The 60948-nt window shown below is 40.0% G+C and overlaps 2 protein-coding genes and 1 long non-coding RNA gene across 9 annotated transcripts; 1 reads left to right on the plus strand and 2 right to left on the minus strand.

Annotated features, from left to right (window-relative positions):
* The first annotated feature begins 14828 nt into the window (after nucleotides 1-14828).
* CRBN (cereblon) lies at nucleotides 14829-39300 on the plus strand. 3 transcript variants are annotated; one of them, XM_025922338.2, is made up of 11 exons: nucleotides 14829-14980; nucleotides 19110-19222; nucleotides 19858-20060; nucleotides 20897-21046; nucleotides 24941-25100; nucleotides 33675-33737; nucleotides 34954-35038; nucleotides 35634-35749; nucleotides 36392-36456; nucleotides 37108-37239; nucleotides 38214-39300. In XM_025922338.2, exons 1-11 carry the CDS (start codon nucleotides 14914-14916, stop codon nucleotides 38392-38394), a joined length of 1335 nt encoding a protein of 444 aa, XP_025778123.1. In that variant the 5' UTR covers nucleotides 14829-14913; the 3' UTR covers nucleotides 38395-39300. The 3 variants fall into 3 exon arrangements, with proteins under 3 accessions (XP_025778123.1, XP_025778129.1, XP_086553697.1); XM_025922344.2 differs by having other exon boundaries at nucleotides 14876-14980; nucleotides 19113-19222; XM_086697571.1 differs by lacking the exon at nucleotides 14829-14980 and adding an exon at nucleotides 15011-16331.
* An 806-nt stretch (nucleotides 39301-40106) lies between these two features.
* On the minus strand, nucleotides 40107-60486 carry TRNT1 (tRNA nucleotidyl transferase 1). 5 transcript variants are annotated; one of them, XM_025921576.2, is made up of 8 exons: nucleotides 60354-60486; nucleotides 59104-59278; nucleotides 52841-53034; nucleotides 48944-49082; nucleotides 44483-44609; nucleotides 42241-42434; nucleotides 41197-41450; nucleotides 40107-41020 (listed from the first exon to the last, which is right to left on the minus strand). In XM_025921576.2, the coding sequence occupies exons 2-8, from the start codon at nucleotides 59249-59251 to the stop codon at nucleotides 40766-40768; spliced, it is 1311 nt and encodes a 436-aa protein (XP_025777361.1). In that variant the 5' UTR covers nucleotides 59252-59278; nucleotides 60354-60486; the 3' UTR covers nucleotides 40107-40765. The 5 variants fall into 5 exon arrangements, with proteins under 5 accessions (XP_025777361.1, XP_086553700.1, XP_086553699.1 ...); XM_086697574.1 differs by lacking the exon at nucleotides 60354-60486 and adding an exon at nucleotides 60073-60341; XM_086697573.1 differs by lacking the exon at nucleotides 60354-60486 and adding an exon at nucleotides 59930-60341.
* LOC147583496 (uncharacterized) lies at nucleotides 46087-48931 on the minus strand. Its single transcript, XR_015248277.1, has 2 exons — nucleotides 47671-48931; nucleotides 46087-47435 (listed from the first exon to the last, which is right to left on the minus strand). It is a non-coding gene; the product is annotated as an uncharacterized LOC147583496 (long non-coding RNA).
* Nucleotides 60487-60948: the final 462 nt, after the last annotated feature.

Here is a 60948-nt window from a genome sequence, read left to right on the forward strand (position 1 = left end):
TAACAATTCAGATCAATCTAATTCGTTTTTATCTTCATACTCAAGTTCAAAAATAAAGAGGATTTACTGTAAAAAAGCTATAAAAGGTTATGGTAAATGGGACATGAAAATTAATAACAGGTCTCCTGACTTAAGGGAACTTCTACAGTAATCAATATTTTTCTGGTCATATTAGCTCATAAAAATATGGCAGATGGCATCAATGTCTCTCTTTTTTTTTTACCTTCTATGGTCTATTTTCCTCTAGCTGGCCTTTTAGGAATCCTTGTCACTGTGGTAGAAAACCACAGATTCTACTGACAGCAGTTGTTTAAAATTACGTTTACTGGCAGTGGCTTTGATTTCTTACTTTGTTCTGACAGATGAGAATTGTGTTTGGGTGAGGACAGTCCTTCTTTGTCTTCTCTAAAGTCAAAGCTTAGGCCCAAGTTGCTCCCAGAGCCGTAACCGATGGGAAAGCTCTCTCATGTTGGGTGTACACAATTGTTGGGACACATTTGAACCACCTGCATATGGACACTGCCTCAGTGTGCTGAGATGTCAGAGATTTGGAGAAAAATATCAGAACTCATTTATTCATTCATTTTCAGGCTGAAGTGTAGGGTGAGCTGAAAATCTCACTTTCTGTAAAAGACAAAACAGCATGGCCGTCTCCTAGAATTATAGGTGGAAGTTAACATTTATTGGGCACCCTCTGGGTGTGGTGGCAAGTACTGCCACGGCCTCCTATTTGATGTCTGCTTGTCCGTCCCCCCAGTTCAACTGACCCTCCACCCTGCAGCCAAATGCCAAATGCAAACCTGATCACGTGACTCATTGCTGTGGGGAAGATTAAAATTCTTAATTCTGTGCACTGGGCACTGCTTTCCCTGTAGCCTGAACTCAGTCGATTTCACCTTTACCCCCTGACCTCCAGCCCACTAGGTCCCTTCTGCTTAAGAACTCTTGCATCTGCCGTTTCTGCTATTCTCTCCTATTCCCCGCATACACCCCTTTCCCATAGTTGACCCTTACTGATGCTTCAGGCATCATTTGCTGAGGGAAGCTTCTTTGACTTCCCTTCCCAGACAGGTGAGGTCCTCCAGTTAGAGGCTCATAGCCACCTGGACTTTCTTTTTATGGCATTTGTCATTTATGGTATATCTATTTAAGCCTTGTCTGTTTTTCACACTAGACTGCAGGCCCTAGGAGAGCATGGGCATGCCTGCATTGCTCACCGTCATGTGTCCGCAGTGCCTAACACTATACAGGAACATGGTCACCATTCAAAAAGTTTGTCATAAAAGAGTTCTTAACATCCATGATCACAGCTGGTAGGGTATGTTGAGCAACCTGTTTATTCTAGATCTCGTCTGAATGTTTCCCTCCCCAAAGGCCAGTGCACATTAATATTCTCATGTCATCTGCTTTCATTTATTTCTTCGGGTAGGCTATACTTGATTGTCACTCTTCTGACAACATTGAGGGTCACTGCATGAGCAACTGGACTGTGAAGTTCTAAGGTGGGGCCTAGGGATGTGCATTTGAGCAAGTGCTCCCAGTATCCTGGGCCCACCTTTAATGGCACTGCCTCGGCCCCTCACCCTCCTCCATCCCCACCCCCAGACCAACCTGACCTCAGAAATCCTTTCTCTGCTTCAAGATCTCTGTCTCTTCACATTCTGCCCTGCATTCGTTTCCTTTCCACTGTACCAAACTACCACAAGCTGCATGGCTTAAAATGACCCAAGTATAACTACTCACAGTTCAGGAAGTCAGAAGTCCAGAATCAGTGTCTGGGCTGAAATCAAGGTGTTGGAAGGGCGGTGTTTCTTCTGGAGACTCAAGGGGAGAATTTGCTTCTCTGCTTCTGTTGTCTCCTTCTCTGACTCTGACGCCATGCATTCTTCTTATAAGGGTCCTAGCTGATTACACTGAGCACCCAGGTAATCAGGATAATTTTCCACCTCTGGATCCTTAACACATCTGCAAAGTCCCTTTTGCCACGTCATATATTCACAGGTTCCAGGGGTACAATGTGGACATCTTTGGGGGATTATTATTCAGCCTAGCACACACCCCAATATATGCCCCATCATTCTTCTTTTTCTACTGTTTCTAGAAAAGAAATGTCCCTTGTATTTGCCAGGGTTTACACCATAACAGCCCCTCAGCCCCCCACCCCCACTGTTCACATCCTCCCACACTGCCTGCCCCTCTTATTGTCAAATATCGCCTGCGTTGTCTTCAACTGTAGGGAGTAAGTTATTTTGGAGACAGACTGGTCTGGGTTTGAATTTCCAGGTCTGCTCCTTCTGTGCTGTGAAGGCTTAGACACAGAACTTCAATTCTGGTTCCCTTCTAGTAGGCTTACAAATGCCTCCCTTCAGGGGTGCCTGGGTGGCTCAGTCGGTTAAGCATCTGCCACTTGATTTCGACTCAGGTCATGATCTCAGAGTCTGCAGGGTCAGGCCCCACGTCAGGTCTGTGCTGACAGCATGGAGCCTGCTTGAGATTATCTCTCTTTCTCTCTCAAAATAACTGAATAAACATTTTTTTAAACACCCTCCTTCAAGGCCGTTGGGAAGATTAATGGAAATAATGAATGAAAAGTTTCCTTCCCCACAGCCTGTCAGGTGGAAAGCATTAAGCTAAAGTAGATTTTTGCCACCATGATCTTCAGTGTTTTCCATTTCTGTCTTAATTTGGAGTCTGGAGGTCTACACTACTTTTAAAGACGGTTGTGTTCTCTCTGAAGTCATCACATTCCATGAGTGGACATTCCATGACTGGACAGATGTAGGCTGGACTTCTCTATGTGCCACATAGTTTTCCAAGTTGAATTTAGTCCAACAATTATTTATCAACCTCCCGTTCACCCCTGGGCTGCTTGCTGAACATACACAGGTGAGCGAGGCGTGGTCGCTGACCTCAGCAGACACTCCTCCGAGCTGGGAGATGGAATGTATAAAAAAATTTTTTCAAAATAAAGTGACAAATGCCATAGTTGCCTGGAGACATTAGGAAAGGTTTCTGGATGAAGGGATACTTGAGCTGAGTGAAGTAGGAAATACTTTTTGCAGGAAAAGGGTTATTGCTCTTTGTATTCATCAATTCTATCACTGCCCGAGGCTCTGGGCCAAAGTCTGTCATCAGCAAGATTTATGCTTGAGTGTTTCAGAATAATAAGAGTTTCACCGTTCTGTTCTTTCAAGCCCAGGCCTGGCACAGAGAGAGCTTGTGGTGCGGGCCTGGTTAATCCCAGGATTCCCCCCTTTTCCAGGGACAGGCATGATATAAATTAAAGCAGCACCGTCAGTTTGCCTGATTGGAATATGGTGGCTGCCCAAGCATCTTCAGCCAGCACTGAGAGGCCCCTGCCAGCAGAAAAATGGCCATGTGATAAAGTACAAAGAACATCAGGCTGGGCTATAAATCAGTGGCTGTCTGACTTTTTAGATCTTGACTCATTCCAGCAAAGCAAAAAAACCTATCTCCACACATCCCGTGCATTCCAGCTTTCTAAAGCAAAAGAATTCTGTGATAGCGTTGGAGTGAGCACGTGACAATAAAATCTCTGAAAATGCATCAGTCAGCCAACACAAAAGCAAATCTCAACATAACTTTTCAACTAAATGCAATAAAAAGAGCGACAATCTAAAACCAAACCAGCTGAAGGCAACACCGATGCTACACAGCACCCTTCCAGAAAGTCATGGGAATCCCTTCGCTTCATGCTTCACTTCGTGCATGCTTCTCAGTAGAAGCTTTGCAATATTGCCAAAGCATTGGGTGGCTGCCGGACTTATTGATAGAATATAAAATGGAAGTTTTTAGTAAACTCTAATAATGTCTTAATTTTTTTAGGTAAGCTTTACACCCAGCGTGAAGCCCAACATGAGGCTTGAACTCATGACAATGAGGTCAAGACCTGAACTGAGATCTAGAGTCAGACGCTTAACCAATTGAGCCACTCAGGTACTACTACTAATGCCTTAATTTTAATTTATGAAAACCAAGTTTTAGTTACCTATTTTTTTAAGTTTATTTATTTTGAGAGAGTGAAAGTACATGGGAGGGGGAGAGAAAGAGAGAGAGAGAGAGAGAGAAGAGAGAAGAGAGAGAGAATCCCAAGCAGGCTCCACATGGGTCAGCACAGAGCCCAATGCAGGGCTTGAACTCATGAACTGGGAGATCATGAGCCAAAATCAAGAGTTGGACGCTTAACCGACTGAGCCACCCAGGAGCCCCTAATTACCCATATTTTTGAACTTTATTAATAAACAGTCCTTAGTTGTACATCAGAGTGAAAAATCTATGAGCTTGGGTCTGCTATCTGCAAACAAACAAAACAAAAAACACTTACATTCTCAGATCCATTTACAATCTAATCAGAAAGAGCCTTGTAACCTACAGAGGACTCAAGCTATATGCAGGGATACTCTGCTCTGTGAAATCAACATGCATTCCTCATCTCCTAGTCCCTTTTGTGTGGTTCTCTTTTCATCTTTCTTGGGGAAAGCTAAGGAGTGTCACAGGGCCCTGGCAGAAGCAAGAAAACTACAAATCTCTGTTAAGAGCATGAATCTGGAGGTAGAACCTGGCACTGGCAGGCCGGGGACCAAGAAGATAGGACAAAGGTTAAGGAGCACACAGTAAGCTAAGATCCATGGAGACTTGAATTGATGAATGTGTGGAAAATGACAGCCGGTTGTGACATAGAAAATCATTCATCTTGAACCTTTTGTTTCATAGGGTAAAGTGAGTTTTGATCATGAAAATTAGAAATGATAGCATTGACGTCTCAAGATTGCTATACATTCAATGAAGAGACACACATAAAGCATGTGGATTGATTGTGGATCAGAGTTAAATATGTGTGACAAATGTTTGCTCAGTCCTGAGTGACAGAACCAGAACTGAGCCTTCTCATGGAGAGGAAGTGTTTGGTCAGGCTGCCAACAATCCCAAGCATACAGGAAATTCATATTAAAACAGTGGTAATCCCAAGAGCCAGGAACTTCATTCTGAGGAACTTCATATGTTTCTATTCAGACGGGCATGAATCTCAAGTTCACTGTATGATTCTATCTGGTAAAGTAATTCTTTAGATGCTATCCTCCCATGGCAGGAAGTTCTCCTACATAGCTCCTGCCACATTGTGTCTTATGCTATTATTTATATGCATCTCAGCTGTTCCTGTGACTTCTTTGGGAAAAATATACACCTCCTTTTAATTTTTTTAATCATGAAACTAATTACCTATAATTTCATTAGCTCATAAATGACTTAGAATTATGACATATGGAAGAAATATAAATGTTTTAGAAGCCCGTTGGGGAAAAAATTCCCAGTATCCAGAGGCAGCCACTTTGTTTAGAATATTTCATTATTTATGTTGTACATTATTTTGTTTGTGTTTTTCTTTCCTTAAACATGTCAGGGCTTTCAGGCATGAATAGAAACTGGTTCTGGCTCACATAAGCAGATAATATTTTACCTGGAAGATAACCAATAACTTTCAAACTATTGGACATTTTGTTTCATGTTTTAAATAATGCTGATGGGAACATCGTTGTGTACAAATTTATCTGTTCTTTGAATTGTTTTCATAGGATTGAATTCTAGGAGTAAAAACTAATGGTGAATCCGTTTAGGTCATGAGATCCTTATTTCAGGGTCCTTAATTTTGGTTAGGTTCTTGGATGGCCAGTATAAATCTGTAAGTGATTTTTATGAAGGAACATGAGTGCTACATCTCTTAAGTGCTTTGCTGTCTAAGATTCATGTAACGTAAGGCCTACCAACTGCTCTTTGTCCAAATTGTGCCTATCGCTGCAGCCAAATAGAGAGTTCTGATGTCATTGTTGAGCCTTGGACAGTTGGAAGAGGGCATCCATGTGATGCCACTGGCACGCTAACTGACCCTGTGTCAGTGCAGAATGCAGCAGTTGAGAGAGAGTGGCTGAGGCCAACCTTGTACTGAATCCTTTTCCTCTGAGAAGGTCCCTGTACTTCTAAAGAAACGTGCCCCGTCCTTCTCCTTCTCCAGCAACCATCCTGGTTCACATATCATAGAAAAAACATATCATGTGACCCACTGCCCTGGACACACTGCTACGTCATTTATTTGCCTGCATCCCCCACCTCCACCCTCAGACTATAACCCAGCTGAGGAGAGATTCCATGTTAATCCTCTTTTTTCTCTACCAGCTCATTATCCTCTTTCTCCTAGTGGAATGTAGGCTCCATGAGGACAGGCACTTCTGTCTGTTTTCTTTCTGGAGGTTTCCTAAGCTCCTGTAACAACACCTGGTGCATGAGACAAATGCAATGAATATAGTTATTAATCTGAGTTGGAAGAATAGCTGAGCAATATAGAGTCTAGAGTCTTAGTGTGATTTTTTTTTCTTTCCAAACACATCTGGATTTGTTTCTCAGCTCTGGTCCAGGCTTGCAAATCATCTTAGCCTTTTTTTGTCTTCCTGTCTCTCCAGTTAGCTACTCTCCTGAGCATATTATTAGACTCTGTTTTATCCATTGATGTTTTACTAATCGAAATCCACATTACTCATGCATCTATTAATAGCTTCATATGAAGTATTTTTCCCAGTGATCACCTAGGTTATAAATTTTCCTGCTGCTTCACAGTACAAATGATAAACTGATGTCAGCTGCAGCTAAGGGTATATGTACTAGAACTGGGGAGCCCAAATTCATGTCAGGCATTGGGAGTTATATTTATTTAGACCCTAATCTGATTGGTTTTCCATCTCTCTTACAATTTCCCTCATAAGTTGCTGGACTTTCTCAAATATGGATGTGATGAGATACATTATCCTGGTTACGTCTGAAATTGGTCATTGTGCTGGTCTCTTATTTTTAAGCCAGTGGCTTATGAAGTTGTTATTTCCTGGACATTGGATAGCATCACAGCATGTTAGAACATCCAGGGATTGTGGAATTTTGTTCCCCTTCAAGGGTAAAAAAGTGGAGAGAGTTGAAAGCGTCAATCTCAGCAGTTCCAGTTTTCTTTATTATTGTTGTTTATGCATCCATGTGAAATTTTGTTTGAGCGAGGTATTTTGAAACCTATGTGTTTATTGAATATGTGTGTGAACAGATGTGCGTATACAAATTTACACATTCATATATGCCTACAAACACACACAGGTGCACACACAGGGAAACCACTGATAGTCCTCCCCCCTGTGGTAGATTTGTCACTAACAGAACCAAAATATTATCACTCTTTCCTGACCCCTTCATATCAGGCTTGGTCCTCAGGTTTACACTGGCCAGTGAAATCAGAGTGGAGGTTGTGTGTCACTCGCAGGCAGAAGCATTTAGGTGGCAGTGCTCAGTTCCCCAGAAGTATGTCCTGATATGGAAGTACCCTGGATTGAAGCAGCCTAGACCAGGGATGCATCTCAGAGAGTTACCACACCCACAGCTGACTTGATTTGAGCAAAAAATACACTCGTCCTGTAAAGGCACTGAGATTTTGTTACTTGTAGCAAAACCTCCTGCAGGCTGGCAGTTGTAAACCTTTGCATACAAGGCCAAGAGGGAGGACATTGAAACGACCCAGGTGTGACCCAAGATCACCATGGGAAACAAGACAGGGGATGGAAACTTGGACTCCTCCCTCCTTGCCTTGTGGTCCTCTCCCTGCAGTACTCAATACTCCTTTGCTTCCTTACGATGGTGGAAACACCCCGTGGCATCAGGAAAAGCTAGAGGGTGAATCATGAGACCGTTTTGTGCACAAGTTTAAAAACATAAATTGCTCACCGCTTTACTATCTTGCAAAATCTTCCCTACTTTACCTGTCAAATCAGAGATGGATGTGATGGCAAGAAGTCTCAGTAAATTGCAATAGTAAGTATCGACACAAATAATCATTCTTGCACATAATCCAGCATGCCTGAGACTTGAATAGGCTCTGGGGTACCTGAAAATATTACCATAGCAGTGAAAGATGTATATAAAGGCCTTTTTTTTTCAAATTCCAAATTATTCACCAATATTACTGAAATAAGGAAGTGAGTAGTTAATAAAATTGTCAACATTTTGAAAGGGCTATGAAATATCCTTACTTGATCTAGTTTCTAGGCCTGCTCACATAGCTGCTTTCTCTCCCCTGCAGGTCTGCATAAAGCAGACAAGATCCATCTTTCATTCCCTTGGAACCCTGGGATTTACAGGATCACAGATGCTGAAACACACATTCTGAGGCAATGGCTGCCAGACTCAGCACTTGAAGATGAGGAGTAGACTAAGGAGGTGTGCCTGGGTGGCTCAGTTGGTTAAATGTCCAACTTTGGCTTAGGCCATGACCTCATGGTTTGTGAATTCGAGCCCCACATTGGGCTTACTGCTGTCAGCGAGGAGCCTGCTTCACATCCTCTGTCCTCCTCTCTCTCTGCCCCTGCCTGCCTCTCTCTCATTCTCAAAAATAAATAAACATTAGGAATTTTTTTTAAAAAAAAGTAAATTAGGGGCTCCTGGGTGGCTCAGTCGGTTGGACATCTTACTTCAGCTCAGGGCATGATCTCACAGTTTGTGGGTTCAAGCCCCGCATCGGGCTCTTTTTTCCTGTTGTGTAGGTTGCCAAAAAATGTAAACAGATTTCTCCACTTGGACAAGTTTAGGAAAGTATTTGTGGTTTCTAGAGACTAAACACATGAGAATTGACTTCATTCAAAAGATTTTTAAGTTAGTAACAGCACCAGAAGAGCACTTCAGAAGAAACTTTGTGAAAGTGATCCCCTTTATGTACAAATCACAGAGCTACAAACTCTGACCCTTTTGTCCGGGGAGGCCTACTGTGAATGTGAATCCTCGATCAGATCGTTGTATAAGCCCTCATAGCCCTGGCACAGTGCTCTGAGCTTGTTTGTGGGGCATATAATCCATGATACAAACTGGCACACTTTGGAGAGTGGATGGGAGACGCAGAGGGGGCTCTGGTAATAATTATACATCAGACACATGCCAGGGCTGTCTGGGCAAATCAGGATGTGGTGTCACTCTATCTGTACATGCTCACATGAGAGGTTGCAAATACAGTGCCAGCGGGATCTGGGCAGGACTGGCTCGTTGGGGTCTCTGTCCAACAGAGGCTGTCTATTTAAGTGGGGCAACTGCCACATACCTCAAGACAGTTGTTCCTGTGCACAAGCCCCACCTACAGCTGCCAAAGCTTCCTAGTTTTTGAAAAGAGATTAATATTTGTGTGTGTACTTTTCAATTTCCACATGTTGCCAACTAATACCAAAACTCAAGATATCACAAGGACTAAACAGACCCTCATAACTAGCCAAGAGGTCACTAGTATTTGACCTCTTTCTTTTTTTTATATATTTAAAACAAAATTGTTTTAATGTTTGTTTATTTTTGAGAGAGAGACAGAGACAGAGCATGAGCAGGGGAGGAGCAAAGAGAGAGGGAGACATAGAATCCAAAGCAGGCTCCAGGCTCTGAGCTGTCAGCACAGAGCCTAATGCAGGGCTTGAACTCTCGAAGTGCGTGATGATGACATGAGTCAGTTGCACAACCGACTGAGCCACCCAGGTGCCCATTGACCTCTTTCTTAAGAGTGGTAGAGAGAGCTACTACCATGCAGAAGGAGGTAAGGACTCTTGGAACAAGGTAAAGGTGTTACTTACATGTGCTTTTGCACCAAACAGTAAAGAACTGGAAGGTGTATTCAGTTCCAAAATTAACAAATTAATCTCTTAATTATAAATAGTAACAGAAGAAACACCACTCTTTTTCTACTGCCTCAGAGGGCAGCATGGAGCCTCCCTGGGGTCAGGTTTCCCCCGCCTCACTGCCCTGGTGGCTGGGCCTCTTGCCTGGGAACTGAAATGTAAGCTGTGGCCCCTGCCTGGAGAGGCTCCATACTGCCCACCCTGCTCTATGCAAGACTCGCCCTTGAAAATGGCAGAAACAGCAGGAGGGAAGAGGGACAGGCAGGAAGAAATCTCTTGAACACAGGCCACCAGTGAGGAGGCTGCCCATCCTATCAGCCCAATGTCAGGTCTCCAGGCTCTGGGGCTGCTGTGGAGAAAGGTGGAAGGAGGAGACACAAACCTGCAACTGCCCCTTGGGTCACCGAGGCCTCACCTTCTAGCTGGTAGGGCTACCCTCCCTCTGGTGGGCACAGCCAGCCCTTGTGTACCCTTGAGGCTGCTGTCCAACAGTGGAAGGCCACTTTGGGCGTTGCCTCAGAGATTTAGCAGCAGCTGTCAGCCAGGGGGCACCACTGAGCCATATTTGTGGGCTGGGACTCTGGCTTCTCCCACTATCCAAGCACCTGGGGGCCAGCAGACTCTAGAGCTGTAACCCCCAGGTGACCTTCAGAGGATCCAGCACAGGCCAGAGGGGCTGGAGCTGAGAAGCAGGACATGTGTACCCCCTGTCTCTCTTTCCTACCTAGGCACCCCAGCTGCAAGGCCCCAGTCACTCCCCTGGCATCCACTCGTCATGAGGGAAGGGCCCAGAGCAGTGCTTTTGCACAGAGTGAAAGAGTTAAAGTAAAAAAAATCTCAGCAAACCCCAAATAGTGCCTGCTCATCCAGACTGTGTCAGGAGAATGGACAGAAAGTTCCAGTACAGTTCCTGTTCCCCCGGGCTTGTCATCAGCACCCTGTACAAGATTCCTTCCACTGCTGCCTCACAAAGGGGAGGGGGCAGAGAAGCAGGAGTGAGGAAAAGACCAGCACAGCAGAAGCCCAGATTCAAAAATCTTCATTCACTTCAGACTCTTTTCCCATGTTGTAATTCCAGTGTTCTGAACATTAATAAACAGACATTTGTGAGGCACCTGGGTGGCTCAGTCGGTTAAGCATCTGACTTTGGCTCAGGTCACGATCTCATAGCTGGTGGATTCGGGCCCCAAGTAGGATTCCAGGCGCTAAACACAGAGCATGCTTGGGATTCTCTCTTTCCCTCTCTCTCTGCCCCTCCATGCTCTGTTTCTATCTCTCTTTCAAAAATAAAGAAATAAACATTTTTTTTTAAATGCTAACAGAATATATCTACAAGGAAATCTAGCTTTGGTTTTTCTAAAATCTGTGCTTTCCTTTCAAGACTCTTTTGGCTGTTTGGCTGGTTTTATTAATCAAACCACTTGGAGCTTAACCTCCATCCCTGCAGAAGTGAACAGGAAATCTTTTCCTTTAATCATGAAGGGAAATCTTTGCTGGAAGCTGTCCTCTTCTCAGTATTCCCCATGGCTGACCAGCGGACTTTCTCTGGGTCACATCAGACAGTCATGCTGTACAACCACCACAAGCTGCAAAGAATCATGGGGAATGGGAGGGGGCTCTGGTGGCCTTGGTGCAAACATGACCCCACAGGGCCACATACACTGTTGCCCCAAACAAAATGAGGGTTCTTAGCAAGGAAGAAGAGAGGAATTGATGTTAGGTCGGTCAACAATGTCATGGCAGCATGACTGCATTTCACTCATTCATTTGTTTACTCACAAATAAACATTTTTTGAGCACTTATTAAGTGTGAGGCCTTGAGCTAGGCATTTGGGACACTTGAGTAAACAAAAGAGACAGAGATGTCTGACCTCCCAATGAGCGTACATTCTTGGAGGGGTAAGGGCAATTTTTAAAATTAAGTCTTACAGTGATTTTAGAAGTTGACAAATGCTTTTGAGGGAAAAATACAGCAGACAAGGGGGAGAGAGAATGGTGAGAGACTGGGGGTCTGGTTGCAGTTAGATACTAGCTAGTCTGGGAAGGACTTCAGAAGGAGAGGACATTTGATCAAAGACCTAGAAGATACAAGGGAGCAAGCCATGCATCTATGTGGGACAAAAGCATTCCAGGAAAGGGCAACAGCCAGTGCAAAGGCCTTGAGGTGGGAATGGCCCCTACTTGGTTGTGGAATAGGAAGACCAGTTGGTGGAGAGTAATGAGAGCCTGGAGAGGGTAGCAAAGGGGAGTTAGAGCAGGATGTGGAAGCCCACTGTGCATTACTAGGGCCTGTGGGCCCCTATTAAGAATTGGCTTAGAGCACCTGGGTGACTCATTTGGTTAACTGTCCAACTCTTGATTTAGGTTCAGGTCATGACCTCACCGTTCATGGGATCAAGCCCCACATCAGGCTCTGCACTGACAGTGCAGAGCCTTCTTGGGATTCTCTCTGCTCCTCCCCCACTCATGCTTGTTCTCTCTCTTTCTCAAAATAAATAAAAACTTAAAAAAAAATGTGATGGGGAGTGAAGGGAGGGTTCTGAGCAAGGGAGTCACGTGATCTGACTTGTGCTTTCCTGGGATCATTCTGGCTGCTTTGTTAAGAATGAGCTGTAGGGGTGCCTGGGTGGTTCAGTCAGCTGAGCATCCAACTGTGGCTCAGGTCATGAAGTTTATGACCTGGTTTATAAGTCCCACATCAGGCTCATTGCTGTCAGCACAGAGCCCACTTCAGATCCTCTGTCTACCTTCCCCCCCCCTTCCCCTGCTCATGCTCTCTCTCTAAAAAATAAATAAACATTAAACAAAAAAAAAAAAAAAAGAAAAAAGAAAAAAAAGGAATGAGCTATAGGGGACAAGGGTAGAAGGCCAGAGACCAATACTGAGGCTATTGGAATAATCTAGACAAGAGATAATTGACTTCTTAGACCAAAGTAGGAACATTCTTTAACACATTAAAAAACGAGAGAGAATACAAAAAAAAACAGAAGGGAGCCAGAAATTTCTCTTCCCAGTGTGTGTATCCCTTGCTGCTAATAAAGTGCAGAACCCAGAAATTGAAAGAGCAGTGGGCTTTTAATTTTCATTTTCTCTTATCTAATACCAGCCTTAATTATGTCCTATTAAAGTCACTTCTCGAGCTGCCAGGAAACCATCTATGAACTTACATATTTCAAAAACATTATATATTTCCTTCCGTTCTGGTTTGCAGAGCTCTTTATCAATGAAACACATTTCATGCAAGCAAGAAGAAATGTGAGGAAGTAAGTATGATACTCTGTTCAGGATAAAGTTACTGAATTAAAAATAAATGGTGAATGATCATGTTTTCCTTTTTGGTTTTAATAACCAGGGCTTAATCCAAGAAACCCGCTTGCTTAGATGTTTTTGTTCAGTGATCATTTGTTACTATCCCTATTGAAAGAGGGAGCTTTGGATGACTGGGTAGACTCTGGAGCGATGAAATGAAGGAGGGAGCAGATGATGAATGTGAACAGTCAGAGAAAAAAGGAGGAGAGTGGGGAGTAAAACATATGCAGATGGTAGCCTCAGTGACCCTGGAACAATGCACAAAAGAAGAAAGAACCAACTAATGCTCTTGCAGCCACATCTGCTGACCTTGCCAAACTTAAAACCTGTCCTTTCTTGTCCACAGCGTTTTTGGTTGACCTAGGGTGCAGGTTGCAGTTCGGGGGCCACCTCTGGGAAGGACCGTGAGCAGGTCAGGGCTTCCTTATTTAGACATCAGATGCTTGATGTGTAAAGAGATGTCTTCTGCAGGTAAGCACAAATTAGTCAAATTCTATAAATTACAGTGAAATTGATAATGCTACCACATCAAACGTGTATATGTGTACATTTGTTTTCACCCTCTTCCCACCCCACCCCCCACCTTCTCTCTGACACCCATACCCCACCCATTCCCTCATCATTCTGTCATTCTTTTCTGCATTTTTCTTTTCCTTCATTCTGGCATGGATTCCCCCTTCAACTAGCCAGAGTGATCATCTCAACCTCACTAACCGTCAACATAATGTATTATACGTAACTGTCATTAACTCGAACATAATTAGTACCATTCATTAATGTCATTAATATTGCAGACATTAGTAACTAGGACAAATCTGAGGCAGTATTTGGTCCGTTCTCCTTTTGCAAATGGAGAAAGTGAGGACTGAGGCCATAAATGATTCTCCCAAGGCCACAGAGTGATTTGAGGAAAGAAGGTAGGATGACACAGAATTGGGTTCATGAGTCTCACACATTAGGAGGTTTTAGCTTTTAACTTTCCGTTGAGGCCCATTTTCAGAACATTTATTTAAATCTCAGATTTATTATTGTTTTCTCTAGAGCAATGTTGCTGGTTTCTCTTACCCCTCCCCTTGCCACCATGTTGAAATATTCTACTTCATTTAAAGCTATTTTCAGCTTTCCTCCTTTGCTGGAAAAATGATGGTGAAAACACACTATGAAAATTTTTGTCCATTGTCCAAAACAAAAATCGTACCCGTCACAACGCCAGTACTGTAACAGAATCATGCTCCTTTTTGCAAACCTTACTTCTTTTGCCATATAATAACTTATTTTTGTTTAGTTGAAGTCATCATGAGTCGGCTCTTTCAGATTCAGACGATCTTACTTCACCAGTCAATCATAGGCCTTTTTCTATTCTGTGGAATCATCATTTCAAGCATTTGCTTCTGATTAATACGTGTTAATTCTGGAATACATATGGGAAAGTACTGAAAATTGTTGGAAAGAATATCAGCTATAATCTAACTACCTTCGGAAAAACTGATGCATTTTTCCAGCCTTCATTTGTGTACTTTTACAGAATTGGAGTTTACGCTGTATAAACAGGTTTCTATTTGTCCCCCGCCCTCTTCGTCAAGAGCGAGGTGGAGACAAGCACCTGAGCCTCAGTTCCCCCACAGATGAAATGTCAAGCCGGGGGGCTGGAACCAGGCCAGGGCTCCGCAGTGTGTGCGACGGACGGAAAGTCACGAGGTCACGGTGGCAGAGACAGCTTTCAGCCCCCGCGGCCAGTCAGTCTTCCAGCCTGCAGCTTCCTTTCCCGGCTGCGGCCGGCGAGCTGTGGACCCTGGGGGCCGCCAGAGGGCGCTGTGGCCCCCGTGCGCGGCTGCGGCGGCGCGGGGCGGACTCTCCCCCGGCTGCCCGGGCGCCGCCCTGTCCCAGCCTCCTCTGCGGGTAAACAGACATGGCCGACGAGAGGGATCCGCAGGACGCTGCGCACGACATGGGCAACCACCTGCCACTCCTCCCTGGTAACCTCCCGGGGCCGGTCCTTGGCGGCGGGACGGGGCGAGGCTCGAGCCGTGAGCGGTGCCGCAGGGCTGGGGAGACGGACGGGGTGGAGCACCGAGGCCTGCAGGGGCGCCCCGGGAAGCGGCCTCACCTCAGGCCTTTGGCCAGCGACCTAGTCCTGGCGCTTCTGTCTCATGCTGGATCGCCTCAGGCTATGAACGAGGGTTTTGGACCGGGGAGGGGGTTTGCTCCTAAGGACAGGGACCCTTCCCTCTCCGTCCGTTTTGTGTTCAGAACTTGAGTCCTAGGAAATGGGTTAAAACCAGGGGGATGGAGGGAGGGGATATGGGGGATCGGGTCAGTTTAGCAACCGTTACTTTTTCTGGACTTGTTCCGTTCAGTAAGAATGACAGCTAACAGATGTTAAACGTTTAACGTGTCACGGACCCTGCGGTAAGCGTTTTGCGTGCATTTCTCTGTTTAATTCTCCCCACATAACTTTTCTGATTCCGGTTTGGTAAGTGAGAAATGGATGAGCAGTTTAGTTCAGTGACTTGCCCAAGGTGACACAGTAGCAGCCCCAGGACTGCAGTTTGAGTCTTTTTGTCAGCATAGCCAATGTCGCTTACCCACTTCACTGACAAGACAGTACTAGCATGTTTTTCTCAAGCATGTATTTCATATGCTTGATTAGAGAGACTTATAAGTGTGATGTTAAATTCAATTTTCTTTTTCCTTTGTTTCGTGAAAATTTGGACCTTGGCTTTATATTGGAATCCTGGGCAGAAAAAAAATGCATGGAATAATTGTACAGACTTGTCATGGAAGGCTGTAGAGGATATGCTTTCCAAGAGGTTATCCGACAAACTGGGGCTGTTAGCTGAGTTCCTTCTCTGTGTGCCAGTTAGGTGTTGTGGACCTGAGAAGAGGTATGATACACAGTCTGGAACTTGAGGAGGTTTATAATCTGTATGAGGCAGAAGTTTAGGGCCAGATAAGTTGATGCTCGTATTGTCCTTCAGAGAGATTGGGGTAAAGCATTGTGAGATGGGTCTGGAGACATCCAAAAGCACATACTTAGGATGGGGTTGTGGAAGAGAAGGCCTAGGAGGTAGGTTGTGTTTCAGTTCTGGGGGAGCTTGCGTCTCTTGCCAGTGGGGTTGGGGCTTTTTTCTGTGGGTTACCAAGAATCAATTGTGGGTTATAGGGAGTTGCCCAAGGAAAGCTTTGCTTGGAGGATTAATTTGTCCACTGGGAGTTGTGTGCATTGGAGAAGACTGATTGCATGCCCACCATGTAGGAGGGACCTTTTATATAAAAATAAACCACAGTGGTTGTTGCTGAAGCCAACCTAGCTGAATTGACATAAAGGTAAGTCTGTCAGCCTTTGACTGAAGAGCTGAGCTGTTTATTTCAGAGACATCAGCCCCACTCTGAATGTGCCAAATCCCGTTTCATGGAGGTTACTGATGTTCTGTTGGCATTCATATGCTGCTCCTGCATGAGATGAGTCATCAGACTTCACCCTGATAGTTGTGAACAGTCAGTATGTGTTTTGTTGAAAAGAATCAGGAGTGAGAAGGCCCAGAGAGGTTGTAGATACAATAATTAGGCTTTTGTAAATCATAGGTGAGTTTTGTGAAGAAGCATTGGATTGTCCATAAATTCATGTAGTATGAGGTTGTTTTTTTTTTTTTTTCCAATTTTTTTAATGCTTATTTATTTTTGAAGGAGAGACAGAGCATGAGTGGGGGAGAAGAGAGAGTTGGAGACGCAGAATCCGAAGCAGGCTTTAGGCTCTGAGCTGTCAGGACAGAGCCCGATACGAGGCTCAAACTCACAAGGGCTGAGGTCAGGACCTGAGCTGAAGTCAGATGCTTAACCGACTGAGCCACATAGGCTCCCCTATGTAGTATGAGTTGTTTTGAAGAGTAATACTCTTTAAGTGAAAAGGAAGTACTTTAAGATGCAAAGAATCTGTGTTGGCCAAGGGAAACATTAATAAATAAACAGTTGAGTAGGGGGAAGTGGGTTTTGGCCATATTTATGAGAAAGGCTACTGTATATAAGGAAAGCGCTTGAGATTTTTGTTGTTGTTGTTGTTGTTGTTGTTGTTGTTGTTGTTATCTTTTGGTGAAACTTTTGTGTTCTTAGCAAAAATTTGTATGAAGTGTTAGACCACTCACAATTTAAATATAAGTTTAAATAAGTTACACTACTCTCTTTGACAAATCCTAATACCTACGAATTTCTAAGAATTAATAGAAAGTCCAAGGCAATTACTGCATTGGAAAACATTTGTTTTTTTCTTGTCAGAAACCTAGCTGGAGGTAATTTGATTTAAATAGTCTTATACCCAAAAGAAAATGACAATTTTGCATTAACGTTTTATCTATTCAGAAGTGTATTTGGGGCATTTGAAAATACATGAAATATGAGGTCAAAAATGAGATTCACTTTGTCTATGCCAGGATTTCTCAACCTCAGCACTTTTGGTTTTTTTGGCTGGAAAATTCTTTGTTGTGGGGGACTGTCCTGCAGCTTGTGGGATGTTCAGCAGCATCTCTGTCCTCTGCCCACTAGATGCCAGTAGGGCTCCCTAGTTGTGACAACCAAAAATATTCCCATACATTTCCAAATATTCCCTGAGGGGTAAAATCAGCCCTAGTTGAGAACTGCAGATCTAGGATAGGAATTTTACCCACTGGCATTAACAAGACAGACTTCCATTTAGTAGAATAGTGCCTATTTAGTGTAGCTTTTTCTGACTCTCATTTCTATTATCAGTAACATCAGGTTTTTAAAGTAGATAAGTTTAGTTTTTAGAATTTAAAAATTGTGTGTGGGGAAAGTTTTCTAAAATGTTTCCTTTAAAATACGTTTTATGTTTCAAGTGAACTTTATTTTTGAATTTAAAATTCCAAAGCGAAATTCTTATGAAAATGATGACAGACATTTCATTTTTTAATAGTATAGTGACAGCCAGGGAATTGGTGTCACTGCTATGAAAATGTTTTTGCTGGGTACTAATGTTATCTTTTCCTATTTTAATTAAAGGATCTTTCTTCCGTCCTTCTTTCCCTCTTTTCTGTCTTCTCCAAGAATTCTTTAAAGTTAAGAGTTTGAAAGACGTTTAGAGATTGTCTTGTTCCTGCCTGTCATTTTTCAGATGCGGAATCTAAGGCATAATCAGGTGAAATGAGTTGTCTAAGTCCTTTTAGTTACTGGCAAGAGAGAAGAAAGGAATCTCTCATCCATAAGAATTTAAATAATTTATGTAGATAGTTCCCCTTCAAGGAGTGGGGAGCATAATCCCTCACCTTGTTAAGTGTGACTTTTGCCTAGTAATTGGCTTCCAAAGAGTACAAAGTGGAAAGGAGGAACGTAGTAACTTTACAGTAGAGAAATCTGACAATCCCTCAGCTAGGTGATCACTGGCAACATCAGCAGTGATAAATCATATTAATAGTATGCACCCTTGATATATGATAAACACAGCCTTTAGCCTCTTGTGATGTTCTCCCCAAAGTACATAACCTCATTGTAATAAGAAATATATCAAGCAAATTCTGTTTGAGGGACACTGCAAAATGCCTAAGCAGTACTCAAAACTGTCAAGGCCATCAAAAACAAGGAAAGTTTGAGAAACCAGCCCCGAGGAGGCTAAGGGGATATGACAACTAAATGTCATGTGCTACTCTTGATGGGATCCTGAAACAGAAAAAGGATATTAGATAAAAATAAGGATAGCCAAATAAAATGTGGAGTTTAGTTAATAGTAATGTGCCAACACTGATTTTTAGACAAATGTACCATACTAAGAAGTTAGAGGAGAGAGTGTATGGGAGATAAACAGGAAATCTCGGTACTATTTTTGCAGCCTTTATGTAAATTTTAAACTAGTCTTAAAAAAAAAAAAAAATAGTTGATTTAAAACAGATGTAGTTAATGGGAGAGCCATACATACACCCAGCTCTCCAGCTGCCTTTTCACAGTACTATAGAGATTACAATATGCGAGTAGTGTTTAGAAGAAGCCCTCTTCTCCTGGGCTCAGAAGCCTCATGAAAGAACTCTGCATTTGAAGGTGAATATCACTTTGACATTTTCTTGCATCCGTTTTTTCCCTCCAAATCTTCTACTTTTACAGCAGAGAGTGAGGAAGAAGATGAAATTGAAATGGAAGTTGAAGACCAGGATAGCAAAGAAGCCAAAAAACCAAACGTCATAAATTTTGACACCAGTCTGCCAACATCACATACAGTATGTAATTTAGTAGCCGATCTTCTCTAATAGATCCATAAATATAACAGTAGATAGAGGTTTCTAAAAACAAGTAACTGAGTTTAGCATCATTGGATATTACCTCACGGTAGACATTGTGGAGGAGGACGTGCGCTGTTTGCCAGTTGATACCCATACTTAATTAACTCTTATTTTCCAGCAGTTTCATACTATGTCCTAGATTCATACTATGTCCTCATTCTTTGAAGAATTCTCATCCTTCATACGTTTCCTCTAGTGGTAGGGCTACAAAAGTACTTTTTACTCTCTATACTACTTGGTACCAGGGTGTTAGCTAACATGCTGACATTTTATAGTAGTCATTTGTGATATTTGGACAGAGTTTTCTTATCTTAGTCAAAATAAAATATTTTGAACTAAAAAATGCTCTTGAATTTGTGTGTGAGACAATCTTCACAAGATAATGGAAATTCTACTCATAAGAATCAGAATGAGATTTTCACGTGGGATGCTGATACGCCAACTTTACTGTTTAAATAAATGTTGTACCTATCGTTTATATTTCGTTTAATCTGATTTGTTCTTTGGTCTGTTGAGCTCGTCTTATTATGACATATCTCTGACCGTGTATCATTGTGTTCGTTCTTAAATAGTATCTGGGCTCTGATATGGAAGAATTTCATGGCAGGACTCTGCATGATGACGACAGCTGCCAGGTTATTCCAGTTCTGCCACAGGTGATGATGATCCTGATTCCTGGGCAGACCTTACCTCTTCAGCTCTTTCGTCCTCAGGAAGTCAGCATGGTGCGGAATTTAATTCAGAAAGACAGAACCTTTGCGGTTCTTGCATACAGGTAAAATATTAGAGTGGATTTGCTTAACATACTCTCTTTCGTGTAGAGTCACAGCAGAGGGCAGTGTTAAAGCCAAAACTGACTATTATTTTGTATGCGCAAGAGATTGGATACGAATGTGAGGTAAGAAATTGTGATGAAAAGACTGAAGGTACAAGTGGGAGTATTTTTATTGTTCTCATTACCATCCAAATCAGATATGTCCTGTCACACACATTAAACTTTCTGGTAATTGAAATTTTTAAAATCATTAATACCTAATAAAAATTTCTGGAATTGGATTTTTAGTAACTTTCATTATTTAAGGAGAAAGAGGGCTTTTCCATTTTAATGTAAAGGGTTACCTTTACAAAGGAGTGGCTTGTTCTTTTCTTTCTCTCAGAATTCATACATTGTCACATTATAGACCAGTGGCAAACTGAAGCTGAATTTCAAGTATCCTATAGCACCTGGAGGAAAGCAGCAGTAGAAGCAAGAAATGAATACAGGAATTTCCCACCCCAGTACAGTGCTGCTAATAATAACCAGCAGAAGTGATGGTCTACTGAAGTAAAAGAATTCCTGGTTTGGGAAATGAGACTTTAAACCCCTACCGATCCTAGATCATCTTTAGTAACTAGAAATCTTTTATTTTCCTGAAGTGCTCGAATTGTAATTCTGAAGTTTTATTATATATCTATATTCTCCCATGTGATTTTACAATAAAATTAGGATAGCTTTGCAATAAGGGCTACTTGCTGTAATATTTTTTTCATCATGTGTATTGCTTTTGCCAGCTTTGCATATTTAAAAATTTAATGTTCAAAACTATTTTCTTTTAAAATTTACCTTGGAAGTAATGTACAGGAGAGGGAAGCACAGTTTGGAACAACAGCAGAGATATATGCCTATCGAGAAGAACAGGATTTTGGAATTGAGATAGTGAAAGTGAAAGCAATTGGACGACAACGGTTCAAAGTTCTTGAGCTAAGAACACAGTCAGATGGGTAAGAAATACCATATATCTTAAAATGTGTATCATTAAATGAGATGGTTTTCTTAGATTTTTTTCCTATTGTACTGACCCTTGACATTTTTTAACTTTTGATTAGTTGTTCTCTTTCCCTTTGAAGGTATAGCCTAGTGGTTTCCAACTTGGGTATGCATCAGAACCACATGGGAGGTTTTTAAAACTATAGAGGCTTGAGTTTCATTCTCATCTCCCACCCTTAGAGAGTGGTTAACCTGGGGTGAGTCTGCAACATCTTTTGTCCTGATTTCCAGGTGATTCTCATGTCCCTCCACATTTGAGAATAGTAACATAAACCCAAAGAACAATGTCTTTAGGGATATGGCTTCTTTGAGAATGAAGGCCTCTCTTCAGAGTGAAAAAGGGTGGGGAGGCCACAGGCTTCTTAGCTGTCTGTGCGCTCACCAGGACAGCTGTGGTGTTTGCAGCGTTCCTGTGATAGTGAAAGCTACAGTGGTTCCACCTGCGAAGTGCGCCATCTGAGCTGTAGGAACCATTTATAATTAGCGCCCATCTCTGGTGTGAATTTTATATCACTCACAAATGTATTAACTATGTAATAAGTGATCAGTAAATTCTTGTTGTCTCTATACCTTACAAAGTTTAGAAATTCTCTAAGTATAATTGTTTTAACAGTGTGGCATAGCTCTCACGGTTTGAGCTTTTTCACAAGTTAAAGGACCACTAACCTCACTTAAAAAAAAATCCAATTCACCTTGTTTTATCCTTTTAAAAACAAAGCAAAACAAAATATGCATTTGTCCTGAGGATTGCATGTTACCTCGTATGAGAGTGGTTCTTAACTCTGGCACATAAGAATCACCTGTGAAGTATTGCAAAGATACAGGTTCTTGGGGTTCACCCAGTCCTAGTGAATTGGTCTCCTAACCAGAGCTGACAATTTTATCTGACCTCTGCGTTGAACAGATATGCTCTGAACGTGTAGAACTTCAGAGGTTTTGTCTTGTTTTGTTCTCATGGTGGGCATTTACAAATATCACTGAATTATGGAAGTACAGGTGGGTGAGGCATCCCTTTGGGGCTAGAGAAATGAGGGGTGAGGTGCCAGAGCTCTCACTGGTGCCCCCCCACCCCCAGAACATTTCACGGTGCAGACTCTCATGGTGTTAACATGTTGTATTGTCATTGCAGGATTGTATGTCTATCTCCCTCAATAGATGAACTGCCTGAGGACAATCAATGATTAACACTTCTGTGTGTTCTATAGTTAGGACTATAAATGCCACATGAATGAATCAAACAGTGTCCTCCTGATGGCTGTGTATTGTGATAATTAGCAAACTGTTTTGTTACTACAGATTTTACTAACAGTTCCATATTTAAAGTACTTCATATCCTCCTTCTTTTAAATCTTTGATTATTTGTGTGAATACTATGTTATAGGAACTATACAAGAAACTTGGGAGAAAAGTTAGGTTTCTGAGGCTTTCTTGACTTTTGACTGTGGGAAGACTGTTTTGAACACAAGATGGCAGTAGACAATTAACTCTGAAAACAGGTCAAAGACTAGATTAACATGAAACTGATAGGGTTAAACAAGACTTGGAAAGGGCACGTTCTGTTATTCTGTAGCCCACTGCTAAGACCTCTTACAAAAGTGAGTCTTTTTAGTGTAAAAAGGTTCCATGGAGTGAGATTTCTCTGGTTCCACTGCCCCTCTAGCCCTGTAGCTGCCTTCAGTAGAAGTGGTGAGATGGAAGGCACTCTGGAGGTAGATAATCTAGTGCAGTTTTGTCTTTTTCCAAACAAGACAAACAAGTACCAGAGAGGTTAAGTGATTTGCCTGAAGTGATGCGGGTAGTAAGCCACTTTTGGTTGGTTCTGGGCCCCCTCACTTCCAAACTCATGCTCTTTCCACTCTACCAGAACTCCTCCATAGCCCCTTCGAAACTCAAGCCAATTTCCCTTTCTCCAGTCAAGTAGTGTGAGATAATAGTCATTTGTCTTTTACGTAAGTGACCCTTCATTTATAAAAACTATACGGTTGCCTTCTAACCTTTTCTAAGAGCCTTTATTTCTTTGGCATTTTCTGAACACACGAAAGGGTTTTTTGTTTTTTTTGAAAAATTAAAAAGTGTAAGTATGTCATTGAATCACTGTAGAACCCTTCAGAAATTCCTGAGTATTCCTTTGCATATTGAGAAGAAGAGGAGATTAATACCCTATTTGGAATTATAGAAGTTCTCTTGTGGTAATTGAGACCATTAATCATCAGAATTATTCAAACTATCTAAACCTAATTTGAAAGCAGTTTTTATTGCTCAACTTTGTTTCTTATAGCAATTTTTCTTAAGTCACATTTCATTGGTTTTTGTAACATTTATATAAATTATGTAACTATAATAACAAAACAACTGCTATAAACATGTTGGGAAGAAACAAAAGTAGCTTATGTTAAAAACAAAGAACCAGCCCTGTGTGTGCCGCTGACCCCAGGCGTGTCTAACAAGAGGAGCAGACAGTGTTGCTCAGGCCTGCAAGGCAATTCAGACAGCTGGCACCACAGACTGATTATTAAAATGATCAGTAAACCAATTTTTCAACAGCATTAATGTTTTTATCCATATACAGCAAAATCTTATGTGATAGTTGAGTTAAACATCATTTTTAATTTAGTTACTGGTGACCTTAAAGAAGAATCGGATTTCTAAACATTTCTGTAGAATGCCACACACTTTTGTTTTAAAAATATGATAACCAAGTATTTGTGTTCATGTGACAGGTGAAGAAAATAAAGATGTTATTGTTTTTAGGAGTTCTAATATAATAACATTTGAACACAGTTTGAACATGTTCGTTTGTTTTAACATTCTGAGAAGTTGTGTAGACATATCTTTGATCTTGCAGGAAAGAAAAGAAGTTAGTGAAATGAGTCTAACCAAGTTAGCTAGTTTCATTTAGTAAGCAGAAGTATCAAAATTTCATTCCTCACTTTTTGTAGGTCAGGACCATGATTAATATGAAAAACCACATAAGAATTTCTAAACATACTTAATAATGAAGCAAAGACCTTTTATATATTGAACTTTGGCAATCTGACAGATTTTTGTTCCAGCATTTGAATGTATAATACAGTCTACATTTCAAGAGCTGTACTGTAGGAGATACGCTTCCAGACAAAATAGCTCATAGGTACGGTGTTCCTATTGGCATTTGCTCATGATTAAGATGTTTGCAGTTATGATATTCTCAGATAGCATTCTGGAAATGGTGACTTCAGTCTCATGGGAATTTAATTTTTAGATTAAAAGAGGATAATATAATGCATATTTTGATTCTTTGCATTTCAAGTTAAATGTTTGAGAAGGAGAAAAAGAATGCACATAGAAATACAGACTACATGTAATTCTGTAGTCTTATTTTAGCTGTTCACATAAATGGGTTCTTGATTTTCTCTTTCTTTACTTGCCTACTCCTCCAGTGAGATTAGACTTAAGGGACAAGTGTAACAGCCAGGGAGCAGGTGGAGAGCTGGAAGAGGTGGAGTGTCCAAGAATGTCTGAGAAACTAATTTAGAAGTATCAAGTGGTAATAGATGGTTGTATATTGATTTTTTAAATTTTGTTTCATTAATAAACTCTGTGTTTGTCTGACATGTACAAATCTCACTTTCCATTTTACAGTGAGATTGAAAATCTGTATTTGAGGTTATCTTTGCTATGATTTACGAACGACAGTATTTTCTGAAAATTCTTGCAATAATATTAACGTCGGCATTTGACGAATACTGAAATTTAAGAAAAAAACTGAAAATCTTAGTATTTAAAATTACCCATAATGTTTAGAAACTTAGTAGTTTGAGTTAGTTTATTTTAAAAATGAACACCATGCTTGGTTCTCTTTATTTTAGAATCCAGCAAGCTAAAGTGCAAATTCTTCCCGAGTGTGTGTTGCCTTCAACCATGTCTGCAGTTCAGTTAGAATCCCTCAATAAATGCCAGATATTTCCTTCAAAACCTGTCTCATGGGAAGACCAGTATTCATATAAATGGTGGCAGAAATACCAGAAGGTGAGAAACTAATTTTTTGTGCATCTTCAGAAAATGAAGACAGGTTGCTTTTTTCCTGTATTTGAGAAAGGAACACAAACAAGTCTCATGATTCACTCCCCAGACACCTTCTGTGGTAATACTCTGGCTGCATTTGATCAAAGCTAGAGCTTCTAAAAATTTCATAGGCAGCCATTTACGTAAAAGCAGTTTGCAAAAATAGTAAAATGTCACAGTACTGTAAGGTGTTCTTGCTTTTATGCCTGTCAGCTGTGTACTAGTTAATAGTTTGTGATTTTTAGTTCTGTGGAAATCTTGCTAAACTCTAATTAGATTACATGTTTGGCTCTTGAATCATAAACACATCACCTTAAGGAGAGGAGAGTTCCAAGTGGTAGTAGTACGTTCCAAATCTTTTAGACTTCTGAAAGCATTTTAGCTCTCTTTTTATATAACATGGTTGACATCACAAAAATTGGCTTGATACTGTGTGCTCTGTGAAAGCACTGCTTGTTTGGGCATTAATTCTCACACATAATCCTTTAGGCTAGATCACTCTTTATCCCAGAAAAAAATTTGATGAAGCCTGTTCCTACTCATTTTTCAGATGTATCAGTTTTGAGTATAAAGTAGTTAATAGTGGAGCACCTGGGTGGCTCAGTTGGTTAAACGTCTGACTCTTCTTCTCCGCTCCGGTCATGATCTCACAGTCATGAGTTCAAGCTTTGCGCTGAGCACAGAGCCTGTGTAAGATTCTCTCTCTCCCTCTGCCCCTCCCCCACTCGTGCTCTCTCTTTCTCTCAAAAAATGAAACCTAAATAAATTTAGAAAATAGCTAATATTTATGATTTCTGCATAAAGGAAATGATCACTAGCCTTTAAACTTAGAAAAAAATCGGCTCTTTGAGGTCTATCTTTTAAAAATATGGAGACATTTCCATTTTAATCTGAAAAGTCTTACATTGATCAGTCACTCCTTACTCTTTAGGAAGTGGTACAGGTTTTAATTTTGGATAAATTTTCGTAGGATCCTAATTTGATATAAATTAATATAGATAATTGATAAAGGAGTCTTATAAACTAGCCAGTGTACCACCACTTGTAATGTTCCTAAGGTAGAATTCATCCAGTTTTCAGAGAGGACTTTGTGAGGATGGCTCCTTGGAGGGCAGCAGGCTTATAACCAGGTGTCTGTAGGCTTCTTGTTTTTAGTAATCTGTACCTCAGTTGGACAGTCTGAGATATGGTTTTGTGTGTTTTAACAAGCGTTTCTAAAAAGAATCCAATAGGAAATGTAGAAATAGATAGCTTAAGGATTCCCACACAACCTTGAAACTAATATTTTTGAAGATTTAACAGATACGTATGCTTTAACTTTGCAGACAACTTTTCTATAGCTAGGCAGTACTTGTTTCAAACCTGATACAGACACTTCAAATACACTTTTACCTTTGTTTAAGTTTAAGGGTAGAACAGCGGAAGATTTTGCTGTCATGTAGTCATTTTAAATGTCACTGTTGAAATAAGTACGTCAGAGTCAGCTCTGATGTACATGGGCTCCAAGGGAATGGTTTTGGAATTTTTTAAGTCATCTCATGCCCAATAGTGTGTTCAGCACTGGGTGCTGCTGGGGTGTTATGTGGCAAGGAAACTGCATCAAGGTGCTGCCTATGTATTTAGATAATTATGTATTTCAATCACAGGATTGGGTTTTAGGCAATGTAATGTATTTTGATTTATATCATAGTTCTTCCACACTAAGACTGGTTGCTAAAAAGCAACAGTTAAAAAACCCTAACTTAACTCTTGTTGTAAATTTGTAAGCATAGGGTGGGAGTGATTGTAGTTGATTCCTGACTTAAATGCTCTGTACTGGTTGTGTGTCCTGTCTGTGGGTTAAACAAATAAGACTGGTTTTTTACTTCTTGTGTGTATTACTGATTGAATTCTTCTCTTCTGTGGCTAAAGAATCTTAGCTTGTCAGGGCGCCTGGGTGGCTCAGTCGATTGAGCGTCTGACTTCGGCTCAGGTCATGATCTCTTGGTCCGTGAGTTCAAGCCCCGCGTCAGACTCTGTGCTGACAGCTCAGAGCCTGGAGCCTGTTTCGGATTCTGTGTCTCCCTCTCTCTCTGACCCCCCCCCCCCCCGCCCCGTTCATGCTCTGTCTCTCTCTGTCTCAAAAATAAATAAACGTTAAAAAAAAAAAAAAAGAATCTTAGCTTGTCATATTAGTTCTGAATTAAGCCTTTGCAGCTCAATTGTCACTGGCAGACCAAGAGCAAGAAAGCCAGAAATGCAAAGACCAAGGAAGCATATGTTTGTTTGGAACCAGGTCCTCTTTCCCCTTTGTGATATTTCTTTAATAATAATCATATTTATTTCTCTAATGATAATATGTATATAATGTTATTTTCATATTCAGAGTTGCCAAGGACTAAACAGAAGGTGCTAAGGAAGGAGAGAGGTATGAAAGGTTTAAGGAAATACAATTCCTTCATCCCATGTATTTTTCAAATTGTTTAATGGGTTTCCTTCTTTAAAATTTGAGTAAAGTTGCTTAGATTATGAAATTTGGGTCTGGATCACTAGGCCAAGACAAATGGCTAGCTGATCTATTTTGGACTGCACATGACCTAAAAACTCTGTTCTACTTTAGAGAGGCCGCTTTGAGCCACTCACCGCGTGAAGGAAAAGGGGTGGTAGGTGCCATTGGCCAGAACTCCATGTGCTTTGATTGATACTGTCTCAGTGGTTCAGCTTACCGTGCCTTTAGCTGGATGCTGACTTATCAGGGACTGGATTACATAACACTGCTTGTCCTAGGACAGATCTAAGGGTCGATTCACTTTATTCAGATCTGACTCTTACATCTCACCAGGATATGAAGCAGTGCATCCATTTGTCTACACGTCTGAGAGGTAGTTAAGGTAGTCAGAATTGGACGATGCTTAGATGATTCTAAGCCAACTCAAGCTTATGTGGTTGCCAAATACTTTTTCAGCAGAAACGATACTTAAAGGGTCCGGCAGTGTAGCCTTCCTGAGATGTATTCAGTTAACCTTGAAACTGTTTGCACACACTTTTCTTAACATTTGCCCTTGAGAACTGAACATTCCAAATGACAAAATTAAGCTTCCACAAGTATTCCTTTGTAATCTTCCATTCTGACAAGGGTGCATCTGACAAGATGTCCCTAATGATTAAGAAGCTAGCTAGTATAATCAGGGAACACTCTTCCAAAACTCACTTCCATCTGGAAACATTCCTTATTTTGTGATTTGATCTTTGAAACTAATACTAATTTCTTTCCTTTCCTGTCACAGTGCCTTTCACTCTTGGCTGGGTTGATTGTATTGGGATTCTCACAATAAGGAAACTTTTCTTTACCGTACTTGGGAATATGACACACATTTTTAAGTGCACCCCCTCCTAACCCAGACTTTCTCTGTTATATAGTCTTATTGTGTTGATGAGAAAAGAGTTGCATATGAAATGTAAAAAGAAATGAAATGTGGAAACCAATTAAAGTGATTGGTGCTTATCTTTCTAGTCTTGCTAAATTTATAAATGGTGCTCATAGGGAGCAGGAGCAGGAAAGAATTGAACACTGGTTCTGGCTCTGAAGAGCAAAGCCCTTGAAAGTGGGCTCACGTGTTAGTTTCTCGGTCTTCGAGAATTTCTCTTTGAAGACACAAATATGTTCATTTCTTTCCATTTTGTTAGGTGAAAAGATACACTACTATCCTAGACCTTACTCTCTCTTACAGGAGATTATTCTGTATCAACTTTTGGAGCACTGCTTCCTTGTTTTCAAAGTTGCCCCGGTGTTCCCTTCTATGGCTAGGCTACAATTTACATGACCAATCACCTCTGGATGACAGACCTGCACTGTGTTGTATACAAATGACCATCCATACAGGCAAAAATATACAATAAATTTTGGAAGTGGGTGACTGGATGACAGGGAATCTGCATTCGTAATTTTGACAGATGTTCTTGGAGTACCTTACTAAGGAGGTTGTTCCTGTGTGTAGTCTGACAGCAGTAGTCATCATGGCTTCACACTGTACTATCCAACTTAATTATTGCTGATCTGATAAGTAAAACACAGAATCTTTTTGGAGGTTTAATTTGAATTTCTTTGGATATGAAATGAGGTATAACATTTTGTGTTGAATAACAATTTGTATTTCCTTTATTAGGAAGTGCCTGTTCATAGTATTTGCTCTTTGTGGATTTTTAGGAGTCTTTCATATGTTAGGAAACTTACCCTTTGTCTGGAATTAGTAAGTTCCACACATTTTCCCTGGTTTGTGATTTGTCTTTTGACTTTGTCTTTGGTGTCCCACAGAAGGGTTTTTTGTTTTTTTTTCCTTAGGTAGTTAAATTTACCTCTTTTGTTAATGCTTCTGTATTCTGAATTATAGCTAGAAATTACTTCCTCATACAAAGGAATTTTTTTTTAAATGTTTAGAATGTAATCTTTTACTTTTGACTTTGATTTCATTGCTTTTTAATGTCATCAAAACTTTTTAAGCTTTTATCCACATATAGTTTATCCTGGTATGAATTCAACTCCACTTTTTTTTCCAGATGGCTCTTCATTGTCCTATTACCATTTTCTGAAAAGCCCCTATTTTCCTTCACTGATACAAGGTGCCCCCTTACCATAGACCAAATTCATGTTTTTTATTTTACTTTTCTTCTGCTTTGTTGTCAGTCTTTTTATGTACCTCCATTAACACTTTTCTAACTGTTGACAATTTTTAATTTTTGTAAATAAATATATGACTGGTATATATTACTGGTCTTTTCTTTTTTCAAGGTCTCGCTGGCTACTACTGCTTTACCTTTCCATAGGAACTTGTCTACGAAGACAACTTTTTGCTTTGTCCCAGAACAGTAACAGTAGCAGTAAGACAGTAACATTTGTTGGCTTTTTTTATGTTAGAGAAAAAAAGGTCTTGAGAGCTTAGGCTGTGTATAGTCAGGGACTTCCTTGGACAGAGCAGTGATTTCCCAGGCATATGTTATATCCTTGTAGTTGTGTTATCTGCCATTAGTAGTTTAGCAGTCTCGGAGCAGGAAAGAGCATACCCTTGCATTCCTGGGATAAATTATTTTTATTATTTACATTGCTGATGCTGATGGGATTTAATTCAACAAATGACCACCTTTGACCACTGTGTGTATCAGTGGCAATGATGTATTATTCATGTTTCGCCTTTTACATTGCTTTTCTGATTTTATTACTCTTCAAAGAGCCATTGAAGTGGAATTTCACATTTGTTTAACATTCCACATTGTTGGAAGGCAAATCTGAAGCAGGCTTTACAATGGAAGAATGTGATGGATTGCCTTCAGGGAACAGATTCATTTTCAGGGCCTTTCTGCCTGCTTTCCATAGTAAATCCTGTTCCCAGAGTGAATACTTCTTTCCTAGAGAATCACACTTCGGTCACTTGTAAGCACCTAACTTTTAGGCTAGTACTAAAAATTTTTTTGAAGAGTAGCCCTTTTATGAAGTAAATTGTGGTGTTGATACATGTGAAGAATGCTCATAAATTGCCAGAACTTGCCATCAGTGTTACCCAGATAGAAGACAGGAGCCATTGACATTGTGCCAGAAGTCTAAAGGGGACTCTTAAACTTGAGATATTGAAATGGCTTAAATTTGGGCGTTGGCTCAAAAGCTAGCTGTAGTTTGCATGGTTGACTTTATAAAGCACATCACAAATATTAAGGATAAACATGTAATGGATCTGTAAGTAGAACTTTAGAATCTGTCAAGATAATCCTGAAAAAGAATTTTATTGATGTTCTCACTTTAAAAAGTTACAGAACTGAGACACATGAGTTGCAGTGTGTTCACATTCACAAAGGATGCAGGGTGGCGGGCGAATGGTAAGGATCCTGACCCGCTGCATTGCTCTTAATACACTAGTGTGCCACGTTCTGTTCTCTATCTGTTACAGGGGGAAGTCATGTTTACAATATGAACAAATTACTTTGGTTTCTCTTTATCTTGACATGGATGCCAAGTAAAATGCTATGCTTTTGTAATATAAAAATGATCATTCTGATGTGTAAAGTATATACTAATAACTGAGTTGGGAGTGTGTAGTGTGTCAGTCTGCCAGACCGAAGCTTTGTTGGATTTTTGTCACTTTGTAATTCTTTTTTTTTTTATTTATTTTTTTTTTTAAATTTTTTTTTTCAACATTTATTTATTTTTGGGACAGAGAGAGACAGAGCATGAACGGGGGAGGGGCAGAGAGAGAGGGAGACACAGAATTGGAAACAGGCTCCAGGCTCTGAGCCATCAGCCCAGAGCCCGACGCGGGGCTCGAACTCACAGAGCGCGAGATCGTGACCTGGCTGAAGTCGGACGCTTAACCGACTGCGCCACCCAGGCGCCCCTGTCACTTTGTAATTCTAAGTATACAGCTAGAAAGTAAGCTGCTCTGCAAGAAAATGTATGCTCCAATGATTTTGGCCTTTTTTTGTTTTAGTCACTGGTATGTATACTCCCAGTGTGTAAAGATAATGCCTGACACCTACGTACTGGGTGCTCAGAATATTTCTTGAATGAATAATGGTCACAGTCAGACTCCCTGGATGCACAGCCTAGCAGCTCCCCATTTACCGTGACTTTGGGCAAGTTTTACCATCCTTTGCCTGTTTCCTTCTTTTTCAAATGGGGATGATAATACTACCAACCTTAAAGAATTATTTTAAGACCAATAAAGTGGTTGCCATTGCTATTACTACATATTCACAGTTACTTGAAAGGCTGTTGTAGTTCTTTATTCTGTGTGCTTATTCTGTAGCATTTATCTGGAGTGTGACAAAATTCTTTAGCCTTAGTTTTTCGTCTTAAAAGTAAAGAACTGATTGGAGAGTAACTTAAGTGTCTTACAATCTGGCTCCTCTGGCTTAAATCACTTTTTGAACATGTACTTGGAGGCCATCCCAGACCCGTCTTTTGGTAGATTCAAATATAAGAAAGATGAGATTGAGCCAAAACTTCCTCTCATTAAAGAATCCATTGGTTTGAGCTTTAGTGGATGAGCCTTGAGAAACAAGTCCATCCTCACCCATGTAGTAGTTCCCTAAAATTATTTAAAAGAAATTACCACGTCCCCTTGAGAGGCAGCTCCAAACTAAACATCCCTAATGCAAACTGTTGACCTCCTCTTAGCATCCTTGCCCCTGACAATTAAAGTTCCCATTTCTGACTGTCACAGAAGGGTAACATTATTGTCTCTTCTTAGATTCTGGACATCTTCTAGCATAAGATTGCAGGGAGAGTAGGATGTGAGCTCTGCAGCACATTGGTTAGTTCATCTATCAGCTGAGTCCCCCAAGTCTTTTTCACATGTGTGGTGTACCCATGTTTCCTCATTTCATGCCCATTCATTTGGTCATGCAGGTGCAAGCACAGGATTTCCTTTTCATTCTGTTAAATCTTACAGCTTGCTTTTCTTGTTCTATTCTGGGACAGTCCTTTTTGAGCCACCTTACTCCTTTCCCACCCACTTTTCATGTGTCATGCCCCACGTTAACAGTTTACAAAATTATGAATGTCTGTACTTACATAGGTTTTGTTTTCTTTATTGAGGAAGATGTAATCATTCGTTATGCTCTGTAGGTTTGATATGCCTTGTTTGATCAGGTGCAAAGTATCCCCTAGTGTATTACATATTCTAATGTATTCATTGTTCGTTGACATTTAGGTTGTTTACAATTTGTTCCTATTAATAGCACTGCTATAGCGCATTCCCAATCATATTTTTGTATCCTGTAGAATACTTCTCTTCCCAAACTTTTTTGGGAGTTCTTACACACTTCTTCTTCCAGGTGAACTTTAAGTTATGCTTCTAAATTCCAATCTCATTGGTATTATTACACTGAATATGTGCTTTGAGGACTCACATTTTAATTATTGAGTCTTCCCATCAAAAACAGAAATTCTACTGGAATTTAACTCACATTTTTCTATGGATTTAGGAATGCTTGCATTTGGATTCTAAAATACAACAATTGGAAGAGCTACCCAGTGGTTTTTCCCTTTCCCGGAGTTCTATGAAATGGGGGACTTTATCCTGGACTCTCAAGTTATTGATCATTTTTTTTCTTAGAATGGGCTCATTTATTATATGTGCCTCTACAGTAATTCACTTTAAAGCCATTTAAAGTTTTACACAAAGACAATTTGGATTATATTTTTAGTTTCCCTGTATATACTGAACAAATGATTAATAGGCATATAATGTGATAGGTTATGCTGTAACATAACTACGTTTAGTCACTCTTCAAGTTCATCATAACTTCACTAAGTTATCCTCAGCATTAAAATGTTAAACCATCCCAGTAAGAATGAGGATTCTACTTGCAGTATAAATTGAAAGCTGTAAAACCATGATTGTCACATTTAGTAGGTAATGAATCATCTGTTAATAGGGTTATCTACAAAATTTTTCCATATTTTTGAATTTAGAACATATTTTCTAGGGCCAAAATCAGTTTTCAAATACTGTTCTTTCCACCATAAGAATCTATATAGAGTTTAAGTGACCTTTTTTCTGTTTTCAGAGAAAGTTTCATTGTGCAAATTTGACTTCATGGCCTCGCTGGCTGTATTCCTTATATGATGCTGTAAGTATTACCTTGTACTTTTTTATCTCTAGGGTAAGCCTTGTCATAATCAAGGGTCATTAGAATGAAACATGGGCTTTCATACTCAGCGGTATCTCATTTTCAGAACTAATGCCCTTCTTTACATTTAAGTAGAATGCAAAGGAATCAAATTCTGCTGGATTTACTTCCCCTTTAAAGAATTTTTCGTTTTCCCAGTTTCTAGTGGCTTATAAATTCAGGACAAGGTAATGAGATGTTTTAGGGTCTATTAAGGATTTGAAATGTGTTAAGTGGTAGGTAGGTTTCGAAAATTAAAGAATCCCGTAACAGTGTTTTGTTTTTTTTCCTAAACAAGTAGATGAACTTAGGTCTCCTGACCCCAGTTAGTCTACTGCATCCACCAGTGTTCTTTCTCCTCAAATTGTCGTACTTAGGCATCACCATACCTTGCAAAACTTAGAGGCAGACTGGAAGTGTTCAAAGAATCTGGGTTTTAGACACAAAGACTTTTAAAAGCCTGACTTCTATCATTTTCCATATGGTTTGAGGCAAACCATTACCTATCTCAGTAAATTCAATTTTTAAAATGGGGAGAGTGATAGTTATTGTACTTGGCACACAGTAGGCATTCAACAAATGTTAGTCATTTCCCTTAGTGAACCCCCTCACCTAAGACTTGGAATCTTAGGAAGAGTAAATACTGAAATTTGAGCACTTCTCACAAGCACAACAGCAAGAAACTACAGTTCACTCTGCCCTTCAGCGCTTTGGGCCATTACAAATGCGCAACAGACAAGTGTTTTTTGCAGACATCTGTGAAAAGACAGGAAGCACTCTTGTGTACTAAATGGGTGCCAAGTAAGGTGTAAATAGCAAGTGCTCCTGTAATTTATAGGGGCCGCTATCCCTGTGGACAGAGTCAGGAAAGCCTTCCTAGAAAAAGGGGGAAGAGAGGCCAATTCCACACAGTTCGTAAGAAAACACCTAGAAGGCAGCAGGTCAGGATCACGTGCCACTACAAAGACACTGCAGGACAGAAGCCTGGAAGGCCACCTTAGTGCCAGGTGGAGGAGCCGGGGCCGTGACCATCTGTGCGCGAGACAACAGAGTTGAAACCGGGACTTGGATTTTAGTACATAGAGTGAGGACTTACATTGAAACTTTAGCTGAAAATCTGGCAGTAAATTGTAAAAAGTCTGTGAACCTTATTATGGCTGCTTTTACTTTAAACAAGGAAACTTTAATGGATAGAATTAAGAAACAGCTCCGTGAATGGGACGAAAATCTAAAAGACGATTCTCTTCCTTCAAATCCAATAGGTACGAAAAGTCTGCTTCCTTCCTGTGGCTTTTGTTTTACTAAAATTACTGTTTTCTGTGTAATGAAACCAAAAATTTTAGTTTCATAGTTTTATTCTGAAAAGCATACACATTTGTCTTGAGCAGTTTAAAAGAAAGTATTTTAGTGAATTGTAGCAAAGCTCTTAAATTCTGTGAGCACTCTAATTTTAGGCAGTTTTCCTATTCTGCACAACTTGCAGTAACTAGCTCTTATCGAAAAACTTGAGTGTTAACACTTTCCTTTCCCTGTTCTTTAAGGTGGCATTAAAAATGACCCAAGTTCTAGGACTTATGTAGCTTATGTACATACTGTTTATTAGGTAGTTACCGTAGCCATTTTTCTAGTCTTTGAGGAAATTCTATTAACATGGGCTTGATTTTCATGTTTAAAATACATTTATAAAACCAATTATAAGTTAATTTTAGAACTTCCTAAGAGTATATACTTGATAGCTAGTATATTTTAGTATTGTTTATGTGAAATATGTTCTTTGTGAATGCTATAGGGAAGGTTTATTTCAAAAAGACATTATTATCTGCTTTATAAAACTTGAAAAACCACCATGTCTTTAAGATTTTTCTTACAGAGTAGCTGCTTGTCTTCCTATCGATGATGTATTAAGGATTCAGCTCCTTAAAATTGGTAGTGCCATCCAACGACTCCGCTGTGAACTAGATATTATGAATAAAGTAAGTCACCATGTTCATGACACCTGTGTCTTAGGCTAGATTATCTGTGGGATCCAGTCATGCAGTTAGAAAACTAATTGTTTGCTAGTTTATATAATTTACATTTTTTATTTTTTTAATACTTATTTTTGAGAGAGCATGAGTGGGGAGAGGGGCAGAGAAAGAGGGAAACAGAATCTGAAGCAGGCTCAGAGCTTTCAGGACAGAGCCTGACACTGGGCTCGAGCTCACAAGCAGTGAGATCATGACCTGAGCCAAAATCAAGAATCAGATGCTTAACTGACTGAGCCCCCCTCCAAGCATCCCTACATTAAAAATATTTAAAGGATAATTTAGACATTTCATTTGGGATCACACATACATTCAGATTGTTTTTGCATCCTTTAAACGTTTGAAGTTTGATTTGTATGTGGAGCATATGTGGTTATATATATATATATATATATGTCACTGTCCTATAAAGTCATTAGTTTTAGAAATGAGTATGTGTCACTTTCTCTAAAAACTGTAGTTTTTAATGATTGGAAGGAAAACGTTATTCAGAGGGATCAGTATTTTCTCTAAAGTTTCTTGATGAGCTATGTAATTACATAATTAAACAAACGTGAGTTTTCCCCACTAATTTTCCCTTAAACTTTTTAGTGTACATCTCTTTGCTGTAAACAATGTCAAGAAACAGAAATAACAACCAAAAATGAAATATTCAGGTGAGAGCTTTATTACATTTTTAGTGTACTTCTGGATATATTTTCCCAACTCCTATAACAGAATTATAGTCAAGACTATATATCCATTCTCCATATATTTCCCTCCATTAAATTACAGTCATTTCAGCAAATGAAATAGGAGGGGGTTAAGATACCCTTCCGGATTGGGTACTTAGCAGCAATAGTTATGTAAGGTATTAATCAGCATGGTCAAGTCAATTATAAGGGGGCAATCCTTTCTTCCCCATTCCTGCTTGAAAATCTGTGTATCTTTTTAGTGAGTAAGGATAACATGAATGCTTTAGGCTAGTAGCTTACACTCAGGGCCAAAGGTAAAGTAGGACATGCTTCTGAACATGTACTGCTACTGCAAATAGGACACTATTGTGTAGGACAATAGAGAAATTGTTGTCTACAGAGTAATCAGCAGCCCAAGGATGACCAAAAGGACATTTTCACTGTACTCCCTCTGTGAAAGACTCCTTTAGATGAAGTTTAACTCCCTATTTTACAAACGTGTAGACTGAAACTGGGCTGACTGCCAACCTCCTGTTTTCATAACGGGATTCTAAGCTGTTCCCTCTTATAACCTCATTAGACATTTCTTTCTTCCCATCTTGACTTATCTTCTGTGCTGATTCTCTCTTGTAGTTTATCGTTATGTGGGCCGATGGCAGCTTACGTGAATCCTCATGGATACGTGCATGAGACGCTTACTGTGTATAAGGCTTGCAACTTGAATCTGATAGGTCGACCTTCTACAGAGCACAGCTGGTTTCCTGGGTAATGTGGTGGTGGTTACTTTTTTTTTTTTTGGTTTTGCTGCCTTAACTGGGCAGAAAAATCCAGAGTTCTAAGCAGAGTTGTTAGAATTATAATCGAAAATAGACACTAAGATGAATAATTCTATTTAAATGCTGTTCGTTTTGAGAATGGCTAGTAACAGTATTTTTGCATAGTCTCACTAAATGTATAGTTGGAAAGTTGGCAACTGCAGTTATCCTTAAATTAGCTATACAGTTAATCCAGACCTCTTTCATTTTAGCTCATTCTGAAAATCAGCTGGCTTATGACCCAGCAAAACTGTATCTGAACCAGTATATTCCGTAATGTGTCCAACCAGAGAATATCCCAAGCAGTAATAGACAAAACAGATGCAGAAACCATTTAGTCCTGGTTTTGCTGAATGGCCTCCAAAGTATGAGCCTGATACAGCACCACCTGGAAACTTGTTAGGGTTGTTGAAAATACCATTAAGGCTGAGGAAAGTCTAAGTAGTCAGAGGTAAGCTGAGTATGGATTAGTGGTTATACTTGCCATTTTGGACTTAGGACCATGTGACTCGAACTGTCCAATCTTATTTGATACAAAACTAGAATTAAGAGATACACCCTAGGGAAGTAAGATATGGTTTGGTTGATTTTTCTAGTTACAGTTTGACTCTTCTGACAAAATCATTCTTACTGTAGACGAGTAGTTCTAAAATACAGGTCTCTCTCCATCCTACCCCCCATTTTGACTTGACACCAGTATATTTATGGAGGTGGTTGGTTGGTGTTTTCTAACATGACTGCAATATGAAACCACCAGGGAAAAGTACCTGTGAATTAATCCATATTAACAAGATTAGTTTTACACAGCTTAAGAGGACAGTCAAAATTACAGGATTTGGCTCTGTCTTCCTAACAGATTTACCGTGATAGCTTGGGATACAAAAATGTGTTTCCTTACCTGATACCTTTTTTTTAATTTTCTAGGTACGCCTGGACTATCGCCCAGTGTAGGATCTGTGCAAGCCATATTGGATGGAAATTTACAGCCACCAAAAAAGACATGTCACCTCAGAAGTTTTGGGGTTTGACTCGATCTGCTCTGTTGCCCACAATCCCAGACACTGAAGATGAGATAAGTCCAGACAAAGTAATACTTTGCTTGTAAACAAATACATTAGGGATAAAGTTATTTATCAAGTTGGTCTTCTAAAAATCAGATCTGCTTTGGAAATTCCTGCTTTTGATGCATACCTAAGTTAAAAAGCAACATTACATGGAAGGTTCCAAATGGTATTTGAAGATTTAAATTAAAATTAGGAATATCTACTTTAGTACCTTGGTACCATTATACTCTGGCTTGCCAGAATGTCCCTGATAGGACATGAAGTCCTCGCTGAAAGTGATGGTTTCCTGCAGAAAACATAGTTGAAATTCCTCTTTTTGAAAGAGGCAAAGAAGAAAGGCTTTAATTTTCTTTAGTTTCTCTCATACTGATTTGTAAATTTTGAAAATATTAAAGAGTTAAAATATGCAATTTGAGCCCCAAAAAAGTGTTCATTTCCTTATGTATTTGTTAGTGAAAAACAGTAACTTATGTATTTACTCTTTAATTTGAACCTAAACTACTATGGAGCAGGGATGCTAAAACATACCCTGTTCAGTAAGGCTCCAAGTGACAGTGACTCTATTTTGTAAGCAATTTTGTTCCATGTAACTTGAAAAAAATTGTAAGTAAACTTTAAGAGCAAACAATATTATACATCCTCATTGTTTAAATAATGTAAAATATTTACTCACAAGCCAATAATTTAAGATGAAGTTCTAGATAGACTGATTTGCTACCTACCTCTTTGCTTATATGTTCAAGTGTTTTTTGGATCCTTTCACATTTGTGTAGTTTTGATATTCCTTCACTGCTTTACAAAATTAACTGGGAAAAAAGTTCAACCAAGGGGGGAAAAATGTATGAGGCCCAGCCAAAAGCAGACTGTTAAAATCTGTGATGTTGTAATATATTATTTTCTTTTACCAAACATGCCATGGCTGTGACTGCCTAGACTTAAAACATCAACTGAATCTCATGCTGCATTATTTATATACAGGAAGTAAATGAAACGCAACTCAAGAATGCTGTCAGTTCTTTAAGAGTATATGCCAAGATTGTAGATTTTTTTCCTAAGCTATTACTACTACTGAGAACATTGGGTTTATAGGACTGTACTAGTTCTTCAGTCTTACGCTAAACTAAAACTTATTTCCAATAGCAAAGCACATCTCTACACTGAAACCAGTCACAGAGAAGGAACGCTGCTTTTACTTTTGCCATCTGAAAGGTGTAACCTCAGAATGTTCTATTTTGTTTACTGACACTTGCAAATAAAAGTTTCTGATATTTAAAAAAAAAAAAAAACAACAAAAAAAGCATATAACACTATTTTTAAGTGGGACTTAAATTACTGACCTATCTGGCTACACAAAAATATAATGTCATAATGTTGAAATAATACGTTGCACCCATTTACCTACTGAAAACATTTAGAGCTCAAACCTTTTACTTTAAAAGACCATGTGTGCAGGGGCACCTGGGTGGCTTAGTCGGTTAAAGCGTCTCTCACACCTCATGAGTTCGAGCCCCACGTCGGGCTCTGTGCGGACAGCTCGGAGCCTGCTTCGGATTCTGTGTCCCTTTCTCTCAAATATAAACAAACAAACATTAAAAAAAGAAATTAAAAGACCATATGTACAGGCCTGTTCACGGACATTATAATGTAGGCCACATCTTTAAAAAGTTAACACTGACCTTAATTTGTCAGTATGTAGAATATGTGTATGTGTAATGATATATACTGTCATATACCACACACATTTCTCTTCCAATTCCAAAGGGAATGTTTATTAAAATATAGGCTCAAGAGTAACTGTCAAGCCAATCTTTCTCAGGCCTAGCATGCATAAATTATGACAAAAGTACCAACTACGTACTAAAACAGCTTGCTAGAACCAAGTTTTGGGTGTACGAATGCCAGCCACCTGGGACACATCTGGTCTTCATTATTTTATATAGGCCATTTTGTCAACTGCTGTGTTATCAACACACTTTTGTAAGCTTCACTTCTTACCTGGATTCCAGAACGATAAAATAATGCAGTTATTTCAATTACAAACATTAAGAAACACTTTTATCGAGTTACCACGTTTTAAGATCAATCAGTAACACGCTACACCAAAAAAAAAAAAGAAGAAAGCCTAGACAGATTACAACAGGGGAAAACAACTATACTATTTGCAATAGGAACTACTCCAAAAGAATCACAGGGTTCAGTGATATAAATCAAATTAAGAGGAGGTAGACTTCAGTTTACTGCCTGAAATATAATTAGATCTCACAAATTAAGACCTTTACTCATCTGAAGAGGTCCTCTACGCTGGCTTTTATTCTGCTATATATTCAAGTCTCTTAAATCTAAGAGGGAAGGGAAAAAAAACGAACAAACTAGTTTTACCAAAAATTTTCTGCTATTTAATATCAGCTCTCATCAATTTTCACTCTTCTTTATGTAACTTAGGAGTTCATCTTTATCCATTTGGTAACCGCTTTTTTTCCACTGTTCTCGTAACTGCTGCAACAGAGCCCCAATTTCTTTTCCCGAAGAAATGCCTACTTTTCTGATGTCATGGCCACTCACAGGAAATGGAGGAATGCACCATTGCTGCATTTGCTCAAGAAGACGATGCTCTCCTTGGTACTTCAGGAGTTCACACACACGGGTCGTTGCATCAGATTCCCTAGACTGAGTGCCAAAATCACACACTTAGTTTCACCACACATTAGAATGCTTACTAATCATCTTATCCTAAAAGGTAAATAACCAATGTGAAATTTTTCACTTAAAATAAATGAAATCCACAGAACACAATGGGTCTTAGTATTAATAAATTAGTTCTGACCAAGCCTGTATATACTTACATCTATAATGAAGTCTTGGTAGGGTTTCAATGGTTCTGAACTATCTGCTGCTTTAACCAAATCTTTCCTGTTTTTAACTACAAATATACCAAGGTTTTTCTCTTCTTTTGAAATCTTCAACCTCAAATCCAATTTTGTGACATCATCCTGTACTTTGAATAATGAGGCCAAGACAGTCATTGGCTTTGGTGAAAAACCTTCAACATTTTTACTGACTTTGTTAAATTCTTCTAAACTTGCATTAGTAGGTAAGCCTGTAGGGACAAAAACAATTTTTCACCTATTTTTATTTTTTACAGTGGATAAGTTTAATAAAACATACTAATCTCCTCAACCAATCACGGCTATAGTATACTAAATGTCCTGCCACTAGAACTCACTGGTTCAGTGTGATGCTCCCATCTTACAGGTAAACCACTGATAAACTGTTGCTATTCTTTCCTATAATCCCCCCAAGACCTACAGTAAGGAGCCCTAAAACATTAATTTCCAGAGGCAGAGGCAGAGGCGGTGGTATCAGACGCACAAGTGACACTTACCACTGACTTCTCACCGAGCTACTGTCACACAACATCCACCCCCAACCCACCATTCAATAACTATTTGAAATACACCCAAGTTTCCTTAAGTATGCGGTAGCATATACCACTGTTCTTTCTGAACATTGTAACATTAATTTCCATATGTTACCCTTTAAGTACCTCACATGTATTAATTCACTGAATGTCTCAGCCGTTCCTTTAGATAGATGCAACTATTTTCACACCCCTTTTTTAGATTCAACAACTAATGATTAAAGAACTAACCCAAATCACAAAGTTGATATGCGGCAAAGCATCAGTCAAACCCAGGTCTGATACCAGAGGCCACTGTGTCCTACTTCAGTGCTGTGCTGTCTTTGAGCTGTGTCCTCCTACCTGTGATCTCAGTTTATCCTACTTTAAAATACTCTTTCTCCTTTTGGAATTAGTCAAACATTCTTATGAAATTGTAAACGAGGCATCTCATTGTCAAAATCTCAAATATTTTAGAACTTCTTCTCACCTATGTAAGGAGCCACATCAAGATCATAGATGAGGTTAATCAAGTGATTTACATGGTTACCAATAAGAATTTTTTTCAGTTCCACCCAAATTCTCTCCCCTGATATTCCAGCCAAGCCTTTTGCATTTTCTGCAATTGCTTCCAAAGTCTCAGGATCGTGGTCACCAGGCTTGTCTACAATTCTCCCATAAAACCTACAAAACAAAATTTTCAGACCATGTTACCCCTAGTTGGCATATCACTAGCAAAAATCTAGTTTTTCATTTTACTGGTACTATTCCATACATCTACTACAAGACAACAGAATTAGGGGCTTTAGAAATCATCTGCTCAATTCTCTCTACCTTCTCTTTGTTCCCAGATAACAAAACTGAGATCCAATAAAATGTAAATAATGTTCTGTAATTAGCAAGAAGTAAAACCCTCTGCTCAGTCTGATTTGCAAATCACTGAGCCACTTAGAATGGCTATCAAATGTACTTCCTGGAACTGGTACCTATACTGGATGAATAAAATAGCATTCTTGGAAAGGCACCCAAACAACACCAGAATGCCATCAATGGAGCAGGGTACAAAGTATGCCTGTCTGTGCCCATCAATACTTTTTAAAAAAAATTTTTAATGCTTATTTTTTGAGAGAGAGTGTGAGTGGGGGAGGGACAGAGAGAGAGGGAGACACAGAATTTGAAGCAGGCTCCAGGCTCTCAGCTGTCAGCACAGGGCCCGATGAGATGCTTGAACCCATGAACCATGGGATCATGACCTGAGCCAAAGTCAGACGCTCAACTGACTGAGACACCCAGGAGCCCCTAGTACCCCTCAATACTTTTAATAAAGAGTTTCAAATAGGACACATCTAGTTGCAGACACAGGAGTGTATTTCTTGTAATCTCAGAAATAGAAGCCTTAAAGTATACCTGTATGAACACATCTTTAAAATTCATTTATAATGTACATTAAATGACAGTAACTATGGATGTCAGCCTGTGTTCTATTATTTGCAAAGACAGAGTCTGCAAATACTGAAATTTAAAGAACATTTACTAACAAAATATGTAGGCTCTGTTACAGAATACTCCAAATGTGATCCTAAGCAGTAAAAAATATTACTACACATAAACTAGCCATTTACAATAATTTTTTAAAAAAATAGAACTATCCTACGACCCAGCAATTCCACTACTATTTATCCAAAGAACAGAGGAGTGCTGTTTGAAGGGGCACATGTACCCCACTGTTTATAGCAGCACTATCAACAATAGCCAAAGTATGGAAAGAGCCCAAATGTCCAAATGATGAATAGATAAAGATGTGGTTTATATATACAATGGAGTATCACTTGGTGATCAAAAAGAATGAAGTCTTGCCATTTACAACATGGATGGAACTAGAGTGTATTATGCTAAGCAAAATAAGTCAGAGAAAAACAAGTATGATATGACTTCACTCATATGTGGAATTTAAGACACAAAACAGATGAACATAAGGGAAGGGAAGCAAAAATAATACAAAAACAGAGAGGGGGACAAACCATAAGAGACTTAAATACAGAACAAACAGGATTGCTGGAGGGATGGGGGGGTGGGCTAAATTGGCAAGGCTGCATTAAGGAGGACACTTGTTGGGATGAGGAGTGGGTGTTATATGTAAGTGATGAATCACTAAATTCTATTTCTGAAATCCTTATTACACTATATGTTAACTAACCCAGATTTAAATATATAAAAAGTAAAATAAACATTAAAAAAAAAATGTGAAAAAGGTTAGAACCCAGACTTTAAAAATCATTTCTATCCACAAAACCACGCAAATGCATTTCATGCTTACTAAGTTCATCTGAGGGATTTCCCATGACCACCTCAAACTGTAACCCATGTGAAGGCAAAGACTTTGACCGGTTACTCCGTGTTCAAAGCACCCACCATAGTGGTTGGCCTGTGGTGAGCATTCAATTATCTGTGAAATGAATGATGAGTGCAGGAAATAAAAAGAACACTGGACACAAGAAAAATGATTTAAAGCTGAATTCTATAAAACCATCAAAGAATGCAGTAAATATCTTTGGGAAAGAAAATATGAAGCATCTAAGTAATCTCTCACAGTAAGTCACATTTTACTAAATCTATCAGGGACAGACATTTGGGATGTCACCATTTTGTACACTCACCTGTGCGTTTCACATGATCAGAATTGTGCTCCAGGGTATTAAAAACTGTTACCATTATTTAAAAAAAATTCTTACCGGAAATATCTTAAAATTCGAAGATAATCTTCTTGTATCCTCTGTTTAGCATGTCCAACAAATCTAACTTTCTTATTTTTTAAATCTTCAAAACCACTGAAGTAGTCAAATAAGGTACCATCAAAACCTATTCATTAAAGAAGAGGGGAGAGATATCATCACTGTTAACAAGTAAGACCTAGAAAACAAGAAAGTCAGCTAAAAACTATTATAAACAGTAAAAATTAAGTGAAGAATTACAAAGTTAAAATAGACATGAATAGCATTCATCCATATCCACTATCAAATAGAAGACATAATGGAATAAAAGGCTGTATTTATAACACCAAATAAAAAGATAATATCCAAGAATGAACTAAATAAGAAATACGCTAGTATGAATTGGGGTAGAGACACGAAACAAGCTGATTTTCAAGTAAATATGAGAGAATAAACAAGAATAGCCAAAATAATCTGCGGGAAAAAATAAAAAGCAAAAAAAAAATGGAAAAACTAAAATCATAAACCATAGGAAAAAACATTTATGATCCTGGAATGGGGAAAACCTTTAAAAATATACAGTTAACCCTTGACACAGGTTTGAACTACATGGGTCCATGTAGAGGATTTTTACAGTACTGTAAATGATTTCTCTGTTATTTTCTTAACACTTTTGTCTACCTTGCTTTACTGTAAGAACGCAGTGTATGATACATAGACCATACAAAATTTGTTTTACTTGTTTCTGTTATCAGTAAAGCTTCCTATCAATAGGCTATTAATAATTAAGTATGGGGACAGGGGAGTCAAAGTTAATATGCAGATTTTACACTGCATGGGGATTTACCAAGAAACTAAAATTAGATACACACACCCACAACACCAGAGCCTTAAGGAAATAATTCAACCACACAAAAATCAAAGGTGCCTTCATGGCAAAAACCACCATAATGAAAAGCATACTGAGAAAAATACTAAGTTAATAGAGTCAAATACCAAGTTTCCATAATATACAAAAAGCTTTTGTAAATAAATAAAAATACCACATATAAATAGAAGAAATCGGTAGAAATAAGCTAAGGAAATATTTTTAAAAACCTTAAAAAATGAAGATTTTGCAACCTTAAGTCATAAAAAATTGTAAATCTTTGAGGCAACATTTTTTCACATTTCTATCACGTGGCAAAAATCCAAGTCTGACTGCACTGTGAGCAAGGGTATGGTGAATCAGATCAGGAGACAACTCTGCAGCCTTTTAAGCTTTATGAATTCTGAACCATGTGAACCTAACACCCATTCAAAGAAATGTAACCAAAAAAAATCCCACTATAATGTTCTTTCATATGTAAACAAAAAGAAAAAATTAACATAAGGCATATAAAACCTCAAGCAGTAGAGTGCCCAGTTCATTTCAGTTATCCTTGAACTTTTGCTAGTTTTAAAAATTAAAAATCTCCTGTCCTGGGCAATCAGACAGCTGGTCACTCTAGGGACTGAAAAAAACAGAGCAAAGACAGGTACCATTCAATCATCCAAATGGTGGTGGGGGGGTTGTCAGTGATCCTGACAGATGCTTTACCTTATAAAGGCACTGCCTCTACCTCTGAAGAACAACTACTTGTCAATTTATTTCTGTTTGAACTTTAATGCTCTTTGATTATCCCAAATGCAATACTGGTAAGCTGAAGCATAACACTTCCCAAACTTTTGATTTATATAGCATTTTGATATATATAGAAATTTGAAAGGCTCAAAATTCAAAGAAATAACAGAAAATGGGAAAAAATATCTTTACAAAGTAGCAAATACATGAGGTCTATCGGTCTCTTAATGTAATTTCTCTTAATGAAGAGACGGCTCTCCCTGGTGAGCATGGAAATACTAAAGTCCTTTTCACTAAAGGAAAAATCAAGGTTGGACGCAAAAACAAAAAACAAAACAAAACAAAACACAGGATAAAACGAGCAAAGTGTGAGACACAAAGTAACCAGAAATGGCAAAACTAGGAATGCTTCACCCAGTAAGGCTTGAAAAAAACCTGGACAGAAAAAGTAAAAATTAGTGACAATACACACTGATAGGTGTGCACTTTGTTTTTTGCTCTGAATATCACTTTCAAAATATAATGCATAAAAGTAAGAAATAAAGCAGAGTTGCTAAGAATAATGTAGTGGTCAAGAATGTGACCTCCAGAGCCAGGACACTTAGGTTGGAATCCTGATTCTACAGTTTACCAGCTGCATGACTTTAAGAAAATTACTATAGGTTAAATAGCAGTATCTGCTCCATAGGGATGCTGGGAAGATTCAATTGCTGTGATGTGCTCAGAACCATGCCCAGCACATTACAAGGGCTCAGCAAATGGTAGAAAACAGTAGTTCAGGGCACCTGGGTAGCTCCGTTGCTTAGGTGTCTGACTCTTGGTGTCGGCTCAAGTTATGCTCTCACAGCTTATGAGTTCAAGCCCCGTGTCAGGCTCTGCACTATGTGGATGGAGCCTGCCTGGGATTCTCCTCACTGTCTCTCAAAACAAACTTTAAAAAAAAAAAAAAAAAAGAAAGAAAAGAAAAAAGAAAGGAAACAGTAGTACCAGTAAGAACAGCTTTTACTTTTATAAAACAGTATACTGAAAAAGAATTATTAACCTCTCTTAGGTATGCTTAGGAGAAGCTAGTTACAGATTTTATACATTGCACTAGTTGCAGCAGTTTACCCTAAGTCAGAATGAGGTAAAAAGAAAGGGGGGGGGGGGGGGCCTGGGTGGCTCAGTTGGTTAAGTGTCCGACCTCAGCCCAGGTCATGATCTTGAGAGTCCATGGGTTCGAGCCCCTAGTCGGGCCCTGTGCTGACAGCTCAGAGCCTGGAGCCTGCTTCAGATTCTGTCTCCATCTCTCTCTGCCCCTCCCCCACTCATACTCTGTCTCTCAAAAATAAATAAATGTTAAAAAATCTTAAGAAAGAAGAAGAGGGGCGCCTGGGTGGCGCAGTCGGTTAAGCGTCCGACTTCAGCCAGGTCACGATCTCGCGCTCCGTGAGTTCGAGCCCCGTGTCGGGCTCTGGGCTGATGGCTCAGAGCCTGGAGCCTGTTTCAGATTCTGTGTCTCCCTCTCTCTCTGCCCCTCCCCCGTTCATGCTCTGTCTCTCTCTGTCCCCAAAATAAATAAACGTTGAAAAAAAAAAAAAAATTTAAGAAAGAAGAAGAAATGAACACCGGGAGTGTGATCACATAATGGAGGGACAACATGCCACCAACTGGGCTGATAAATCATGTAGGCTGTGGAAACCCAAGGTCCAATCATGGTAGTCTGTGACCTGAGCTAAGTTACTTAACATCTCAGTCTGTTTCCTCATAAAATGGATTTTATCCTCAGTGAAGTTTTCCTGACAGTTAAATGAGATAAAGTGTATCAAGTGACTCAGAATCTAGCAGGTGCTCTAAAGACATCATCTTTAATGTAATTAGCAGGAGATCCCACCTACAACCCCCTTCTCCATCCCATGAAGCAAATACTATTACAGGTTTTCTCCACTATCTGAAAGTTCACTTTAGGCCACGCTGCCTTTACAAAAGACCTACTCTAAAAGCTGTTTTCACTACCTGAAAGAAATCTGGAAAAGGATTTTCATTTTGATGAAATAGTAATTGCTTCCTCACCTTACACCATTTCAACTTAAGAAAGGTGACACAGAATACTTTTGGATAGCGAGGAAACTTATACTTCATCCTTTCACTATTACTGCTAACACAACCAGGTTATGAAAAGTGGATGCTTCATCTCTCTTTTCTAATCCAAAGTGTTAAACATAAAGGGCTTGCCTAAAACTTAAAGTACAAAAAATAATGCTTCAATTAAGCACTAACTTAATTCACCTACTATGAGTCTCACTGGTTTCATTCACACAAAAATCAAGCTGAGATGATAAACAGGTTTTCTCTTACATGAAACTCTGATTCAAGATGATTCCTAAAATGCAATGCCACGAAAGAATCTGATGTTGTGCCGAGGCACAGCAACAGAGAGGCTGCTGAAGTCATTTATCAGTCTGCACCCAGGCACCAGAAGAAGAAGAGCTAGGGTGGGAACCCACAAAAGATGTGCAGTGGAGACTGACATGGGGACATGCATTTTTCTTACCTGAAATGTTAACCATTTTTAGATGCAATTAGTAAGTTAACACTGAATGTGTACATGTGCCAGTCACTGTTCTAAGGAATTAAAACTGTTAACTTCTTTAATCCTCACAACAGCCTTACAAAGGAAGCTAATATTAACATCCTCCTTTTATAGCTAGTGAGTCATGGAGTCAGAATTTGAACCTGGGACTTCTGGCTCCAGAATCATCTTTTAACCCATATGCTACACTGTTTCTTAGATGAAACTAATGCAACTTCCCAGGTTGGAGGACATTTCCAGAATGCAGATTCACTTTAAAAGGCAGCTTTCAGACAGAATGGATTAAAACATGATCTCCAGATATTACCTAAAAACATAGAATTTATAGTGAGATCTCTGCGTTCAGCATCTTTCTGCCAATCAGTTGTGAATTCTACCTCAGCGTGTCTTCCATCAGTGACAACATCAATCCGCAGTGTAGTAATTTCAAAATTTTCTTCATGAAGCTGTAACGAAATTTTTTTTAGTTTTTAGAACACTGGATGAACTGAATAAAATGACTTCTGACACATACATCTTTCTTTTCAAAGTCACCTGCTGCACATGTATCTTGAAATAGAAAGATAACCACAATATTCAAAGACAGAGCCAAAGAATATTTTTAAAAAATAAATGCATCTTAATTTGAAAAGATGAGTTTGGAACACCTGGGTGCCTCAGTCAGATAAGCGTCCAGCTCTTGATTTCGGTTCAGGTCATGATCTCACAGTTTGTGAAATCAAGCCCCGAATTTAAGCTCTGCACTGACAGCAGAGAGCCTGCTTGGGATTCTCTTTCTCTGCCCTCCCCCTTCTCAAAAATAAGTAAATAAACTTAAAAAAAAAAAAAAAAAAAAGGGAGTCTGATGTTTAAAAAAAGACAACTCTAACAAATGTTGTGGCACAGGAGTGAGGAGGCCTTTAGAACAGTATATTCTAGTTCTTCCAATTTCAATTCAGGCTACTTTGAAACATTTTATAATAACTCTGGTTTGAAAAGAGCTGATTATCAATTTACAACATATATACCACTGAGCAAAGGATCGAAAGAGGAAAAAACACAAACCCTTAACACATCCTGCAACTCACTTACTGGTAATCAATGAAGTCGAAATAAAGTGCTACATATGTCATGGGAAGAAAGATTACCTCAGCTGGGAAAAGCTGAGTAGCTTCAAGAACGACTGACATGTGAGCTGAGCCCTGAAAACTAAGTAGGATCTGCACATGCACACGTAAGAATAACATTTCAAATCAAGAGAAAAGATGACCAAAGGCACAGTGGAGAGAAAGAGGGATATTATCTGTGCAAAAAAGTATAGCTGACAAACAGCATGTTAGCACATGTTAGACAACAAAGGGTTTTACATGCCATGCAGGAATTTGGAATCTCTTCATTAAGAGCTGAAAACCACTACTGATCATTGGAAGTCTGTTCTGGAATTCCTCTCAATCTCATTTCTTTTCTAGAAACAAGTTAGCTCTAGAACTCAAGAATTTAAGGCACACGTTTTCTCTCAAGGAAAGTGGTAAGTAAAAGGTTTGAAATATGAAGACTGAGGCGCCTGGGTGGCTCAGCCGGTTAAGTGTCCAACTTCAGCTCAGGTCATGATCTCGCAGTTCATGGGTTTGAGCCCCATGTCAGGCTGTGTGCTGACAGCTCAGAGTCTGGAGCCTGTTTCAGATTCTGTCTACCTCTCTACATACCCCACTTGTGCTCTCTCTCTCAAAAATAAATAAACATTAAAAAATTTTTTTAAAAAAGAAATATGAAGACTGTGTGAAAATCACTGTAAGAAATAGACCCCTGGAATGCCTACCTTACCCAGGCAAAGAACCAGAGATTACCTCATTAGAAAGGCTAACCTAAAAATGGTTACACCTTGGGACACCAGATACAGTGGGAGTGAAGCACCCCAATGAAAACAAGATTAAGTGGGGAAAAAAAAAAAAGGAAATCAACATGACCTTTATTCCCTTTCCCCACTTGTTTTTTCAAAATGCTAATAACCAGATTTATTCTGGAATAAGGAATAGGCCTACTCATATGGACAGTGATGGTCCCACAACTGGCTGATGTTTCCCACACAAAACTAGAGTAAATCTCTGAAGTCACTTTACAAACACCAGAGGATCACACAAACGTAAGGAAAGAACCAAACCCACAGTTAAAGAAAGCCAACAGGAAAGACAGAAAAAGCTCAGAGGAAAGAGAGACATTATCCAAGTAACTATTAACTGGTATCCTAAAGGAAATAAGATACTGCATCTGAAACAAGAAAAGGAAGTTTTCAAAAGAAGAAAGACCTCTTGGGGTGCCTGGGTGACTCAGTTGGTTAAGCGTCCGACTTCGGCTCAGGTCATGATCTCATGGTTTGTGAGTTCAAGCCCTGCATCGGGCTCTGTGCTGACAGCTGGGAGTCTGGAGCCTGCTTCAGATTCTGTGTCTCCTTCTCTCTCTCTGCCCCTCCCCCACTTGTACTCTGCCTCTGTCTCTCAAAAATAAATAAATGTAAAAAAACAAAAAAACCTGGATGATCAAGCTGAGGCAATCTCATGGAAAGACAAAGATAGGAAAATATAAATTAGGAGACAAAGGTAAAGATAGAAGCTCAGACCCCGTGATCCAATATCCAACATCACAGGAGTTTCCAAACCTGAAGATACCGAACAAAAGGGATGAAATGAGGAGAGGAATACAAGAAGGCCCACTAAGTGTCCCCACACAATGAATGAAAAAACACATACAAACCAAGCACGGCATCTTGGAACTACAAACACCTGATAAAAAGATCAGAAAGGCTTTAGGGCAGGCAAAAAATCTGGTCTCAGAAGAGAAATGTGAATGAGCTCAGACTTCCCAGTGGCAACACAGGCAGGTGGAAAACAGTTCTGAGTGAAAATGACTGCCAGCCTCAAATTCTACAACCAGTAAAACTATCAGACCAGTGTGAAGGTAAAATAAAAAAATTTTCAGACATGTAAGGCTTTTCCAGGTTTCAAACTATTAAAATGAGAGCAAAAAATCAGAGCACCTGGGTGGTTCAGTTGGGTAAGCGTCCAACTTCAGCTGAGGTCATGATCTCAAGGTTAGTGAGTCTGAGCCCCACATCAGGCTCTGTGCTGACAGCTCAGAGCCTGGAGCCTGCTTCGGATTCCGTGTCTCCCTCTCTCTCTGCCCCTCCCCTGCTTTCTCTCTCTCTCTCTCTCATAAATAAACATTAAAAAAATTTTTTTTTAATGAGAGCGAAACCAAGAAAGAATATCACACAGGACTCAGGACCAAGGCAGTCTAGTAAGGAAGAGGCCGGGAAATTCCCAGAATCTGGTGCAGGGAAATCTCGAGATGAGGAATGAGGAGCCCGCCCAGAACATACAGATATGAGAGGAGAGAATGCACCAGGTGAGGTGGTTCAAAACAAGGAACTGAAACTTGACGGGTTTACTCTGGTTTACTCTACTAAGAATTTTACAGAGTAGAGGAATGAATCAGTGGCACACAGAAAGCTACGTAAAAGAAAAATGTTATTAACTGCAGGGAAACCAAAATCACCCAAGAAAGGTAGTCACAATACACTTTACAATCCAGCAATAAACCATAGTTTTAAATGTAAACACTGAATATGAATTCAACCAAAAATGATGGTACATGTACACTGAGAAGACAAGGGAGAAGTGCCTGTGCTGCTGCTAAGAAAGCTGAGCTGCTCTCCTGTGCAGACATCAGCAGACAACATCTTACACCCAGGAAATTTGAAACAAACACTGCAGCAAAGAAAGGTCTTTTTTAGAACCGTGGGGCTAATAGGTAAGTACCATAACAACTAGCTACAGCAGAGGAGGCTACAGCAAAGGAGGATGCAGGGTTTAAGAGGGAGATAGAAAATGACTTTTTTTTTTTTAATGTGTATTTATCTAGAGAGAGAGAAAGACAGAGAGCAGGGCAGAGGCAGAGAGAGGTAAAGAGAAATCCCTAGCAGGCTCTGCACCGTCAACACAGAGCCCGACGTGGGGCTCGAACCCACAAATTGCGAGATCATGACCTGAGCCGAAACCAAGAGTAGGATGCCAGATGCTTAACCCATTGAGCCGCCCAGGCACCCCAAGACTGACATATTTTTTTAGTTTTTTGTTACTTGATTTTTTTTAAAACCTAGAAAAAAACATATAAAAATTCTAAAAATTAAAGGAGAGGCAATGCAATTGCTGTCAAACCTTTCACTCACCCTGGCAGTAATTGTCCCATGCTTTTCCCCTTTGTTGTTTATCATGCGAATACCAGCAGACTGAAACATCTCCTTCATCTGAGCAGGGGTAGCAGTGGTAGCAAAATCCACATCTTGAGGCTTTACTCCACTTAATAAATCCCTCACTGCTCCTCCTGCTATTCTTAATTCATGATTTTCTTTCACAAATAAATCTGAGAGGAGAAAGAATATTTTTTACTTCAATGTATTTAAGAATTACATAAGTACAAAGTTTTTCCCATCTATTAGGAACAGCAGAGATTATTTAACTGAACCTTTTCAGATAAAAATTAGGAGAACAAGGCCCACAGAAATGAAGTGACTTACCTATAGTAGAATGCCTGTCACAACTGTGAGAACAGGGAACTTGCAGAAATTTTCTTGGCAGATTTGGAAGATAATTCCGAATTCCACAATACCCCCAATGTCACCGATACAGATTTGAATTACAACCAAAAAGTAAAGTGAATAACTGCTTTTTCTATTTCAGAATTGTGAGGTGTTCTTACACCTATTTCTCTTCGGGTACTGATGCTGATACTGTATGTTCATGCATAAAACTATGGAACTGTCAAACAACATTAGTCTACCACACCAAGTATGATAATGTTACAACGAAGAATCCACCAAGAAAAAAGTGCACATGATGTTATATCTGCTCCTATCTGTGTTCTAGAAAAGCCATATGAACGCTGAAACTACTGTAAGGGCCTCATTAGAGGAAACCCAGAGTGGACAAGACAAAGTCTACTATAATTACATAATGACTAAAGGACATCATATGGTACCTAGTGAGAATGACATCCAGGAAATGGCCATATATGACCCCCTAAGCCTTGGTTTTGACACGAGCTGGCCTGGCACCCACAACTGGGCCCCAGCGCTCTCCTGCTGAACATCATCTCAGAGAACATCCACGTCAGACAAGTCCACTCGGTGACCATGATGAATCAGTTAAGACAAGACAACTAGTAATCATGTCTAAACACAGAAGAGACACAAACACTGTCAGAGGCACCACCTTATGACAATTAATACATGGGACTGCTCCTTATTTACCCATCGGTTAACAGAGCAGAGTGCTGGGTTCTCGTCTCCTAGGTAAGAATTAAGACACGCATCAGATTTATCCTTGCTGCCTGATACCACCTAACCCACAGCAAAGCCCCACTTCTTAACACCCACCCCAAAACACGATACAAGCACAAATCCTACAAGAAGTTCTTTCTAAAAACCTTTTGCGAGATACTCCAAGGTTCTCCTTGGTTGGTGTTCTCCCTCACTGCAGTAACAACGCACCTGGTGTGTTCCTTGTGGTCTCTGGCTGGTGGGCACTCTCACCTATTTAGCACTGAGGGAAATCCATCAGAGTTGTGGCATCCCTAATCACAACCCGATACGTTAACCTCCATCCCTACCCCTCATCTGCTCTTGCTCCTCCTCTTCCTCTACCTATTCTTCCTAAACCTTCCAGCCCCACTCTCTGCAGACTATCTAAAACAGTCTGCTACAAAGCAACAAATGCTCCCACCCTCTGCCTCCTGGCCTTACCTTAAAAGCTCTCAGAGCTAAGTCCTTCCCAGGAGTATGTGTTCTTCTTTCACTCCATATTTATCAAGTCCCATCATATGTCGCTATTAAGGGTTCCTTTGATATGGGGTTCATGGCCCCTAACCATGTTACTCCAGTTTTCATGAGATTTATAGAGGTCCAGGACCCAAAAAGTGAAGGACTGCCAAACTATTTCTGGACACTACCCTCATTTCTCCCTAGTTCACAGTCTCTTTATCTCCTTCCTGAACAATAGGGCTACACCAGCCCCCTTAAATCCAGCTTCCACAGTCCAGACATAGGGCTCTAAATTATCAACGTGATTAAGCTATGCCACTGTTCCTCTGACTATTCCCAGCGCAAGATCCATATTTCGTCAGTACATTACACAAGGGCCTCCGGAACCATTTCGGTCTCATCTCTCACTAATCTCTGCATCACACTTTACATTCACCAAACTCTCCTGGTAGTTTCCATCTAACTGCTCGTACGGGTCACTTCACCCAAACACCTTCCCCACTTACTGATCTAGCTGAGCAGCTGGCCATGAAATGTCTCTGTGCGCAACCCACACCAAGAAAGGCATTTTGCATGGCAGTCACTTGTACTTAAAATGAAGTTTCACAAAATACATACCACACAATCTCATCTACTGTATCCTCTTTCCCTGTGTTTTAATGCTGGTCATGACCACTAAATCGATTTTATGGTTCACTAATGGGCACCACCCAGAGTGGGAAAAAACACTGATCTATCTCATCCTTATCCTTACTCATCTTTTTTGATTCAGTTTAGAAAGCCTCTCCTAATGGCAGAGTTGACTGAATTTCTTCTAAGCTATCACAGTAACCTAGTTTAATGTGTACTAATTATACTAAAATTTCCTGTTCATTCTCAGGGTAGAAAACCTATCCTACTCATCTTTACACCAACATGGCTCACCAGAGAACTTAATTGTGATATCCTAGATTCAAAAAAATTAAAAAAAAAAAAACTAGAGTGGCCTCGTTGAAATGTGTATTGTTTACAGGTTTCTTCCTTCAAATGAACACAGTAAGAAACCATTTTGAAATCCAAAAAATGAGCAAGTTTTACTTTCATTTGAACCTACTCTAACAGGATGAAGAAGGTCAAGCCTGAATACAAGATAACCTCTGTTATAAGATTTTCATGCTGGCTCACTAAAATAAAATTTTAAGTTCAAAGTCACCTAATAAATTAACTACATTATAGAAAGAGATCCAGAATTCAAAATAATCTAGTCATCATTTTGATTAGCCGTATGGAAATAGATAACTATCTCCAAAAAAAACTCACGATTCTAACATTATGATACAATTGAGAAAGGCATGTAAGGGCATATGTATATGCTTGTGTGGAACAGTCTTAAAAACTGTAAGAAACCAACGATTTTATATAGACCTAAGAGTAGGAATTATCAGGCTTAGACACTCCTTTTTCCCTCAATTACTGTTGTATTCAATCTTACAGAAATCCACATTCCAACAAATTTTATAAACTACATACTCAATGAAATACCTAATGCAACTGAATTTAATTGTAAATTTAAGCCTAAGACTCAAGAAATGCATAATTTCATCATTCCAAAGCTATTAATTTGCTTCAACTGCCACATCTGATAATAAACGATTTTTAATTATGGCTAGCAATACAAAAGACCATGGGACATCATGTGTCAGAAAACTTCTATGTGTCTGTATTTTAATTTTATGTTAACTTTCAAAGTTTAAACTTCTGTGCTTTATGTTTTGAATTTTGAGTTTTGGAGGCTGGGGGTACAGAAAGTGAGTCAAAGTGTAAGACTATCCCATGGCATGACCACATACCACCAATATACAGAAGCTCCCAAACTTCAAGAGTGATCGGGTGTTCCTACTGTCCCAAATGTTACTTTGATGGTTTTATGACATCACATACCTAAGCAGTTAAAAGCTAACTGCTCAGTACTCATCCCCGGCATTGCTTATGGACTATAGCCAAGTGGCCACAGAAGCTCTGGCTTGTCCACCTACCACGTAATGTAGGCAAAAACCACTATGTTTGGAATTTCATTCTCATGTACAGAATGAAGAAAAAAATCTTATATGCCCCTAATATACCTCTACAGTGTTGTCCTCAAGCAAGAGGAAAAACAAATTACATGACATAAACTGACAAATAATAAAATCCTATATAGGGTACAGAAAATCTACTATCCTAGTTTCCCAAATTCTTACATACTGGAAACTAATTTCACATGTGGCAAAGAAGCTATTAAGATCTGAGAACTGATATGGTATTTAACTGCACGGTATCACCACACAATAGCCATCATTAGTGTGTGTGTTTGTGAGTGTTGTTTTCATGGAGAACATCTTATTTTATTTACCAGGACACCCAGGTCTTTAGAAAGTAGCAAAAAACAAAACCAATTATTTGATTTTCTAACTGACTGAGCTTTGCACTAAAAGATTCCATTCTTGCTACTTCCACTATAGCCTAAAAATGTCAAGTCTAGAAAATGTCCATGCTCCCATTTGCCAGTCTTTCAAGGACAAGACCCTGTGGATAAACTACCTGTATCTTTCCACCCTATTTAGTTTCTAAATCCTTAGGATTTCACCTCTTAAAGTGGAGACAATTCAACTCTTGAGGTGACAGTTAGTAAGCCAAATGAAATTGTTAAAATAAAAGACGCTCAAGAACTTATAGTAATCAATATCCAGAGTCTTGTTTCCAAAAGAAAAATGCAGAAGGACCTGAAACAGGCCACCAACAGTTAATTACCTACATCCAAGCATTTGGCACCTTTCTTCCAAGAGGCCTCTTGCAACTGAAGATGGGAAGATTAGGAGCTGGGAAAGGCATATAAAGAAAGAACAAGCTTGAATTCAACTCAGATTTGGAGCTTCTAAACTCGTGTTGCTCAAATAGCAGGCACATGTGGTTACTGAAGTGAGCACTTGAAATGTGGTGAATTAAGATGGTTAGTATGTGCTAACCATCAGATTTCAAAGACTTGTTACAAGAAGGATGTGAAATGTCTCCTTAATAATTTTTACACATATTTTATATTAAAATTATGGTATCTTAAGTAAAGTTGATAAAATGATATACTAAAATAATTTTCATTTTATTAATTTATTTATTTATTACATAATTTATTAATTTCACCCATTTCTTTTTACCTTTAATGTGGTTACTAGAAAACTTTACATCACACGTTGTGACTGATACTTCTATTGCACTGGGAGTTTCTAGCATTTTTCACTGTAATTAAAACTCACAAGCAAGTATCAGCTTTAGGCCCTCGACTTCAAGACCACGTGAAGAATCTATATGAATCAACAAGCTCTGGACCACTGACCTCTGACGTGTATCTAAAAAATCATCTATGTGACAGGCTCTGTGCTGACAGCTGGGAGCCTGGAGCCTGCTTGAGATTCTGTGTCTCCCTCTCTCTCTGCCCCTCCCCCATTCATGGTCTGTCACTGTCTCTCAAAACTAAATAAACGTTAAAAAAAAAAAAAATTAAAAGAAAAAAGGGGGGGTGCCTGGGTGGCTCAGTTGATTAAGCATTCGACTTCAGCTCTAATCATCTTACGGTTCATGGGTTCGAGCCCCACGATGGGCTCTCTGCTGACAGCTCAGAGCCTGGAGCCTCCTTTGGATTCTGTGTCTTTCTCTCTCTGCTTCTCCCCCATTCATACTCTGTCTCTCTCTCTCTCAAGAATAAATAAACGTTAAAAAAAAATTTTTTTTTAAATCATCTAATTTCAAGAATAAGAAAGTAGCTTTGGGAATAAACTGATACAAGGAATGAATATAATGCCATGGTTCCTCCACCTTTTATGCATCAGATTAATAGAGTGGAGCTTTCATAAAAATTTATAGATGCCCATCCTCCCCAGAGATTTCAGTTTAGTGGGTCAGGGTGGGATCCCAGCATTTGTAGATCTTAAAAGCTTCCCAAGTGAATGAATCTAATAGACAGCTAGGGTTGCAAACCACTGTATAAGTCATGCTCCTACATACATCTACCTTTGTGAATTTCTTATGGGCCACTAAAATACCACAGGTTTTGAAATACATCAGTGTGGCTGCTTCGGCAATAGCTGGGCTGATATTCCAAGGTAAGGAATGAGAAAACTGTGACAAGCAATGGAAGCTGCTGTATAATCAAGCACTTAGCTAAAGTCATTTCCCGTGCTCCTTCCAGGTAAGTTTTGCACATGCACAGAGGGGACTCCTATTTCCTTCTGCCTCCTCTGCCTAGGCAGGAAATGCAGCTTGGTGGTTACAAGCTGGGTTCTGAAAACAAGACAGCACAAGTTCAAAATTCAGCTCCCCAGTTATTATAAAAATGTTGGCACATTCCTAAGACTGTTTCCTCATCCACAAAACAAAATATATCTACGCATTAAGCTAGTAAGCCGAATCTTGTAATGTACGTGAAGTACTTAGCACAATATACAGAAAAGCCGTGCTTCGTAAATGAAGTCACTGCTGGACTCTTACATTTTGGCTACTTTTGGATTACCCACGGTAAACTTTTCTTTCCTTAGGTCAACAGCAAAACAAAAACAAAAACAAAACAAGACAAAACCCTCGAGTGTTGGCTAAAAAACTTTAACCCTATGCTCCTCCATTTACACAGGCTTCCAAAGCAAGAAAGCATCCTAATCTCTCACCTGTCAGACTCTTCAATCCTGCTGTGAACAGTGACTGGAATTCTGGAGACTGCAACTTCATTGTAAACAGATACTGCTTGAAAAGGCACAGCCTACTCCAACTACAGCTCAGTAGTGGCCTGCGCCAGGGATTCAGGCACCTCAGCATCTGGGGACAAAGTCACCAACTATACATCTAGGAGAGAAACATGCATGCACAATAATGAAATCTACAAGCCAAGGGAAACAAAGGGATCTACTGCAATTTTATTTAACTGAGACTCTCTCATCTCCTGTTCAGATGAGAAAACTGAAAAAAGTGACAATATGAGAGGCAGACACCTATACTAGATCTATGCTTGTAGCTGTCCACTTTTGTACTCCTGAAGCACTTACTGCTATACTCGCGTCCTCACATTTTACTGCTACAATACCCTCTGGAGAGGTGGGTTTCGGTTAAGGCTTGAGGGGAGCGGTCTGCTAAGGGCAGATGGCTGCAGAAAATGTAACTCAAACACTTGCAGGAACACTTGGCCTCCTCCAAAACATGGGACAATCACTGATGTTTATCACTGTACTTCCCCACCTGCCCCTGAGATTTATGACCCAGGGATATTTCCTAGACACTAGAAAACATGTTTCCCCAAGACTTGTCTTTGCTTCCCACTTTTTCCTCATTCACCATTCCTTCCCATTATGCCAGCTCCTGAGTCCCACCCACACCCTGTTTTCCATGTAAAGTGGGCCTCTTTGAGGGACCAACAGGATTCCAATTGACCCCGAAAGAAACCACTGGAGAACCATTCTTTTCCTTGGGAAGCAGCTTTCAAAACGCGGCGTTGCCCACCAGGAGGAGGAGCGAGTTCCGCTCATCCAGACCACGTGGGGAAGAAAAACAGTCTCCTTCCAACTCCGCCTCAAATCAGAAAAACCCGCTAAGGACCCTGGCCCTGAAGTGGTATGTGCCGTGTCCCACACCAGGTGCCGGACCGAAAAAGCTTAGTGAGACCCTCCGGGGCCCGGCCTCGAGGAAGGGAAAGTTCCCGGGGAAGCCCGGTGAATCAGCCTGCAGTCACTGGAACGTGGCAGGGACACGGCCGCACGACCTCCACGTTAAGCTCCGTTCCGCGGTGTAGAGGAGCCCTCTCACAACCTCAGGGTCGCCCGAGGTGACCCTGCGTGGGGGAAAGTCGGCCGCTGCAGTCGCCCAGCAGCCCTTCCTGGGGCGCGCGTCCGCACGCCTGCCGCACGCCCCCCGCGCGCCCACTTACCAGCCCCGCCGCAGCCTTCGTCCTCATCGCAGCTCACGCACTTCCGGACGGCGTGCGCCGTGACGCCTCCGCCGTGCGTCTGTCGGCGGCGAATGGGGAATCGCAGCAGGGTGTGGGCGGGGCCCAGCGGGCTCTCTCTCTGCCCCTCCGGCCTCCTTAAGGCGCCGCCTGTGGAAGCGCGCAGTTTTCCTGCGCCCTGGAAGGCCGCTGCCACCCGGGACGTGCTGCTGGTTGAGGGGCGAGGGTCTGTTACTTAACTTTGATCCCATCTCCCCACACCTTTCTCTTTCCCTGAGGTGGTCAGACGCCCATCTGCATTGCATGCCTGTGTGTCCTTGGACAAGTGTCACTGTCTTCTTTTGTAAAATGAGACTGTCAATAAAACCTGTTTTAGGTTGCCGGGCTTACATGTCATGTTACTCTCCAGCAAGGAGGAAATGCTCAGTTAGTATTACTATTCCTGCCTGAGACATTTCATCAGGACCTAAGCACAGGGTTCGAGACACACTTGTTCTAAATGTAAGCCCTCTGGTCAAATGAAATGACTGGTCATGTTTTAATTTCCCACCTGGTTTATGTGAAGTCAGAAAGCTGT

This window comes from Puma concolor, chromosome A2 (assembly GCF_028749965.1).
Source record: "Puma concolor isolate L17-30 chromosome A2, mPumCon1.1.hap2, whole genome shotgun sequence".
In the NCBI taxonomy this organism is placed as follows: Eukaryota; Metazoa; Chordata; class Mammalia; order Carnivora; family Felidae; genus Puma; species Puma concolor.

Excerpts from the sequence above, each read along its gene's own strand:
- CRBN (XM_025922338.2), top strand. The coding sequence starts at position 14,914 with ATGGCCGACGAGAGGGATCCGCAGGACGCTGCGCACGACATGGGCAAC. Across the intron at positions 20,061-20,896 it reads TTTGCGGTTCTTGCATACAG|TAATGTACAGGAGAGGGAAG; the intron begins GTAAAATATTAG and ends TTACCTTGGAAG. Across the intron at positions 21,047-24,940 it reads CTAAGAACACAGTCAGATGG|AATCCAGCAAGCTAAAGTGC; the intron begins GTAAGAAATACC and ends TCTTTATTTTAG.
- TRNT1 (XM_086697576.1), bottom strand. The coding sequence starts at position 59,760 with ATGAGGAAAAAGTGGGAAGCAAAGACAAGTCTTGGGGAAACATGTTTT. Across the intron at positions 59,252-59,709 it reads TTGGGGAAACATGTTTTCTA|ATGCTGAGGTGCCTGAATCC; the intron begins GTGTCTAGGAAA and ends CTTTGTCCCCAG. Across the intron at positions 41,451-42,240 it reads TGATGTGGCTCCTTACATAG|GCTTACCTACTAATGCAAGT; the intron begins GTGAGAAGAAGT and ends TTGTCCCTACAG.